Source organism: Engystomops pustulosus, chromosome 2, assembly GCF_040894005.1.
Source record: "Engystomops pustulosus chromosome 2, aEngPut4.maternal, whole genome shotgun sequence".
Lineage (NCBI taxonomy): Eukaryota > Metazoa > Chordata > Amphibia > Anura > Leptodactylidae > Engystomops > Engystomops pustulosus.
In genome coordinates, this window is record NC_092412.1 from 133,251,035 (window position 1) to 133,323,123 (window position 72,089).

The 72,089-nt window shown below is 42.4% G+C and overlaps 3 protein-coding genes across 5 annotated transcripts; 1 reads left to right on the forward strand and 2 right to left on the reverse strand.

Annotated features, from left to right (window-relative positions):
* Positions 1-755: 755 nt before the first annotated feature.
* On the forward strand, positions 756-17,633 carry CAP1 (cyclase associated actin cytoskeleton regulatory protein 1). Of its 3 annotated transcripts, none has more exons than XM_072136499.1 (13): positions 756-908; positions 1,669-1,775; positions 1,862-1,962; positions 2,613-2,690; positions 3,169-3,312; positions 3,763-3,848; positions 3,981-4,086; positions 4,188-4,377; positions 5,741-5,931; positions 7,585-7,708; positions 8,183-8,265; positions 15,004-15,147; positions 15,271-17,633. In XM_072136499.1, exons 2-13 carry the CDS (start codon positions 1,679-1,681, stop codon positions 15,352-15,354), a joined length of 1,428 nt encoding a protein of 475 aa, XP_071992600.1. In that variant the 5' UTR covers positions 756-908; positions 1,669-1,678; the 3' UTR covers positions 15,355-17,633. The 3 variants fall into 3 exon arrangements, with proteins under 3 accessions (XP_071992600.1, XP_071992601.1, XP_071992602.1); XM_072136500.1 differs by having other exon boundaries at positions 897-1,006; XM_072136501.1 differs by lacking the exon at positions 756-908 and adding an exon at positions 1,552-1,576.
* On the reverse strand, positions 15,703-40,172 carry PPT1 (palmitoyl-protein thioesterase 1). Its single transcript, XM_072136502.1, has 9 exons — positions 39,977-40,172; positions 39,787-39,896; positions 39,256-39,383; positions 27,290-27,360; positions 21,020-21,122; positions 20,813-20,903; positions 18,114-18,212; positions 17,966-18,037; positions 15,703-17,692 (listed from the first exon to the last, which is right to left on the reverse strand). Exons 1-9 carry the CDS (start codon positions 40,077-40,079, stop codon positions 17,570-17,572), a joined length of 900 nt encoding a protein of 299 aa, XP_071992603.1. The 5' UTR covers positions 40,080-40,172; the 3' UTR covers positions 15,703-17,569.
* A 5,944-nt stretch (positions 40,173-46,116) lies between these two features.
* LOC140118503 (elongation factor 1-alpha, oocyte form) lies at positions 46,117-49,256 on the reverse strand. Its single transcript, XM_072136503.1, has 7 exons — positions 49,063-49,256; positions 48,683-48,862; positions 47,982-48,278; positions 47,249-47,399; positions 46,908-47,164; positions 46,586-46,820; positions 46,117-46,314 (listed from the first exon to the last, which is right to left on the reverse strand). Exons 1-7 carry the CDS (start codon positions 49,204-49,206, stop codon positions 46,193-46,195), a joined length of 1,386 nt encoding a protein of 461 aa, XP_071992604.1. The 5' UTR covers positions 49,207-49,256; the 3' UTR covers positions 46,117-46,192.
* Positions 49,257-72,089: the final 22,833 nt, after the last annotated feature.

Sequence of the window (72,089 nt, forward strand, 5' to 3'; positions counted from 1 at the left end):
ACCAGAGGTGACATAGCTGCAAGTTGCCCTGTCCGCAGGGTCTGACTGGATGGTGTCTGACACGACCACCTTCTTCCTGCTCCTTTTCTCCCTCAGCCTTTTCATGGTGGCCTGCGGCGAGAGAATCGCAGACACTGAGGCTGCTAAGGAGCACACATCCTCATCCATAGCTGCCGGTAAAAATTCAGAGGTACGGTTATTTTTCAGTGCGCCGATGGAATTACAGGAGCCTGGCATCCTACCCATTAGCTGGTGCTGGGTGGCTGCCTCCCGAAGAACAAAGTGCCAACCACTGTGCTCAGCTACCCTATGTACTCTCATACACAGTGAGTGAAGAAGATGACACGTGTGAATGGGGACATGGTACAACCCGTATGTATGTGCCCTCAGCTCTGTACTGTGCACGCTGCCTCCTCCCCAGCACCTGCATCTGATAAGCGCGCGCTCTCTGACCAGCACGCCCCGCCCCTCTGCCTGCCAGATCTCTGACCATCTTTGGTAACAGAATGAGGCTACTGGTCCGGATTATGTCATCCGGGTGACCACGTCATGGCTTGATCTTCCTTGTTTCTACGGTAACAGCCCCTCACGCCCGTGATTCTTAGTCGCCATCTTTGTATTGGGCAATAGTCCTAACTTTCATACACTGAAAATGGCATGTTTTATAACGCAGCCTACTGGCCATGAAATATCGATTGAAATGCCTCCGCGTTGCTGGAAGTACCTACAATGCGGAGAAGCTTATCACAAACATATCACAAACTGGTCGTAGCTTCACTGGTCTCTGCCTTATAAGGTGCCTCAGGTTCTCTACGCCCCGCCCACAGGTTGGCTTGCGGAAGTGATTTCCCGCGGCGCATACTGGGAGGTGACAGCCGGAAGTGGGGCAGAGAGGAGCCGCGGCGGAGGTGAGCAGGGCGGGGCTCTTACGGTCACCGTTACGGTACCGGCTAAGTGTATGTGCATACAAACTGTGCTTTAGGAATTGTGTGCGTAGAAGACGCAGGTGCGTTCTGTATATGTAACGATGTAGTGTGTGAACGGGGACTAGTTGTGAATATATTGAAACGTGTGGGGGAAACCTGCATCATGTCTCCCCTATAGTGTGCGCTATAGTAATGCTATTACCGGCGGGATTAGGCTGGTTAGCCGTTAACTTTTAAGTGGGAGATGTCTGCGCAATGGCCATGCAGTGTCCTGAAGTGATGAGACTTGTCCCTACTAAGGCTGATCATTTGTAATGTAATCCATAGATGCACTCTGCAGCCCGGGCTATGATCATGTAGTTGTACTCCGTGTATCTCACTATGTTGGGTTCAGTTCTCCTACATGCAGTCTCTTCTAATTCTAGAGGAGCTACCTGCTTGTCCTTCCTATGATGAGTGCTGGCCCGCCTCACAGCTGGATTGCACTTTATTTTGAAGCGTGAAAGTATAAGGCGGCGTTTGCATTTGTGGAATGTGTGGGGAGCTGCTGAGACACGCTTGTTCACTTCCTGTAGTATATATATATATAGGCTGTGTACCGTAGAGACTGCCACACTTGAAGACTTCCCCCACTTTCACAGCTGCTGTAGGTCTGTTGTCTGAGATGCTTCCTAGGTAGCGGACCTTCAGTATAAGTTATTTTCATACTTTCCTTCATTTTACGGTATTTATAATCACGTAGGTTGTAAATCATGGCGGATCTACAAAAACTAGTTGATCGCTTGGAGAAGGCAGTGGTGAAGCTGGAGTATATTGCAGGGGGGTCAGGAGCTGGATCTTCTGCTGCAGGTAAATGTCTTGGTGGCTTCTCAGCATATTGTATTCATTATAGATTAATGGATCACCTCATGCTTTTCTTATGTGATCTGATGCAGAAACGGCACAGTTCGTTCAGGCTTATGATGCTCTCATCGGTGGATCTGTAGGAGAATTTATGAAGCTTAGCAAGGAAATAGGTGGAGATGTGGAGAAGCAGGTTAGTATAATTGAGAGTCGAGCTTCCAGTAAATCTCTTTCAAATCCTAGCAAGACACATATAGAACGTAAAGCTCTTACAATTTGCTGATTTTTAAATAACTATTTATGTTAAATATATAATAATTCTGTCTCTATATACACAGTTCTCTGGTACTTTTAAGTGATTTGCCTTTTTAGCACAGGATGGACGAAAATAACAATTAGTGGAAATGTTGAAACTTTAATGAGTAACACAACTTTAACCTACCTGGGGTGCTATTATTGAATAAAATCTTTTAAACTCTGTTTCTATTATTGGCATTACAACTCTTATGAGTTCTGTGGTTTTTCCTGATTAGGACATGTTAACACTATAGGATAAGGCAAGGTCGCTCAAAAAGGGATACTAATAAATGTTGCATCTATTGTGAAGCTGATGGGTGTATAGTTTGCAACACCCCAAGACTTCCAGGATAACTGATATACTTGGGAACTGGGTTCCTTGATCTGCTTCCCCACCACCAAATATTGTGACTTTTTCTTATGCCCTTTGCGGCAGAAAACTTGTTTGCAAGAAATGATAAATCAGCCCCATTATTATTTTGGTAGAAAATAACTATTAATGAGTGTGCCTTCTGTACAGTTTAACATTGCGCTCTCATTCTTTAGGCTGGGTTGTTGCTTGTGGGACTAAACTTGCAACGTGAAATCTTGGTTAAAGCATCACAGTTTCAGCAGCCAGATGAGGTAGGCTTTCACTTGACATAGTATTTCCTTTCTTGCATATCGGTATTTCCTGTTGCATGCTAAACTGTTCCTTGTTTTTTGAGTATTGCAGATTCAAAGGTTCAGAGTACTTTAGGACAAGACTATTTACTTATGGCGCAATTATTTTCTACGTATACATTTTAAATAGTGAAGACAAGATTCACATTTTTATAATTGAATTCTGTATCTGTTAAAATCCGTGATTAGGTCCAGTAGTATATTCAGTAACATTCCAGTTCTATAATAAAAGCTTGTGAATAATTTAGTTGTTATATTTTTTTCTATAAGTGCCACTAAATAATAACGTGCTAAGCTGCACGTTTTAGTATTTTGTTTTATTTGTCTCTCTTTAGTAGGAGGATGTATCCGTTATTAAGAACAGATCACAAGGGAGGAGACATTTTGCAATAATATCTTTTATAATTTATTTCATTTATTGTAATTTTGTTTTCCATAGAAGGACCTTTCAGCGCTCCTAGCTCCTGTGTCCAAGCAAATTCAGGCGGTTCAAGAATTCAGAGAGAAAAACAGGGGCAGCAAACAGTTCAATCATCTTTCAGCCCTCAGTGAAAGTGTTCCTGCTCTTGGATGGGTCGCAGTGGTGAGCTGTCACTCATCCATTAATTTTCTGCAATGCCGTGTTCTCTTTTGTTTTAGTGGATTACTGCTACGTGTTTGTGTGGGTGTATGTATGATCCCCCATTGCTTGACAAAGAATGGCTAGCAATGTATGGATGAACTATTCTGAACATGGTCTAGTAGTAGAGGAGAAAAAAAAAGGTACCATGAAATTCTCTTTCCGGAATTATCACTTTCCTCAGATTCCAAGATCCAGTCCTGGGGCCAAAACTTAATCTTTCCATTGCTTCACGGCTTCCATTGTGTATAATCTGTTCCCATCACTCATGTTTAATATGGAAACATCGTAAACTATAGTCTGAGTGATCAAATTAATTATCTTAATGGAAACTAGTTGTTCCCAGCGTTTCTTCCTTTGAACATTGTACTTTTATTTTCTCTTGTAACATTTTTTTCACCCTGTAATTGACAGTCTCCCAAGCCTGGTCCTTATGTGAAGGAAATGACCGATGCAGCAATGTTTTACACTAATAGAGTCTTAAAGGAATTCAAGGATGTGTAAGTTGTGTTTATTTCATTCTCACCTATGTCCTTAGCAGCTCCTATTTGACGTTGTTTATACGCAAGTATAAACATTTAAAGATAAACATGGTGAACAAAAGTAAAGCGTTGGTGCCTCTTTTGTTTCAGTGATAAGAAACATGTAGACTGGGTCCGCTCCTACCTGAATATCTGGACAGAGCTACAGAACTACATCAAGGAAAATCATACAACAGGGTTAAGTTGGAGAAAGACTGTAAGTGTAATTTATTTATGTGTGAGCAATAAGATGCCAAACTGGAGTGACCCTTTTTAATTAGATTTTCAATTTTTCCACTGTGTATGTTTTATGCGTAGGGGCCAAAGGCTGGGCCTACCATTTCTGCACCATGTGCTCCATCTGCCCCCAAAGTTGGGCCACCTCCTCCACCACCTGGAGGACCACCTCCCCCTCCTCCACCTGCCCCAACATCGGCTCCAAGTGATGATTCTGTGGCTCGTTCACAACTTTTTGCACAACTTAACCAGGGAGAGAATATCACTAGAGGTAAGAAGTATGCACTCATTTTGATAACGTGGTAAAGAAAGAATGATCTAGGATCAAGGATTGTAAACCAAGAACACTTAAGACTGGATTCTGCCAGACACCAGCATGTATTTTAGATTCTTATACTCTATATCACCTAAAATTAGATTCCAGTGAGGCACTGTACCTTAATTTCAGCCATTTTTCTGATAAGCAAATTGGCATACTTGACCCTTATTATTTCGACTGACAGCTCCGTGTCTCTTCAAATATTGGGCACTGCCCTGTCTCCTTGCTGACAGGTCTCGCTGCTTGGAAATGATTCTGCATGGAACTAGTTCTTGGGAATCATTTGCCAATATTCAACTACAGACATACAGCTCTATTGTGTTAATTTTTTTATAAGGTGGATTTTGTTACATTCATGCCATGTGACGGGTGATGTCAGCTAAGGTCCTTTTCCCTGTAAAATTTACTGATCACAAATCCCACTAAACTGATCACATGAAATCCCAGCATTCCTCCTCGGGGGTTGGGGAGGAGTTGAAGTCCATGGCAGAATGGTGTGATTTCATGTGGTAGATATAGCAAATTGTAGGGGGTCAAAGGACATTAGATGACATAAACCTGGTCACATAACATGAAGTTCTAAATGGTGAGGAGGCATTGGGCATGGAGAGGGGTAGAGGGACCAGCTGAACAGGACACGACCCACTTATGCAAGTTAATATAAGATAAAGTTGATTTATGTTTTTTTTGTTTTTTGTTTTTTTTTTTTGCTTAAATGTGGCATTTAGTCAATTGGGCCTCCATGGGAACCTGCCACTAGCGGTAATGTTAAAATGCGGTGACAGGCTTCCTCTAAGCACGTGATAAGATAGTTGTTAAACTACCTTGTTCTCACAACACAAATGTCAGCTTTTGTTAATGCCATGTTCTACGCTTCCGTGCGCTTCCACGTTAAGCTTTTTAGATGCAGTATTTGATGTCCAAATCAGGACTGTAGTGAAAGAGAGGAGCAGTAGCACCTTTCAATTTGTTCTCGTCTATTATGATCCACACCTGCTTTTTTTGCTTTAAAAACTGCGTCAGAAAAACTGAATGTGGGAACATGGCCTCACAGATTGAGTCGGCATTGTGTATCTAGTTGAAAGCTGTTGCTGAATGGCTAATGTACACATAGCCAAGGATTATTAATTATAATACTAATAATAATCCGGCCATTGATTATTCCTCTAACAAGGGGCCATTTGCAATCTGCTTTGCAGGGTTCATTGTTATTCGTGGATTAACATAGTAGGATTATAAATTATATTTACTGTGGCTTTTTTTTCAGTCTTATCAGCTCTTTGATTGTAATGATTTTTGCATCCATGTCCTGTAGCCCTGAAACATGTGTCTGATGATATGAAGACTCACAAAAATCCTGCTTTGAAGTCACAGAGTGGCCAAGTCCGAAGTGGACCTAAACCTTTCACTAGTCCTAAACCAACAAACCTTGGTTCTCCTGCAGCTAAACCAGCTCCAAAGAAGGAACCACCTGTGCTTGAACTAGAAGGCAAGAAGTGGAGGGTTGTAAGTATACCACCAAACATTCAGCAAACTTTGCTTATGGTTTGTGCTCAGGAGATTAAAGGGGTTTTCCCATAAAATTTAAGTTGGGCCCTATCCACGGGGGCTTGGCAATTTCCATCGGCTCCATAAAGATTAATGGAGCAGGACGGTGATGCAAAGCCTTCTGCTCCATTAGTGTGACGGAAAGGCGAGGTTTTGCGATCTGTGGGCGATGGCTTCTGATGTTAAATTATTCATGCCTCCTTCATTGTAACCGTCCTCCTCTAGGTGCCGAGAGCCGTGACGTCACCAAGCTCTCGGCACCTATCGCGCATGCACAGATAGTAACTCTCGTACAGCCGGCCGGCGATATGTGCTGAGAGCTTGGTGACGTCACGGCTCTTGGCACCTGAAGGAGGAGGTTACAATGAAAGAGGTGTGAATATTTAAACATCGGAAGCCATCGCCCTTCCGAAGATGACGAAGGGGTAGCACCGGAGGGCTATTTACATGTATGTAAATAGCAGTGGTAGATTTCCTTTAAATGAAGATAGAGGCCCCACAGTAGTGCTACCTTTTATGAATAAAGCAATTTTATAATTGTACAATTAGAGCCAAGATGTTGAAACCTGAATGTCAGGAACTTGTAGTGTACGACTGGATCCCCTGTGCGGGATATTTCGCCTATACCCAAGATCAATATTTACAGTTAATATATACCATGGGGGTACAAAATCGGGATACTGAATTGGCTATTGTTACCCATGAGATCATTGACCTAGTTGTAGCAGATGGCACTAAAGGGTACATAAGGATATATAACCCCTTACTAGCATTGCAGCATACAAAGCATCCCTTAAAGGGGTTGTCCGAGACTGTAGGGAGAAAAAAAACCTTGTTGGCTTTAAGGGGGCTGCTTAAAAAATTAAACATTTACTTGCCTCCTGGCGTCCCAGTGGTTTGTGTATTTGGTCTGTTATTAGGTGTTTATTGTAGACGGAAAGCAAATACAAAATTCGAACACATGTGGGGCCAATGGCTAGATACTGTCGGGCTGCCTTCGATATCCACTCTCGACATTTCTGTAACTGCTTATGTCCTGTTATCGGATACTCGTTTCCTGTTATAACGTGATGCATACAAGCTGTACACTTATCTTTTGATCCCTTAGCTGACGCTATGATATGTATTTTGTCTACACTTCTGGGTTGGGGGGGATGTTTGTCTCAGTGGGGGTGAGAATGAGAGGGAGGGCGTAATTTGGAGTAACAGGCCTGTAAAATATGAAAATGTTTTCATTAAAAAAAATTTATAGAAATGGGTACCTTTCTGTCTAGAGAGCTTGAAGCTACATTAGGTTGTAGTGTGTTGCTTATTGTGACTGATACTCAACGTGGGAGCAAGTTAAATACTGTGGGTGGATTGCTGTATGCTCCCCATGTATGCAAAAGAACAAATTATAATCCTTTCTTGACAGGCACCAAGTAGTGCAAACCAGTCATGGTTCTAGGACATTTTGTGCCAGGACTTGAGTAAGTCAGACAATCAATGGTAAAGGTGATGAGATATTGGCTTATGAGAATCTGTCACTTGTCCATCAGGATGGCCCCTAGAGAAGACAATGGGCTATGAAGACTCTTCAATATACTCATACAAACCATTTGTCTTTTACAGGAAAACCATGACAATGCCTCCAATCTGGTGATCAGTGACACCGAGCTTAAGCAGGTAGTTTATGTATACAAGTGTGTGAACAGCACCTTGCAGATCAAGGGAAAAATCAACTCCATAACTATAGGTGAGTAAAGTAATGGATTCACTGTACAATAAAGGTTATAAAAAAAAGTTACTTTGACCGGAGCTCCACAGTTTCCTTGTTCGTTCTTTCCAATCAAATATTCAACCAGTCCGTTGTTTGATGGTCAATCTCTCTCCAGAGGATAAAAATAGGCCACCATTCAGACCAACTCCATCACGTTTCATTGCCACTATTCCCCATAGCAAACCACTAAAAGAAATATGCGTATGGATATTGTAGTATGTTCTTTACACTTAAAATTTATTTAGTAAAATATACTCACAAAATGTATAATAAAAATGCGTATATAGAATCACAAACCAGACACCAGTCTCACATGTCCGCCCAAATATGTTTTATGGATCGGTCCTAGGCTCTGGTTAGCTCCTAAAGGGCAAAGTGTGCAACACATAGATAAAAACAATATAGTTTGTTGTTTCCCTATCTTACATCAGTGTTCTTAAATATCTGCAGACAACTGCAAGAAACTTGGCTTAGTATTTGAAGATGCAGTAGGGATTGTGGAAATCATTAACGCTCGCGATGTTAAAGTGCAGGTAAGTGCAGGATTACTTCAGCTAATGCTTTGAGGACGTAGTGGATTAATGCCAATTACTTTATTTGGTGTGCTATTTGCAAAAAAAAATGTTTTTGCTTTTTTTTGTGACGCATGGCACTTTTTTTTTGGGGTGGGGGGGTTTAACTTCAAAATAACATTAACCCCTTCATTACTGTCGGCCATTGGTTCCTGAATGTCGAGGTCAATTTTTGAAGTTATGCTATGCTTTTCTTTAAATGACGATATCTCTGGAAAAGTTTTACACATCGTGACAATTTTTACTTTTTTTATTTTCATGGCATGTGAGACTTTTTTCTTTTTTTTTTTTTTTTTAATTAAGTAGTAACCAAATGTTCTACATGTGTACATAATTATTCCTTCACCCTTTCCCAGGTTCAGCTACAGATGCAGAAAGGTGCATGCACTTCTGTAAAGTGAAAGTGTTTCCTGCAGCTCCTTCTATATTCTACCTTCAGCTGACAGGCTGGAGGGGAGCACACGTCAAACGCCTAGATCTCTTGAACCCTTGCATGTAGAAACACTTTCTAGTGTCTTATTAAACAGGATAGTCTCCTCTATGCCTCTATGATATATGGATTGTGCGTGGATGCTTAAAGAGGTATTCCCATTTCAACAAGTAATGGATATTATTTGAAGAATGAAAAGTTATACAAATTTCCAATATATACTTTCTGTATCGATTCCTCACGCTGTCCGACATCTCTGCTTGCTGTGCTTCTATGGAAATCTTCCATGTTTGTTTCCAGTGGACAGAAATCTGACCATGGTCATACAGGTGCACGGCTCGTTATGTCACACAGCTCTAAGTTATCTATGTGATCTAACGATCTGTGTGACTATGGCCGAAATAACAATGCAGCTTTCTATAGAAGGTCGGCAAGCAGAGATCTAGAAAACTGAATTGATACAGAAAGTATATTGGAAAATTTTATTTTCATCTTACAAACAATTACATTAATTTGCCGAAGTGGGAATACCCCTTTAAGAGAACCGGAGATATCCATTGTTAAAGTTACAATCGGGAATACAAAGCTGTACATCAAAATCATTCTTCTGTTTAAAATTATGGTTCTATGTGCCATAGTTCAGGGGATATGACCGTTTTAAAGTTGGTCACTGTCAAGATGTTTATAGACGTCCTTTCTGCATGGTGTATGTGCAAATAGGATGTATATAGCCGTATGGCGGTTGTGAAGAATGCTTTGATCTATAGTATGCATATAATTTGACAAATATGGGAATGCCTGAGAGTCTGGAGATCTTATTGCTTTTTTTGCTGGTCCCGTTTGAAAGGAGCAGCAGATGACTAGGCACAGTTGTTTAATCCCTTAACACAGAGGCCCTTTTGCATTTCCATTTTTCACTCCCCCACCTTCAAAAATCTATAATTTTTTTTAATTATTTTTCCATGTGAAGAGCTGTATGACAGTATTGGATATTTCCGGCTGTGTACTGGGAAGCAGAACAAAATACAGTGAAATTGGTGAAAATGACATGTCTACTTTATTGTTTGGGTTGGTGCGATCACAGGGATAACAAATTTGTATAGGTTTTAGGTTTTATGTTTTCATACATTTACAAAAATTAACCACTTAACTTTTTCATGCTTTGGTGTACGGAGTGGTGACCTTTTATGACTTTTTCAATGCTTCTATTTACAGGACTGTACTTTTTTTTTATTGAAATTTTTATATTTTTTCAAAATGGCAAAAAGCCATTTGACTTTGGACACTATTTTCTGTTACAAGGTTAAACGCTGTGAAAAACGGTTATATTTTGATTGGACACTTTGGGACTCTGCGATACCTAACATGTTTATGATTTTTACTGTTTATATGACTTCTAGGGAAAGTGGGTGACTTGAATACACCCCAGGGTACTTTAACCCTAGGTTGTCTGTTCGTACCAGCATATGGGGATTTTCCAATTGCAGATTGTAATAAATAGGTTAAAACTAGACAGCCTCTGGTCTTCAGAAGACCCAAGGTTGTCATGGGGAGCTGCAATCTTCACCAGGATGGCGGTGCCCATGCGCCACCATTATTATTTTTTTTTTTAATTTTTAAAGCCATTGGCAGCGATGGGCTATCAATTGCGGGTGTTACGGGTAAGTGTTTGCTGCAACATGCAGCAAAGACTTATCGGCTGTGGAGATGGCTCAGCCTGTGAGCCCTCTCCATTCACCCACATCTGACTTGTGACGTACTACTACGTCACGTGTCGGTAAGGGGTTAAGAGGCTGCCAGAGATAATGGAGGCACCGCAATAATGTTTGATAAAAACATCGCAGATGGTGTTTTCAGTGTTGATCTCTCCACCAGATGCATTTGAATATGTGTTAAGTTGTCATCTGTGACAGCTCCTTTTCAGTACTGGCAGTCTCCGGGTTACGTAGAAGATCTTTAGGTTTGTACTTAAAGGGAACCTACCACCACGGATCCACCTATAAAGGTAGATCGGGTGGTAGGTGCATCTATAGCAGTGATGGCAAAACTTTTAGAGACTGAGTGCCCAATCTACGACCAAAATCCACTAATTAACTGTGAAGTGCCAATGCAGCATTTTAAGCAGTAACTTTATTGCTACGTGTTCTTCCCCATCTTTCAATTGTATCGGCCTCCTAAGGCCACCAATACAGTTAAAAAGAAAGAGGTTCTCTCTGTAGAGGAAGAATGGTGCGTCCTGCAGGATGACCTCCAAAGATAATGCAGTTCTGTCAACACCACCTCACTTTTCCCGCAGTTCCAAATAGCCAATAAAGTGTTGCTTTAAAATTGTGCTGAGAGCAGCATCTCATAAGTTGCCTGGGACTGCAGGAAGATTTGGTGGATTTGGTCCTGTTTGGTGAACTCTGTCCTGTGGTGATGGCCTGAGTGCCCACAGAAAGGGCTCGGAGTTCCGCCTCTGGCACCCGTGCCATAGGTTCGCCACCACTGATCTATAGGATGTGAGGAGAGGCCTTTTGAGGGCTAATCTTAATAACTTTTCAGAAAATTTACATATTAGCAGAGGCTATTGGGGCGTGTAGTAGCCAGAGCTGAGGCTACACGGCGCGGCTACTCCACGCCCCAGTAGCCTCTTTGATCCGCCTACCAGATAACTTCGGCGCGCAGCTCCTCATAGCTGTGCGCCCTCGTCCGCGATGCCTGCCATCTGCGCATGCATCGCTGTGCGCTGAAGTTATCTGGTAGGAGGAGGCTACTGGGGCTTCATTGCAAACACTTTTAATAACACTTATGTTGACCCTTGCAGCCTGGGGCTAAAATTCAGAGACCACCTGTGTACAGATTGTCTTGCGTCTCTACCTCTTATACATTTCCCCCTGATATATTTAATTGGATGTGATCTAGAGGGGTTTTGTAAAAATATTGATATGTCAAACAAATATATCCTCAATATCAGATTGGGGGTCAAACGTTCAGAGCCCCACAGATCAGATGTACTCTGCAGCTAATAAAGAATGAAACGGGAAGCTGATGGCCATGTTCTCAATTTAGAGACTGAACTCTGTATAACAGCAGATCTGTGGTGACAAAGGAGAGAGCTGGTCTGTCCTCTAAAATAAAAATTGGGCTAAAGTGACTACCATAAAAATCAAGTATGGATAAACCAGATGACACTTGCACATAGATCAAGGATTTCAAGTTTGTTTTTGTTTTTTTTTTAGAAGGGAGGAACCTATGAATAACAAATATAAGATTTCCACAGTCAAGGTACCTGGGTCTATGAGTAGGTGCTTCTAGTTGATCATGCTTGATTTTGATGGTAGATTTTCTTTAAGCTGCTGAGGACAACTGTGTGTATTTTTAGCCCAGAAAACACTTAATCGTTTAAAATATAAAAACTGTAGACAGACCCAGTTTAGCGTGATCTTGCAGACCTACATTCCTTTTCCAACATTGGGAGAGAAAAATGAACAGTACTGCACATCCACACATTAACCTCTTCCCGCTCAGCGTCCGATATATCGGACGCTGAGCTGATGCCGGTTTGGCTCAAGATCTGAGCCGAACCGGCATCGGGAAAGACAGGGTGCCGGCTGTGACTGATAGCCGGCACCCCAGTGTAACACCCGCGATCGGAGTTGTCTCCGATCGCTGGTGCTTAACCCGTTAAATGCCGCGGTCAGCGCGACCGCGGCATCTAACATGTATCTGGGGGGTCTTTCCCCCACGATCGGCCCCCCCGAACCGTTTTCGGGGGGCGCCGATCGTTGCTATAGTAACTCTGGGGTCCGATCTGGACCCCAGAGTTACCTGCAAGAATTGCCAGTAAGATGGCGTCTGTGACGTCATCTTACTGGCACAGTGCCAGCCTATGCAAGTGTATAGGCTGAAACTGATAATACTCTGCAATACATCAGTATTGCAGAATATTATCATGAACAAGCAATCAGAGGATTTCTTGTTCATGTACCATGGTATAAAAGTGAAAAAGTAAAAAAAAAAATGTTATTCAATAAAAAAAATAAAGTAATAAATCACTAAAAATGCCCAAAACATATAAAGAGACATATAACTAAAAAAAAGTCTAAATCATAACACAAACCCCACATATATAGTATCACCGCGTCCGTAACAACCCGTAGAATAAAAGTAAATCATTATTGAACCCCCACGATAAACGCCGTAAAAAAAAACTGCTATAAACCTTCCAAAAATTATGATTTTTAGCTATTCAATCCCACAAAAAATGCTATAAAATGCGATCAAAAAACCATGTGTACTCCGACATGATACTGGTGCAAAGTACAACATGTCCCGCAAAAAACAAGCCATCAACCAGCTCCGTAGCCAAAAAAGTAACAATGTTATGCCACTTGGAAGACGGCAATACAAAAATGATAGATTTTTCCCCACATTAGGGTTTTGTTTGACGAATATATTTTCTTACGTTTTACTAAATTTAAGTCTGGTATCCCCGTAATTGTATCGACCCATAGAATAAAGATAACAGGATTATTAGTCTATACGGTGAACACCAAAAATAAAAGGGTAAAAAATCCAGTACAGAATTGATGCTTTTCTACTCCTGCCCTCAAAAAAAGTTCCTAAATTTTCAATAATAGGTGATACCAACCCCAAAATGGTAACAATGGAAAAAGCATCTCATCGCGCAAAAAAAATGGCATCACATGGCCCCAATAACGCAAAAGCGAAAATTTTATAGCCTTCAAAAGGGGCCAATGAGGAAACTAAAATCCTGGCAGCTGCAGGGCGCTCCTTCCCTTCTGCGTCTCGCTGTGCGCCCATAAAACAAGTAACGGCCACATGTGGGGGGTCTTTGTACTCAGGAGAAATTGCAGAACAAATTGTATGGTGGGTTTTCTCTTTTTATATTTTGGAAATGTGTAAATTTTAGTGCTAAATGAACGTATAAGGGAACAATTTGACCATTCTAAATTTCACCTCCATTTTGATTCAATTACTATGAAGATCTCAAGGGGTTAACAATCTTCGTAAAAGCTGTTTCTGATAGCTTGAGGGGTGCAGATTTGAAAATGGGTTGGTTATATGGGGGGTTTTGATGCTAAATATGTAAAATTTCATTCCAAACTGTATTTATCCCCAAAATAGTCAATTCTGAAAATCCGGAAAAGCGATATTCTTTTTGTAAGCCGCGTGACATCAAAATAAATTATCCAGACATATCAAAAATTATGAAAATGTAAAGTAGACAAATGGGAAATGTTATTCAGCAACTTATTTAGGTGGTAAATCTATCTGCCTGAAAACGCAATGATTTTGAATTTCGAAAATGGCAAATTTTTCAAAAAATTTATCATATTTTCTTTTTTTTTGTAAATAAACGCAAAACTTATCAGCCAAAATTTACCACTAAAATGAAGTACAACATGTGGGGAAAAAACAATCTCAGAATCGTTTTGATAAGTAACAGTGTTCAAAAGTTATAACCATATAAAGCGACGCAGGTCAGAATCCAAAAAATCGGGCTGAGCCTTAACCTGCAAAATGGCTGCGTCCTTAAGGGGTTAAACAATGGTCTATTGTCGCTAGCCTACATTGACAAAATTAATTTGAGGTTCTTGGTTACATTTTGATCAAATTGCATAAGCCTACATCACGGTGACCTTTTTCTAGTGGGTACCTATGCTATTAGGATAATAAAGCATTCACGGCCAGTGCAACACAGCGCCAGCAGGGACCAGCACCACAGAAGCAGTAGGAAGTATGTAAACAGTTCTTGAATACTCGCTGTTCCATGTGGGCTTAGACACTGGTTGAGAAGAAGTAGTTGGTCACCATATACAGTCTCCTAATTTAAAAACACCTGGGTCGAATGGGGCTGAGTGCTGGTACCAGACAAAAAAAAAAGGGGATAGAATAGAACTAAAACAACGTTGGGAGAGAAAACTGGACTGCACAACCACACATCATACAATGATCTATTGTCGCTAGACTACATTCTCAAAACAAACTTGAGGTTCTTGGGTACATTTGGCTTTTTGATCAAAATGTAACTCTGAACCTCTAGTTTGTTTTATTAATATAGCCTAGTGGTAATAGATATTGTATGATGTGCGGTCCAGTATTTCTTTTCTCCCAATGTTGATGCATTCCTTAACAATAGAATGTAAATTATTTAGAAAGTTGTATATTCAGTATAGATGTTATGGCAGTAATGGTGTATGTGCAATCTAGTTCTGCTAACTAATGGTAAGTTGCCCTTACTTTGTTTCCTCCATTCTCGTTAGGTGTTGGGTAAAGTGCCAACTATATCCATCAATAAAACTGATGGCTGTCACGTCTACCTAAGCAAGGACAGTCTTAGTTGTGAGATCATCAGCGCCAAATCTTCAGAAATGAATGTTTTGGTCCAAAACAGTGGAGGAGAATTTGTAAGTATATTGTATTGGACCACTTTTGCTGTGGTTTTTTTTTTTTTTTTTTTCTTGTAACCTCTAAATATTTGCCCAATGGCCACCTGTTTAATGTTTACTGTGGACATTGTTTTATTGTAGAGCGAGTTCCCTGTACCAGAACAGTTCAAGACTGTTTGGAATGGTGCGAAGTTGGTGACAACAGTGACTGAGATTGCAGGGTAGATGCAGTAACCTGCCTGCAGTGACATGGGCTGGACACCATGTCCTCTCCAGCCCCCTCTGTGTTCTCTCTGCTGCTTATTTCTTGAGGATTACTCTAGCTATAGGTAGAGATCTGATCCTCGCTGATCAATGCCCTACTGTATCACACCTGATTAGTGCCAGAAGTCCACTGAGAGCTGCTTATGCTTACCTGCTGTCCTACCCCTCCTGTGCCAATTGATATGGAGAGGTCCTGACTGTCATAAACTTGATTCTGGGTAGTGGCTGGATGACCAGTAAAATGTTAATTGGACCAAAGTTTAACTAGATAATGCGCACTTTGTAAATGGATCTTTTTCATTCCATATACGGGGAATAATACAGCTCCTGATTATTGGCCAATCCTTTTCAGCACTTCCAGGGTTTACTTAACTTTTTTTTTTTTATATATACACATAAGCATCTTCAGATATATGCAATGGTTTTCCCTCTTCTATGAATTACTTCTCTGGCCTGTCACCTCTGTACTGATCCTAAACTTAAACTAATATAATGCCAATGTGTACTGAACATTTCCAATATGTATGTAAGCAGGTTCTGCTCTAATACTAAGGGAACAGAAGCGGTTCTTGCACAGACTGTGGAATATACAAGTTTACAAATCAAGCATTTTATTAAAGATTCAAAGTAAAGTTAAAAATAAAGTTGTTTGCTTTTTTTTCCTTAATATAAAGATGAAAGGCAGGTTTGTAAGAGACAGGGATGTATTATCTATACAACACTGAGGTCATGTGCCTTATGGGATCTGTTCATCCTTCAACTGAACAAATAGTAGTCATCAGGGAAAGTTCAACTTTGCAATAGACTAAGTGGCTAGTGATTGGTTTTATGGTATATTCTCATGGGACAGAGTTGGCATACAATGTGCCAGCTCTTTATAAATCACCCCTATAATGTAACATATGCTAATTCTGACACAACTTCAGACCACAAGAGATTTTACTAAGAGAGAGCCACATGTATTTGTTTTTCAGCTGCCACTTTTTCAAATTTCCTAAAATTGGTCTCAATTTGTGATACATGTGATGAGTTGCCAGTTAATCTCACTTTTGTGGTGTGCAACTTGGTCCCAAATAGTAGCTCCCAAAATTAAGTCTGGGTCGAGCATGCTCTGTTTCAGGTGCAAGAATGGGACAGTTTTAGAGCCCAAAAGTCTCACATCTGGGTTACAGAGATAAACCTGGGACACTGCATTAAATCCTTGAGGCAGCTAACTTTAGTACAATGTTTAGTTTGAGACTTTTTATGAGATTTCTTGACTCCTAAAAAGTTGCACAAAAGAAAGCAATAGGAATGGATACATGTATTGTCTCTAGTAGCACTCATCCCTCCCCTCTTCATAGGAAACAGTGCTGCCCGATTGTACATTCAGGGAAAGAAAGCATGCGTCTGCACGACTGCCATGTGAATGGGGCCTAAGATGTGGACAAGTTCAAATGCTTTCTTCTCTCCAGGGGAAATAGAATTGGATACATTGGTGGTTTTACATTGACAGCTTATCCTTATGCAACAACTTTGAGCATGAAATTAACCACAGAACAGGAAGAGAAACTATTTGTAGCAGCTCTGAGTAAATGGGGAGGAGGGGCGCTTGTACAAAAGTACCCTTTTCTGTTACAATATGACACTCAGTAGATTACCATGTATATACTAGAGGGTGGGAAATGCATTGGTCACAGAGTTGCGCTCCCCCTGTAATTAAAAAAAAAAAAAAGACTGTACTCACTTTTGTGATGCGCGCGCCTCCCCCTCCTTGCTTTGGATCCTCACGCGCGCACACACACCATTGTTTGTGAGCCGCTGGTATCACAAGGGTACCCGAAGAGGACTTTCGTTGGAAAGGAGAGTAGTGTTCATTTTTTTTGTTTGTTTTTAATAGACTCCAGTCTAAGCTGAGTTAGGGTTTTTTTTAGCACAAATTGTGTGCTGAAAAACTGCCTATGCGCTATATAGATTGCTGTGTAAGTAGAAAAGGAAAAGTACATCTTGGTTTTGCAGTTAGAGTAGGGCCATCATATGAAATTGAAGATTGTGTTGTAGAGACACTTTAACACTAGGTTAACAGTATTTAATTCTAGATGGAGAGGCTATGAAATTTATTGCTAGTAGTGAAATATTATTCCAGTGCAACTGACAGAAGTGCTTTTCTCAGAATATAATCTGAACACAGGGAACATCAATTGAGAAACGGTAAGATATTCTCGTTGAACCATTTGTCTGTAAAACTCAAGTGGTCGCCATCTGCAGCCAAAAACACCAACTTTCCAGCCTTGTCCATTTCCCTCAAACCCAAGCGATCCTATAAATAAAAACAAACAAACATGAGAAAAACCATCCGTAACTATACATGGACCATAAGATACCTAAGGAATATTTTATGTAAGTAACCTATGGATCTGTATTTGCTGCCTTTGTGTATCTTCTGTATTTTTTTAAGATCTTAACACTTTGTTGTCAATTACTTAAAAAAAAAAACCTGATGGCAGTACACTTACTCTTATACTAGAATGAAACCCAAGGGGTTTTCTCCAAAAATTTGAAAGAAGCTAGTGAAATATAAACAATTAGTTACCTCTGTATAGAGAGAACTCTCCTGCAATGTCATGGTCACTTTGCTTTGTCCAGGTTTGTAGAATCCGAACCACTAGAAGAAAATAGTTGTGAATATTCTATTTCCAGGGCAGATACATTGTACAATATTGATGTAAAGTTCTACTAACCTCAGAGTCAGCAGGATCCACCATTGAGTCTTTAAGGAATTTCACCATAACAAACTTTTCCAGACTTTGAAGATTGCGTTTGTAACTCTCATTTATACTCTGAGAAGATAAAACAAGCCGGTACAAATATTACATTGCAAGTAGCTAAAAAGAAGCATCTCATGACTAGGGCTATGCTTCCATTCCAGCTGACAGAAATAAAGCTTCCTACTACTATAAATCTTCCCTAATTTGGTGCTGCCAATCCACCTATTCTTTTTTCAGTGGCAATAATGTATCTGCTGACCATACCATATATATAAAAAAAAAAAAAAAGTCTAGTTATTGCTGTGATATTTGCTGCTACTTTACATCACAGCAGAATATCAAGCAACAGGCATTGCAACTAATCCACTGTAAGTATGTAGCCTAAATTGCTATTAGGTTTTGCAGCAAGATGATTGTAGGATGTCCAGCAAGCACTGTAGGAATAACTTCTCAATATCAGCCAATAACAATTAAATGAATTGGTCTATTTATATTGTGCAGAGGTGGTGGGTTTAAGGAGATTATCATCAGAATCACAGAAGGCAGACCCCGAAGGCCATGCCTTTCCTTCCTCCAGTATGACGCTGGCTGCCCGCGCTCCAGGCAGAGAGGCAGTGACATCACAGGTAGTATCTATGTCACCAGCGCTCTGCCTGTAGTAGGGGAGAGAAGAGGCTTACAGCCTCGTAGTGGAGAGGTGAATAAATTAAAAATACGGCAGAGGGGCTCTGTTGACTTTTAGAAAATATGTAAATGAGTCAAATTCCTATATATAGAAAAAAAATATAGCAAAGGACTCCATTTCATTGGACGAAAATGTAAGCATAACCCTGAGATTTCCTTTAACTAGGATAAGCCATAAATACCAGATTAGCAGGGGTCTGACCTCTAGGAGTTCCACTGATCAGAACATAAGGTGACTTTATGCTTTCTACACCTTGGAACAGTAGCATATGAAGACAAGGTGCTGGACTTGTGTAAACATTGAAAACTATCATTCATAGCGCAGACCAGTAGGAAGTAGAACTGTGTCTAACATAGAAACTGCTTTCCCTTTTATATGGGGACTAACCTTCAAAAGGAACTTTGCATAAAATCAGTAGCACAGGTGAACAGGAAAACTTAAATATATATATATATATATATATTCTATTTACAGAGAAAACAGCTTCCTTTCCTCCTATTTTGGCTCATTCCAACATTGTTTTCATCACATGCTATACTTTTGCAAATCCACCAAAATGTTCCAAACACTAAACAGAAAAGAAATCTATGGTCCAGAAGTCAAATTTCTCTTTCACTTTACTTTTACTCCTGTGCACTGTGTGTACCCAAGGAGCAGTTTATGCCAACATATATTTATTGAATAGAAATTATACATTAAATGGGTGCAACACCATTTCATATGAGGACAAACTCATATTAGGGCAGATAGCAGGGCACATAAGGAAAGAGAGTGACAGTTTTGTTTTTGCGGAGCCAATACATTGAAATGCCCAGACAGTGACCTTATCTTTGGAACTACCCTCCTCATGGAATCTATCAAGTGGTGATAGATAGACCCTCAGATGTTGCATTAGATTTGGTCCCAAAAGTCTATATTCAAATTTAGTTTTGGGACAGTAGGTTAGGACAGTGTTCCCCAACCACCGGTCCATGGCCCAAGACCGGGCCATGGAACACCTGGTTCCAGGCCGCGCTGGGGTTCCAAGACTGCTGCAGGGGAACAAGGAAGGTGAGTATTTTTTTTTGTTTTTAGTTCAGCTGGGAAAGTAGAGAGTGTGGGAGGGGGGCTTCTTCAGGAAATTGGACAATATTAGCTAGGCACACAGGGAGTTATGTGGGGCATGCAAACTTACATTTATGGCTATGAAACAGAAACCAGACTGTATCTCCCCCCCCCCCCCCCCCCACCTACCGGTCCCTGGAGAAAATATATGTTTACAGCCGATCCCTGGGCAAAAAAAGGTTGGGGACCACTGGGTTAGGATACACACTCTGAACGTGACCATAGACATACTGATAGAGGCCTTCTTTTGGTCTCTGCTCAGTATACATCTCATCCAGCAGGAAACTCAGAATGAAAAGTAGTTGGCACTATATCATCCCGCTTCCAATTTAAAAAAAACATTTAAAACGTTATTTTCAGCAGAGACCTCTATAGCTTATGGAGGGTAGGTATAGTGGCATCTGTCTGCCATAGGTTATAATGGCCTCCACTTAATCTATACTGTGGGTGTTCCCTCAGTGATGTTCAGGTACATCATCAGCACCAAATTACAAGCTGCTGCCAATGTCCTCTCATCTTTCCTTCAGGACAAGCAGATAAACTTCTGAACTTGAGGACGTATCCCACTGTATAAGCATACATTGGAATATGCTGCCGCCCTCCATCGTAGGTATACAATGAGAATCCTCCCAACGTGAACGTAGCCCAAGCTGTGTGGCTACACCTAATCCTGCTCTATTATCTGATGTGGTCTCACACAATTTATGTATGGAATGTATTCGTTATTTTTCCACACACAAAACCCATCTTAAAATTTGAGCCATAGAAAAAGATTAAAGGGTTTTAGAGGTCAAAAAAACATGAAAACACATAATTTTCTTATTATGATGTATGTGTTTGGTGAAAAATGCAGGTGGGAAAAAAAAAAGAAAAAAAAACTCACACGCTCCTGGTTAATGTCTGCCAGGAATATGCTGCCATTTCTGTAGTGGGCTTCATTCAGAGGGTCATGCCAATATTCCGCCTGTACCAAACTGAAAGACAGCAAGTACCTAGTTAATACACATGCAGTTGGAAATCAACCAACAACAGTTTACTGCTAAAATCTGGGGGTTACAACAGACAGCAGCTTCTCTATTTTTGCACTTACTGTTCCTGTACGACTTTGGTGTAGGCACCAACATTTAACGTCTCCCTGATCCAGTCACAAATGTGTGAGCTTTCTCCAGGACACCGTGGGAAGCCATATACCCCTAAGGATAAAGCACAGAAAAAAAAATTACGCTTTGGAACACAGAAGCCACTTTGTAAATCTAAAACGGCAGTGGTACAAGCACTGATCTATGATAATAAAGTTGCTTACCTCCACACTGCAACCCTTTCTACAGAAGCATAGACATCAGCTTTTTTTTTTTAGTTCAGTTTGTGTCAGGGTTGTACTACATATAAATGAGAGATTGTGTTTCTAATATTATGTGTTATGCTCCATGAAAAATTAAGCTGCTTAAAAGGCCATTTCATGTAGGCAGAGCTTTTTACACTTTTATGATACATTTAATTATATGCATTTTAAAATTATTCGTTTTGTCTGGCTTTTTTGGCATTTTTTTGCAACTTTAGCATTGTGGTGTAAACATAGAGCCACTCCCAAAACACATTGCATAACAATTTGTATAGTTACTCCAGTCCCCTGCTGTTGACCTATGGGATCTATGAATTTTGTGACTTTATGAAGAAAAAAAAGTAGTAGCATAAGAACATTTATTAAAGGCCTAAAGCCATTTAAATGAATCTGAGCTCCAGAAATAGAACTGTCCCAAGGAGCCTGTCTAATGATAAACAACCTCCTTGGCATTTGTCCTCTGTACTTAAAGAGAACCCGTCATGCAAAATAACCCCTCTAATCTAAATATATTTTCATAAACTGCCATTAGAGAGCATTGCCTCTATCCCTTCATTGTCCCTCTACATGCCTGTAAACCTAAGCAATGAGGTCCTAAAGCTGTATGCAAATGACCTGTGCAATGTCCAATGAGTCATTAGCATATTCAAGCTGTCCAGCTTATTCATGAGTGGGCGGTACAGCCACCCCCCCCCAGTGCTTGACTGACAGCCTGTGTAATGCTGTGATGGCTGCTCCATGTGCTTGATACAACAATGTGCTTGATATAGGAGAGATACAACAGCTCCGGGCAGCCATGTTATAGCCCGGAGGTATGTCAGGTACTTGTGTAGCTGATGTCTGTGTATCGCACATATGTATTAGGAGGATGCAGCATGTCAGCAGATACACTAACTATGCTTTACTATACATTACATGAGCAGGGGGAGGAGAGGGGAGGGGGAACAGGTGAAATCACTGCCTCTGACCATGTGACCAGCCTCATTTACATAATAAAGAAATTATGATTTTACAATGATTAATGTATGAAATGACTAGATAGAGGCTGTAATGGGATCCTTGTGAGCTGCTTCAACAGGTAGTAGTGACAGGACTAGTGACACACCTGCTGACAGGTGTCCTTTAAAGGGATATTCCCACAAAGACAAGATTCTTAAATGTACTCAGGATAACAAAATAACAAATTCTCTAAATCATGGTTATTAACAACAATGCAGCATTTCACACATAATTCCAACCCGTCTCTATCATTCCTGGTGTATACAATCTCAGTTGCCCCTAGACACGACCCTGTAACTTCTGAATTAGGGTTGAGTCCCCATCTTGGATTCCTGTGTGACAAAGTGGAGCTGAGATTTCTGAGTCTTTCTGCTCTGAGCCTGTGTTCACGCCCCCTGCACGGAGCTCATACTGACACTCACCCATTCACTTCCTGCCAGCACATCATGAGGAAAGAGAAGCTGTAAACTCCAGGCAGATAATGTAATATTAATATATATATCTGTACCCTGATAATGTAACCACATGGTCACCCCACAGAACTAGATGGATCATAATGTGTCTGCTTAGAGAGGCCCCGCCCACAACCTAGGATTTTGCACTTATCAAAATCCTGATAGGAGCTAAAACAGCAATAAAACTGAGTAAAATTGTAAAGTAAGGGGTCAAAATGATCTTTATTTTGTAAACATCACTAGGGGATTGAGATTTGAGAATTTTCTTTTGTGGAAAAACCCCTTAAACTTCTTAAGGGCCAGGCCCTTTTCAGTTTCCTTTTTTATGGTTATTAACATAATTTTCACAGTGACCGCGGCGTCTATAGTGCATTGCCGCGACCAGGTCCAATGAGGACCCCAGAGCAGCCTTCAGTAGCAGCCTGTTAGGATTGTGCACTCTGCACAATCCTAACAGTGCTAATGTCAGCCTATGCAGACTGCATAGGCCGACTATGTAATATGCTGAATATGCTGCAATACATTAGTATTTCAGTATATGACAATGAACAAGTGATCAAATGATCACTTGTTCATGTCCTACCCTGGGACAAAATAAAACAGAAAAAAAAAAGTTTAAAAAAAAAAAAAAATACAATTAAAGATTTCTTTAGAAAGAATAAAAGTCCCCTGAAGTCTCATTCCAGATCACCCAAAAAAAAAACAAAACAAAAAAAAAAAAAACACAACATATTGGGTATCACAACGTCCGTAACAACCCATAAAAATAAAATAGTCACTGAACCTGTAGGGTGAACACCATTTAAAAAAAATTAAAAAATAAAAAATTCACACACATTTGACCTCAGAAAAAGTGATCAAAAAGTAACATTTACCACAACATGATACCAAGAAAAAGTACAGTTTGTCCGGCAAAAAATAAGCTCCAAAACAAAAAAGATCTATATGTTATACATGTTACATGACGATGTAAAACAAAGAAAATTTCAAATTACAAAAAATTTAAAAAAATTATAGCCTGTAAAATTTGACAATGCAGATCTGCCCTGAATGGTGCTCCTTTCATTCTATGCCTGGCTCTGTGCCCATACAGCAACCACCACCACATTTGGGGCATCTGCATACTTGGGAAAAATTGGGTATCAAACTTTGTGGAGGTTTTCGTCATTTAATACTTTGTGACTGTTTATTGTCTAAACAAAAAAAAAATTACAGATTGTAAATTGCACCCTCATTTTGTTTTATGCCCTCTGAAACTAAAGGGTCAACACACTACTAGTTGATTTTTCATACATTGAGGATTATAGTTTCTAAAATAGCATGATTTATGGGCTATTTAGGCCTCTCAAAGTCACTTAAAGCTGAGGAGGTGCCTCTAAATACGGGTTTTGGCAATTTTCATAAAAATGAGAAAAATTGCACCCACAATTCTGAATCTGCCTGAAAAGCAGAGAATTTTGGACTTGAAAATGTTGAATAATTTTTTTTTTTTAAATTGCCAAATTTCTTTTTTTTCCATAACCAAAGAAAAGATATCATCAAAATGTTACTATTACTTTGAAGTACAATGTGTGATGAGAAAACAATCTAAAAAAACCCTCATTATGAGGGGTGTTACAAAGTTATAACCTTCTATAATGACAGGTGAAATTTTTTAAAACAGTCCTGGTGGCTTGGACCTGAAGGGGTTGAAATATTTAGCAGGGAAGAAGCATTTTAGCATAATTTATGTATGATGTACATACACTGTATGATCAGACCTTGGTGTAACAGGAAATTAACCAAACATCACCCTCAATGACATCCAAAGGGGAATAGTGACATCAGGTGACATAAATATGGGAAGTTCTTTGGTGAGGTCTTGCAGCATGGAGGATTGCCATTTTCACCTTCATGACCTCCAGGTGAATGTAATGTGTACAATGTATACAGCTTCCTGACAGATTGATGCTAGATAGAATATCTAATAAAAGAAAAGATAGTGTAAATTTTCTCATGATTATCAAGAAAATAGAAGCTGTAGTTAAAGGCTTCTGGGCATGGGTGCGAAAGTTCTACATGGGCTTCCCCATCATATCATGTCCACTAAAACTACTGGTGAAGCTTTAAAAAAAGGCATAAAAAAAAAAAAAAAAAAAAAACCCCACAAAAGATAACTTATTACAGTAACCCCACAACCACAAGGTTGTTCCACTGCACTCATTAGGCTAAACAGACTCTCCCAACAGACAGAAAGTAATGAGCTCTTCCATTACTGATAAAAGCGCTCACCGATGCAGGAGACCAGGTAGATGTGGGCACATATGACAAGGAACCAAAGAAAAGTAGCGCTCAGGTGACCCTGGAGCAGGAATAATTATCAGCTGAAGTTATTAAAAATTGCAATTTATATTCTCAACACTGGCAAAGAAATCCACACCATAAATGTCTATGCATTAGGTGCAATAATGAGAAATACTCTAACTGAAATGTATTAAATACTTTGTACAAAATCCTTTGTTGGTGATGACAGCTGTAAGACATCTTCTGTATGGAGAAACTAGCCCTATTCATTGCTCAGGTGTATTTTTGGTAGATTCTTCCACACAAAATCTTGAAGGTTCTGTGGGATTCTACTTCCTTTTATAGATGTTCTATTGGATGCAAATGAGGTGATTGCTGGGCCATTTTAGCAGCTTTTTCTCCTCCCCCTGAACTATCCTACTCACGAAAGTGTGAAGTTCTCGGGCCACAAACGTCGGCTCCATAATTTGGAACATGTGAGGATCATCTGCTCCACAATTTGCAGGAGTGACCGTTAGTTCATGCATGAGGCCGTGTGTATATGATATATGCAGGAGTCAAAAAATAATGAGTTTTGTTTTGAGATGTACATATTATTTAGAAGCACAGTGTTGTGAAAATATACTGTGGTATTTCTAGGGGCACAGTGCACAGATGGGCTGCAAGATGGCAAATTCATTGCCAAGATAAATTTGTCATCAGATGCCATTTCTGCATTTTTCTGATCAATACAGTAGTCACCGAAATAGTCTGACATAATGATATGTGTCACGGCGAAGACGCCGCCACCTCGTCACGTGACGTGCGGTGCAACTGTACAGGTTAATTTAGCCTACTCAAACTTGCGCTCACCTTTCACTCAGGACACAAATTGAGCATAAATCACACCTCATACAGCTCCAGACCCGCTGCCACCACTTATTACATTTATACTGGGACCAATAAGTATCCCACTCTACATCAACTCTTGCTTCACAAGCAGTCACCTTGTCACACTACTAGACATGCACACTCGGCACTCTAGCAGTCACACAGCTAACCACACTTTACAAGGCTATGAGTTCGCAGAGCATACAGGGAACAAAATTAAAGTGAAAAGCTTTAATTACAAAAAGTTGATCAGTGCATAATAAAAGATGTTAAAAACAAAAAGAATTACAAAATAAAATGACACACAACACGGCAAAACAGTTATAAAATAAAAAAGGGAGAAAAATAACAGAAACTTACAACTTATAGTAAATCCTGATTCCCTGGAGGTGGGAGAAATAAGGAACACACTCAGCTTGTCAAGCAGCCCCCAAAATGTGAACACCATTTCCTGGATTTCATATTGTTTTATAACTTCTCAGTTTGGTTCAGGTTTCAGAACCTCCCATTCATTAATTAGTCCACAGGGTCATTCAGGATTGGGCAAAGTGTTAATGAGGGGGAGAGTCCAGGAATATTAAACAGTTCTTTGTTTCCAAATCCCTAGATGCAGGGTTGGGGGTAGGTGCACAGAAGAGGTGACCAAATGGCTTTTGAGGTCACCACAGAACATTCTGCAGGTCAGAGTTTATCAGGTTGTAAGGATCTCCTGGATGTTGTAAAAGAAGCCTGGACGCTTCAATGGATGCCATTTATTTCAACAAAGTATGCAATTGCCCTGTAGTTAAACCCATCTTATACATTCACAATTAATATCTCCTTGACAATATGAATATCTTATGGTGCACAATAGTAAACGGTTATATCTCTAACTATTTCTACCCCGCCTGTGAAGTCTTATACAAGTGTTGTGTGTACAGTAATCTGGGTGTACAGTAGTCAGCATTTAATAAGAACTGCATGTGTACTGGACAAAGAACGAGGCTTCACGGGCAAAAAAAAACTTGCTATGAGTCTCGTGCTTTACAACAAAGAAAGAGTGGAGAAGGAGAGAGCTTGACTTTAGAATTGAGCTCCCCGTCTCCATGACTTTACACTGTGGATGCCAAGAGGGAATAAAAGGTGCTCTGCTGTCTGTAGGGTCTTGAAAATCAGACTGATTGATTAAAGCTGATAACCTAACCACAGCCGTGTCTTCTTTACGTTATACAAAAACTGAAGAAATTGGGACCACCAGCGGGCATGACTCCACCAACCAAGACATTAATTTGCATAAGGTAACCACTAAGGTGTCCATGGCCTGTAGTAGTTATAAAGCAGTTGAGATTGAGGAACCAGAGCACCCCAGATTAATTAGAATTTTCTTTATAAGAATACTAAGAGTTTATACATGAGAAGACATGTGACAAACCTTGATGCTGTCCTCCAATCGAAATTAAATTCTTCATGGGAGGTGACGGACATTTCTGAACAACAGCTCTCCTGCAAAGAATTAAAGAAAAACACTCATGAATGATAATACAGCATACACAGCAGTCAGTATTTATTTCACCTTTTACTTCTTTTCTACACACCGAATGGCGCCTTTTAAATACCATGACAAATTATTGAAGATGATCACATTTTCTTATTGCCATAAATATTTGTATTCACCAAAATTATTTTAAAACTTTCAATTCTTTAATAGATATGCATTAAAACACCCAGCATCACAAGGTCAGTAAAAAGTTTAGAAATGACTAAAACGAAATCCAATGAGACACAGCAATTGGATATCTGTATCTGGTACATAGGTAATAGAAAAAGGCTAAATACGTCTTACCACATCAGTTGTTAGGTCATATGTCGTACTCAAGAATAGGGGCCGGGAGACAACTCACGTACCGGGTGTGGATCACAGATGTTGAACCAGAGCTTGCCCTACACCCCATGATAATAGCTTGCGCCCTTACAAGGGCAGTACCTCGTATCTTGTCCTAATCGCATGGAGCACCCTGCATCCCCCATCTTGATACGTTTCTTCACTTACTTGAGTCTTCAGCCAACAGTGAAATGCAAACTTGGATTTATAATATGTCCCCTGGGGTGACTATTCTAAGTGCTAGGTTCTGCACCTAGTGCTTATGGGGCTAGTATGTAAAAGCCCAGGGCTCTTCTGTACGGGCCCTATCACAACCTCTAGATGGTCTCCTAAAGATGAAGGCCAAACACTAGCCCCGTGTTCTTATTAAAACACTCACACACTCACACACTCACACACTCACACACTCACACACTCACACACTCACACACTCACACACTCACACACTCACACACTCACACACTCACACACTCACACACTCACACACTCACACACTCACACACTCACACACTCACACACTCACACACTCACACACTCACACACTCACACACTCACACACTCACACACTCACACACTCACACACTCACACACTCACACACTCACACACTCACACACTCACACACTCACACACTCACACACTCACACACTCACACACTCACACACTCACACACTCCCCCCCATGATTGGGCTGCATCACAGAGGATAATCGCCACCTCTCCAACACAGAGAAGCAGTCAATCCCATCGAATGACCTAACCATCACATGATCGGGTGGGCGTGGTGATGGATACTGGGGTTTAAGGATTATTCTAACCCCAGCTAATAGATTTAAAAATAGTGGCCTTTTGCCAAAGTGGGGAAAGGAGGCGACTGCAAGCTCTCTGCGTTTCATTAAATTATTGCTGGATGAAGAGAAGGTTAACTTGGAGTCTAGAAAAGAAAATATTGTGCCCTTTATTTCATAAGGAAAGTTAAGAAGAAACTGTACATAAATTCAGTACAGAACCAGACTTTAGCTCAAAAAAGTCACAATTACAGAACAAACTAGAAAAATTCCAATACCATCTCAAAGAACATGGTCTCTTGAGAATAGTCTTTGTGGATTTCAGGGAAAACCGTGCCTACACTATACTGAACATCTGATCTTTCCTCCCCCAATGTACAACTATCAGATGGAGAAGGAAGAAAGACCTCTAGGGGACGGGGCTTGAGACAGAGCGGTAGTGGAAGAAGTAGAGGGAAATATATCAGCTACCAAGACATTCCAGCCTTTTTTAGTAAGCAATTACCCCCTCCGGAGCCGCTACAACACAGAGGAGCCACCCCCATCCCCAAGGACTTTTCAAACTAGGACACTTTAATCTGACAAGATGGCAATCCTCGAGAAAGGCTGATCATTTTTACCAACCTCAGACTTAAGTCTGAATGGACCAAAGACCTACATCCCTTTGCTAGACACCTAGATTGGCAAAAACATCTCAAAACAAAGGAGAGATTAGAAAGCAGCGAATTGTGCATTCCACCGGAAACGTTGAAAGACGTACGACTGTTTGGGCTGAATGATACCTCTAGTTTGGAAGGTAACGATCTCTTTACAGACCTTAAAGGGCATTAAGATGCCTCCAAAGAGTGAGGTGCCATGCTTCAAGGTCTCTGTGAGCTTGGTCTCCAAAGAGCTGGAGGTCTCATCGGACATCAATACTCAGCATAATCTGACTGAAATCCATGCGCTTAGGACAAGGAGGGGGGGGGGAGATGTGGTACTTCTGGACATCCCGCAATATAAAAAGATGTGATCACTTGATACAGATTGATATGAAATTCTTACCGCTAACCACATGACCAGGTTTTGTGATCAATTATATCACATTCTGACAGAGGCTAACAATAGAGGACTTTTGAGTACATATTACCAAAACTCCTGATCACTGATCAGGACTCACTCCCTAAGGTCCATAAGTGCACAAACACCCTAAATGGATGGCCCATAGTCTCTGGCATAAATTCTTTATGCCAAAATGTGGTTATACATGCAGATAAAATCCTGAGACCATATGTATTATCTCTCCCCACTTATTTTAGATAAAAAAACGTCTGTAGGGAGGTAACAGTGGAGGGTCACAGACTCTTAGCAAGTATTGATTAGAAGGCACTGTACTCCTCCATACCACACAATAAAGGAAATGAGGTCGTAGCCCACTTCCTGTCAGGAAGAGGTTGACAATTTGGAGAGCACAACAAACTGGTTCTTTATTAACTGGAATTTTCTCTTACACAAAAGTTCAATCTATTCAACGAAAAGATCGACCACCAGCTCAGGGACACAGCAATGGGAAGCGCTAGTTCCCCCACATATGCCAATTTGCTTCTGGGCTAGAGGGAGAAAGCAGTGCTGTTTAGAGATCCACCCTACCCAGGCATTGAAAATTTTTCTGTTACATAGATGATATATTCAATCAATATGAAAGGGAAGTAAGGACACCTTTGCACAGTTTGTGGATAGACCAAAAGTTTACCTCATAAGTAGACTTTAGGCCTTATTGGGTTGACTCCAAAAAACTTGCGTTTCTACATGTCCTATTTAAGAAAATGAATGAAGGAACGATTGGAACTACAATCAACCGTAAGCCCACAACTCATTGTTAAGATGGGAAAGTCATCATTCCCTACCTCTGAGAAGAGTTAACCCTAAAAGAACAGAACTTAAGAGTCAGAAGAAACTGCATTACAATTATACAAATTAGATATCAGACAAGCAATTTAGCCAGCTCATTATACAGAGGGCATACCCAGACACCGTACTTAGAAATGCATTCCAAAGTGCATTTAAAGTTGAGAAATATGAACTGCTGGAGTGAACCAAAAAAGAAAACAAAGAAGGGAAAAACCTATGGAGACTCATTACGACATTTGACAATGGCACGAGCAGGGCCAAAATATTTTTGAAAGATCACTGGTCCATTCTCCTAATGGATGAGGACATAAGTAAAATGGTAAGGCCACGCCCCCGGGTTACATTTAAAAGGGGGAAGATCCATCAGGGATAGAGTAGTGCACAGGCATTTTGTCCCCCCCCCCCCCCCCCCCAAAACCCAGAGGGCACATGGCTCGATTGCAAGCCCCTGGGATGCTATTAATGAGATGGAGATTGCATAGCATGTCCATACATTCAGGCAAAGACTTTTCTCAATAATATGGCAAACTAAACATTTGTCATCAAGGATTTCATTAACTGCCTCTCTCTGGGAGTTATTTACAATGCCAAATGTACCTGTGGCCTTGAATATGTTGGGAAAACCTTCAGGGAGATTCAAAGGAAATCTGGGGGATATTCGTCACACACATGACAGAACGATTGCACGACATCTACATCAGATGCATGGTGGAAACCCTAAAATATGGGAATTCATGGGCATTGTACTGATACCATATCCAGAAAGAGGGGATGACTGGAATAAGATTTTTTTTTTTTTTTTTTTAAATTTTTATTATGAAAATAGCAATAAATTTACATTGATATCGTGGGTTACAAAGCATTATATATTAAAATTTTCATTTTACAGCCATCCCCCCTGCCGTGAGGAAAAAAGGAAGTGACATACTCTGATGTCCCTACACCTGATCTTTTACTGTCTTACTGTCTTCCTCTAGTTCTCAGTCTCTATACACCAGATCTTTTTCCATTTCTCCAAATGTCCTCCCTTAACTGCCATCAATCTTTCGAATTTTTTGCACTTCTCCACTTCTAAGAATTCTTCCGGGGACGGGGCAGTCTGACTCCCCCACTTTCGAGCAATAACCACTCTTGCCAACAGGAGAACCTTGTTAATTACCAACTTTTTCCCCCTTTCCCTATTACAAAGCTGGTGAAGGCTAAGCAGAGCAACCCGGACAGTGCGGGGTAATTTTACTTTAAACATTTCTTCTAGATACAAGAATACCCTAGACCAGTAGACATATACTTTATTACATAAAAAGGACACATGAACGAAATCCGCATTCTCCAGGTTGCACCGTAGACAGCACCCATTGTCTCTAAGTTTCATTCTTAATAAACTATACGGGGAATAATACAGTTGGTGCACGAAGTTAAATTGTATCATTCTATGATTCCAGGAGGGGGAGGACAGCCCAATACTCCTATAGCATTTTTCCCAATCCGCCTCCGATAGAGCACCCACATGTTCCTGCCACTTTCTTTTACAAGGATGAATAACTCCCTCTGCGAGACCTTGAATCAAATATCTATAGATATGTGCTACCACCTTATTCCCAGTGGAAGATCCCAATAAAAATTCTACCCCTGCATCTGTGCATACTTTAAACCTGTTTTTGTCCTCAACCGAGTTATATGCGTGCTGTAGTTGAAAAAATCTTAAAAAACATATATCAACTCTTCTGTTTAGTGTGCAAAAGTCTAATAAATTCCGTAGATTATCTAGATTCGTGCATTGTGTGAAAAATTTTACCCCCCTTATCATCCAATATCTGCTATCCGGAATGGACCTAAACTCTTCAAAATAATAATTCCCCCATATTGGTGTGAAGTTAAATACCTCTAATTTTCTTGTACGCTATCCAACTCTTATCCAACAATTTCCCCATATACGTGCCTCTATATCTATCGTGCCCAAGTTCCCCACTATCCAAAAGACTAAAAATTGAATCCCTAGTAACCTCGCTTATTTGTAGTAATTTCGCAAAGGCGCTACACTCCCTCCTTGTAATCAAGAATGCAAGTTGAGCTGCGATAAAATACCCGAAAAAATATGGCACCCCCAGCCCCCCTTTTTCTGTTGGGCAATAGAGAGACGCCAGCGCAATCCTGGGGCATTTTTTCCCCCCAAATTAAATCCCTAATTAATCCTTCCATTAATCTGAATAGTCTATTGGGTAGCCAGACCGGGGAGACCGAAAGAGGGTACAATAGCTGCGGGAGTAGAATCATTTTTACAATCCCTACCCTGTCTGCTCTGGAAAGGGGCATTTTAAGCCAGCCATTAATACTGTGTCTAATTTTAGTGATAAGCGGGATAATATTTAACTCAGCGAAGCGTCCCAGATCCGCTGAAACATAAATCCCCAGGTATTTAAATGATTCATCTCTCCTGAGGACCTTAACCAGAACCCCTCTCTCCTGAACAGTACTATCTAGAGGGAGGAGAATGGATTTTTCCCAGTTGATACTCAGACCTGAGAAAGAGCCAAATTCGTTTACCAAGTGTATCACGTCATGTATTGAGCTACCTGTATTCTGAATAGCAGGATATCGTCGGCATAAAGTGATATTTTTTCTGCTACCCCTCCACAACCCCATCCCTTAATCCATTCTGCTTCGCGGATTTTAATTGCTAAAGGCTCTACGAATAGGGCAAATAGAAGGGGGGAGAGGGGGCAGCCCTGTCTGGTGCCTCTATATAACCGAAATGGCTCTGAGTAAATTCCATTTAAGCACATTCGTGCACTTGGGGAATGGTACATTGTTTTTATCCAATCTATAAATTCCCTTCCGATCCCAAATCTTTCTAGTACCCTCCATAGGAAGGGCCACTCCACCCTGTCAAACGCTTTAGTAGCGTCTAAGGACAGAATGGAGCGGTCCTCCCCTACCCCCAATTGCATATCGGAGAACAGTCTATGAAGATTGTAGGCTGTCCCCCGGGCCGGAATAAAACCATTTTGATCAGGGTGGATAATAGAAGAGATAACCTTCTTCAGCCTCGTCGCAAGGATCTTGGCCAGGATCTTGACATCCGAATTCAACAAAGAGATGGGTCTATAAGAACCCATCTCTGACTCGTTTTTATCCTTTTTGAGGAACAGCACTATAGAGGCTTCCGTCATTGATCCATAGACTGTCCCTGCAGTGAGAGCTGCTGAATAAACTGTTTCTAAAATAGGAGAAAGCATCTTACTATAATGTTTATAAAATGCCATTGGCAGGCCATCTAACCCTGGAGCAGAATCCCCCGAGGAGTTGTTTATCGCCTCCATAATCTCCTTAGCCCTTATGGGGTGGTTCAGAGTGGCACTTTGCTCCGCTGACAAAGAGGGAAACGAGACTGATTCCAGATAATTCTCCAATTGAGTATCTGAAAACACTACTTCTGAGTTATATAGCGACTGATAAAAAAGCCGAAAGTTCTCCAGAATTGCCCCCTGACCTTGTATCTTCTCTCCTGTCGCATTTATAATCAAATGAATCCCGTTATGATTTTTTCTCTTTTTGAGAAGATTCGCGAGTATTTTACCCGGTCTCCCTCTCTCGGCATAATTTTTTTGCCCAGCAAAAAAAATTTTGTGTTGCGCCCTCTCGGACGCATAAGAGTTGTATGCAGCCTGTGCTTCGAGAAATCTTTCCCTATCTTCCATTGTAGCTGACACCGCCCACGCCTCTTGTGTAGTGGCCAAATTTTTCTTTAAAATATTTTCTCTCAATCTAAACTTCTTTTTGGCCCACTCAATTTCAGAAAAGAGCAGGCCTCGGAGAAAGGCCTTGAGCGCGTCCCAAGCTAAGCCCGGGTCCCTCTCGGGAGCATTATTCCTCCAGAATTCCTCAACCAAATTTATAACCTTTTCCTCATTATCCAAGACTGAAAGCCAATGAGGATTGAGCCTGAAGAAGCTCTTCTTATCTAGATATGGGCCCCGCTCTGTCCTTATCTGAAGGGAGATGGGTCCATGATCAGAAATTACAATAGATTCATATTTAATCTTCACTATGAATCCCAAAAAAGCATCATTGGCCAAACACATATCGATCCTGGATAATGTGGAATGGGTGCGGTTAAAGCAAGAAAAGGCAGGTCTATCTAAACATTTAATCCTCCAGGCATCCCTCAGGCCCAAGTTCTCACAAAAAGCTCTCAATCCAGAGGATCCCCGTTGATTCTGAGGGCCAGACCCTCGCATATTGCGTCTGTCCTGCGCAGGATCCAGCACTGTATTGAAGTCCCCTATGATCATCATTGGGCTGTCCTCCCTATCGATAACAAAATTAACTAAGGCATTCAATACCTGAAACGAAAATGGGGGAGGAAGATATACAAATGCGAGGATGCACTGTACCTGATTTAATACACAATACAAAAAAAATATATCTTCCCTGCCGGTCAATCTTTTGTGATAAAATCTTAATATCAACCTTCTGATGAATAATGACCGAGACCCCCCTGGAAAATGCGGACCCGTATGAGTGAAATGACATAGAAGCCCAGCGTCTATCTAGCCAACCAATCGTATCGTGAGTTAAATGTGTCTCTGTTAAACAAATAATCCCCGGGAGATGTCGAATCACCACATCGTTAACCATGCACCGCTTTCGGCGGTCATTCAGCCCCCTTACGTTCCAGCAGAAAATTTGCGTAGCCATTTTTTAGCAAAGCAGAAGCAGAAATCAAGGGTAGTAACAAATAAAACAATAATATATTCCCCACGGCTGTTACCCTCCCCCACCACCCCCCCATCCCCCCCTCCCCCTACCTTGACCCCTTCTTGGCCCATCACTTTGAACAGGCCTCTAACCTCCTACATCCCCGTCCCCCCTACCCGTCCCACGTCCGCGTGCTCTAAATTATAAACTTCCAGAAAATCTATACTACCCCCACCTACCGATACACCACCTAGAAACCCTTAGATTCCAGCCACTCAGAAGCGTCTATGGAATTATCAAAGAAAACAGTTTGTTCATTATGAATCACTCTCAGTCTTGCTGGATATAACAGTGAGAATTTTAGGCCTGCCTCCTTCAGGCGCGACTTTACATCTTTAAATTTGGTTCGCTTTTGTTGCGTGGCCTGTGAATAGTCCGGAAATATAAAAATTTTTACCCCATTATACATCATGTCCTGCCTAGAGCGGGAGCATCTAATAATAGCATCACGGTCTTGTGAGCAGAGTACTTTAGCAAGTATGGCCCTGGGTAAGGCCCCTGGAATAGGGGGTTTACTGGGGACACGGTGGGCTCTTTCTATCATAAAGACAGATGATAAGGACTCTGTGCCCACCTGCTCTATTAACCATTCCTGGATCCATTTTGTAAGGGAATTCTCCCCTACTTCTTCTGGAAGGCCTATAATACGGAGGTTGGAGCGTCTAGATCGATCCTCCAAATCCGTAACTTTGTCCCGAAGGGACATTTGAGCCTTAGACAGTGCGCCAACCTCCTTCCTTAAACTCTTGGTCTCTCCCTCAAGGCTTTTTACCTGAGCGATCACCATGGATACCTTTTCCCTAGTTTTAGAGATATCCTCCTTAACCAGGGCTATATCGGAGGAAAGGGCCGCCACCTGTTTATCTAACCCCTCCACTGTCACACTGGTCTTTTGGACAGTCGCCAGTATCTCTATCCAAATTGGTGTATTAGAGTCCTCAGAGTGTTCCGACTCGCCCTCCTGCGGGGGCCTTTCAAGTATATCGGAAGGCACAGTGGGGAGGGGGTTACCTGCCTTACCAGTTTGGCGAGTTTTAACTATAGGGGAGCTCCATAGTTTCTCCAACTTCCCAGCAGGGTCATTTTTACTGCCACCACGTTCTTTCCCCTCCTTAGGAGAGCCTCCTCCCCCGCCGGATTTCCGGCCCGAATTTTTCGGTGGCATTTCAACAAAACCTTAAAAAATACCTCACAGAACTCCAATAGCCCAATGCTCTCTAAATGACCAGGCACAGAATTATGAACATACTAGAGAAGCCCGCAAAAACCCCAAGATAATGTTAGACAATAATGTTATAAATTTCAGAGATGATACCACTGACAAGCGGGGAGGCAAAAGATAGTTCATGCAATTAGTCCAAAAAGCAGAGCGTAGGGCAAACAGTTCGGAGAAAGAATGTCGGACAATAATGTTAGTTATTTCAGAGATGATACCACTGACAAGCGGGGAAGCAAAAGTTAATTCATGCAATTAGTCCAGAGACCAGAGCGCTATCACCCAAAGCAGAATTGTTAGTTGGTTATACACTGTCCGATAATGTTGGACAGTAATGTTAGTTATTTTAAAGATGATACCGCTGGCAGGCGGGGGAGCGCCAGATAATTCATGCAATTAGACCCGAGTCCGAAGCGTTAGGGCAAAAGATTCAAAGAGTTAATCAGGCAGATAAATCAATAAATAAGCACCATGGCATCACTAGAAGGGTTAATGCAGTGTAACCGAATTGCAGTTCTATCACCCAGCGCAGAGATGTTAGTTGGTTATAGACAAGCAAATTACCATAGCCAGCCAGCTATAAAGTGCCATCTTCTGGGAACAGTGTCCCTGCGATACACAGATACCTTTAGCACCCCCGGCAGGGGGTTGCTGACTGCAAAAAGGACCATCCCGGTGCGCCTAGTTGAAACATGGTGTCTGCTTAAGCGTGTGTCGTTCAGCGGTGCGATGTCACATCCAGTTCAGCGGTCCACACTCGGGTCCGTATCCGGCCACGACACACTCATATTCGCCTTCCTGCTCGCCTACCTCCGGCTCCAAAACTGTGATCAGCAACGATCGTCTCCGTCTCTGCTTGAGTGCATGTGTCCCCTCGGCTGCACAGGACCGGCCAGCGGCAGGAACGTTCTGGCGCACCGATGCGGCGCTCACCACGCGGGAGGGCTGATCCCCTGCTCTCAATACACCCTGGTTGCGGATCAGAGAGGTCGGCCCCCCTGTAACGGCAGGGGACGTTCAGGGTACGAGGTGGGGTAGTGGCGGCAGGGGCAGCAGCATTCGCGGCATCAGGCACGCGGACGCGGGGGGGGGGGGGTGTGGGGGAGTCAGGTCCGGACTCTACGTGGCTCCTCCTCTTCCTCCACGCATCATGCCGGCCGGATGTCTCCTCATCTCCTTGGAATAAGATTTTTACTGACGGGGGCCAGATTGATACAAGGACTGGATACAGTATTCCCAGGAGGCCTTAACAAGTAATTACAGTATACTTTTTTTCCTATAGAAACTTGCAACATTAAATGCATACTGAATGCCCCCCCCCCTTATACATATGGAACCATAACTAATATACACCCACTATGTAGAATCAGTGTTTATCTCGATAGGGTTAATGTGCATCTTGTATACATCCACCACCCACATGACACCGTGTTGGGCATCCCTATTTGAATATGGCTGCAATATGCGGTTTACAATTTATCAAATGCACAGAGAACATCATTCACCTAAGGTTACTGTATTTTGTCCATTGGGACCACTGTCCCTACACATAGATTTCCTGACTATACTAATGCTCTTGAGCTGCCTGGTCTAGTGGCTGCCAGGATCTCAGTCAATTAATACCTCAGGTGTGCATAGCCAATATTTATATGTATTTAACCCCTTTATGACTTGGCCCTTTTTTTTGTTTTGATTATTTTTTACTCCCCCACCTTTGAAAAACTAACATTTTTTTATTTTCAATATACAGAGCTGTGTGAGGGTTTGTTTTCTGCGTAACAAATTCTACTTCCGAGTGGCTGTATATAATATTCCATGTTGCATACTGGGAAAAAATTTCTATGTGGTGTTAATTGCTCTCCAAATAACATGTTTCCTTTATTCTTTCAGTCTGTACAATCATGTAGATACCAAATTTATATAGGGTTTTTTGTGTTTTGATACATTAAAAAAAAAAAATAAATAAAATCTTCATTTTACCATCTTCTGACGTGAATAACTTTCATACTTGCATTGTACGTTGCTGTGTGAGGCGTCATCTTTTGCGGGACAAATTTGCGGGACCACTTGATCACTTTTTATTGAGCCTCCTCCATACCCCTGTAACAGACGTGTAACATGCTAGTATGTTACACCTGCCTCCCTCGCACAAGACCACACATTCCTAGTGCCTTATTCCTCTCATCTGTAGCAGAGAAGTTTCACTACTGAGCATGTACATAAAGTAACGTCAACTGAAAGCACAGAAGCGGATGCACAACCCATGCAAAGAGGTCACATGCGGCCGATCAAGCCATTAGTTGTGGTCCACAACCTGCTGAGTCCAATAAGTGCTTCCATAAGTGATGGAAGGGTTCATTGGTGCCTACACCAATGGCCAGGAATCAGTGACTGCAGAAATCCTCACTGCTCCTGGATCCTCTTATGCTGCTCTGCTCCAGCATTATCGTCATTCATTTTTCATTCCCTCAAATTCATTCAACTTTTTAGATGTTTTTTCATATGTCTATGAAGTGTAAAACAGAGTTCTGACTTACTGTAATATGTGATCCACTGTCCAGTGCCTCATGCACACAACTGTATTTTTGGGCCCATTGACTATTTGCAGATATAAAACTGCAGATATTTCCTGTGCATGCATTGTGTATCACCGTTCCGTGAACTTGCCGAGTTAAAGCAGGTCATATTCCTGTCTTGAATTGCTATGCAGTCATACATTTGTATTTGACAATGATGGGGAGATTGGCACATGGCCTGTTTGCGCCCCCGAAACCGTGCACACATATGTGCATGAAGCCAAAAATAAGTACATTTCACCCTACAGAAAAATCCCACATATACAAGTATTTCAAGGTTCTGGCTACTTACAGAAACTGCCCTCCCTGTGAGAAACCCATTCCATTGTAGCCATTCTGGAGTCTGGGGTCCTTTGCTAGTTGCTCGCAAACAATATCCAGCTGTTTATTCACATTGAAGAAAAAGCTGTTCTCCATGTCCTGAGAGAAATAGGAAGTTAGCAATTGTCCGATTTCTTTTTCTTCCATAATGAATACTTAGTTTGCACATTGATTTTCAATATATACACAAATGTAGAGTTACCATTGGAAATGCATCAAGTTTTTGATTATTCACATCAATCTGTGTGCTCTGACCATAACAGTTTCTGCACCATGCCGCATCAGCTGTGCTTCTCCATCTATCTATATTTCATCTATATGCACCCATTATCTGTGAATTCAGAATAAAACAGCTGGATGGCTGCGCCTATTATTACATGTGAACACTGCCTTACTGAACAATAACATAAGTTATAGGTAGTAAACGTTATCAAATGTCATCATACAATAAAAGGAAAGTTTATTTACTGCATAATAACATGGATCCCCTTTACCCTCTCACCTCAGCTATAGTGTTCCCTATCTTCAGAGACAGGACATATATTCCAGGGATCTGCTGCTCCACCATCTTCTTAATTGCGCCCATGCTGAAAGGGTTGCAGCACGAGTCACCTGTACAAAAGCACGGCGTTACTAATCCAAACAGAAAGCTGGCCCTCTGGAGGGGTGAAGCCATAACTGGCATGCCTTACCCATCCCGTGCCATATCACCAGCGGCACCGGCCCCGCTCTATGCTGATCGGAGTAGCTGAACACGACTACGAGCGCGAGCACAACCAGCCTGAGCCTCTCCATGTTACACGGCAGTACACAGAACACTTGACAAGCGGCGCTACCCCTGGAGATCACATGACGCTGCCATGTGACCTCCACCTAAGTGCTGTTGGCGGGTGGGGCTCAGTGGGCGTGGTTACGTGCAGTAAGAAGACGCCGATCAGGCCGATCCTTCATTAGTGTCTGGACGGACAGTAGCTGTGTGTACAATGGATTATCCATTAAAGGCATCCAAAACGAATCCGAGAAAAACGCCTCGTGGGAAGGGTAGCCCTGAGGGTGTTCAGTTTTCCAAATGCAGTTTTCAAGCTGCGTTCACACCTGGCGTTTTTGATGCATCAAAACTCATGCATTTTTAGTTGTTAAAAATTCCTTTGGCTACTCTGGAAGCATTTTCCTTCATTTCTGACAGTGTAAGCAACTTTGTAAACATTTTCACATCTGCTTACACTTACACAGCAATGAAGAAAAACGCTTCAGAAGTATCCAAGCGCAGTTTAACATTTAAAAACGCATGTGTTTTGACTTATCTAAAACGCCACATCTGTACCCACCTGCAAAGCCAATGGGTTTGCAATGGGCTATTGTCGCAATAGGTCATTTGGCGGTCACAATTGTTTATTGTAATGTCACAATGTATCCATTGTGACTATAGTTAATTGTTCATTGTGATGTCACGACGGGCCATTGCTATGTCAGAATGAGCCAATGTACCTATGGGTCATTATGATGTCATAAAGGACATTGTCACAATGTGTCGTTGCAATGTCACAACGGGTTTTTTCAATGTGCTGTTACAATGGGTCATTATTACGTTGTGTCATTGTGACGTCACAATGGGTGAGTGTTGTGATGGGTCACACCAATGTCACAATGGGTCACCACTGTGATGGTTACAATGATGACCTAATGGGTCATTATGATGTCATAATGGACATTGTCACAATGGGGCTCATTTACTAAGGGTCTGCGGAGCGCATATTTGTTGGGTTTCCCGACTATTTCCGTTTTGCGCCAAATTGCCCTGGGATTTTGGCGCATCGGCACCGACTTGTATGCGACAGAAATCGTGTGGCGGGCCGTCGGACAACCCGACGGATTCGGACTACGCGCGGGATTTAACGTGTGACTCCAGGCTCAGTATTACCAGCATACCCCCCGTTACGTGTGACCCCAGGCTCAGTATTACCAGAATACCCCGCGTTACGTGTGACCCCAGGCTCAGTATTACCAGCATACCCCGCGTTACGGGTGACCCCAGGCTCAGTATTACCAGTATACCCCGTGTTACATGTGACCGCAGCCTCAGTATTACCAGCAGACCCCGCGTTACGTGTGACCGCAGCCTTAGTGTTACCAGCAGACCCCGCATTACGTGTGACCCCAGGCTCAGTATTACCAGCATACCCCGCGTTACGTGTGACCGCAGCCTCAGTATTATCAGCATACCCCGCGTTACGTGTGACCCCAGGCTCAGTATTACCAGCATACCCCGCGTTACGGGTGACCCCAGGCTCAGTATTACCAGTATACCCCGCGTTACGTGTGACCGCAGCCTCAGTATTACCAGCAGACCCCGCGTTACGTGTGACTCCAGGCTCAGTATTACCAGCATAACTCGCGTTACGTGTGACCGCAGCCTCAGTATTATCAGCATACCCCGCATTACGTGTGACCCCACGCTCAGTATTACCAGCATACCCCACGTTACGGGTGACCCCAGGCTCAGTATTACCAGTATACCCCGCGTTACGTGTGACCGCAGCCTCAGTATTACCAGCATACCCTGCATTACGTGTGACCGCAGCCTCAGTATTACCAGCAGACCCCGCGTTACATGTGACCCCAGGCTCAGTATTACCAGCATACCCCGCGTTACGTGTGACCGCAGCCTCAGTGTTACCAACGAAACCCCCCCACCCGTCATGGTGTCCAAAATGCAGATTCATCACCATTTCAATGCACACAAAGATTTGAATAAAAAGTGATGAAAAGCTTCTTCACTTCACATATCACTGAAAATGTCAGCTTCTCCAGCTCCGTACATCAAAGTTTAAAAAAATGTAAGGGTGTGTGAAAGATGTAAAACTGAGCCTGTAATAAAAATAATGCAACTTTTTTTGTCATTTATACCACATTTGGAATTTTTCTCCAGCCTCCTAGTACACTGCACGTAAAATTAACCCTTCAAGGGTTAAAGTCTTTAAATATCCATAACGGTGTTATTTCCATGTACAGAGCTGTATGAGGCTTGTTTTCTGCATATCAAATTGTACTTCTTAGTGATGGTATTTTATATTCTATGTCACGGACTGGAAAGCAGGAAAAAATCCCAATGCGGTAAAATTAACAAAAAAAACGCACTTATGCCATTTTCTTGTGGGCTACGTATGTATGGCTTTCACTGTATGCTCCAAATCATACCTCCCCTTAATTCCTTGGGTAAGTGTGATCACGAGGACATCGAAGTCATAAAGCTTTTATTCAGTTTTTATATAAAAAATGAAAACCTTTGGTACAAAAAAAAAATGTCTTAAAGGGGTTTTCCCACGAAGACGGGATAGGGCTTAACTTACTGATCAGTGGGGTCTCAGTGCTGAGGGGTCCGACCGCTCTTTTTTTACTGTATTTTTAGACCGTAAGGGTTTCTTGTTCCTACCATTTACTGCAATATAACTGCATTGCAATATGTGGCCACCAGGATGAAAGCCTGTATGCAAATGAGGCTGAGGGGCTCCAGGCTCCTCCACAAGTGTTAATGGAGCCTGGAGCCCCTCAGGCTTATTTGCTTACAGTCCTTCATCCTGGTGGTAGATGTCCTTTTACTGCTCACAGTGGCATTTTGTAGGTTAATACCTGTGATTGGTACCAGCAATCCATTTAGGGGGATATTCATCGACCATGCCCCCATGTCCTACCGGGGTGTTGTCACATCGGAATCACAACCATAAGATGTGAGAGCGCCCTGAGGGCTCTTGATGTATCTGCTGGAAAAAGCAGCCGCCCGGCAAAACCATACCAGGTCCATCCTGGCATAATTTTGTGTAAAAACAAAAGTTTGCAGGTTTTTCAAAATAATTCAGGCACGCCCCGCGCCCAGCCTACACCCCTTCACGCCCACATGTCATGGAGGTGGCGTAGTTGCTTTTATAATCGCAAATTCTTCATACAACCCCCTGGTGTATATGAAGAGGACTCAGCCTGTAAACCTTCTTCATATACAGGCTGTCCTTGGGTTATTTACAACATAGGTTCCTTAGGTTTGTACTTAAGTTGAATTTGTATGTAAGTCGGAATTGTATATTTTATAATTGTAGATCCAGACAAAAATTTTTTGTCCCAGTGACAATTAGATTTTCTAAATTCTTTGCTGTAATGAAACCAAGGATTAATATCAATCAATAAAGCTTCATTACAGACACCTTACAGCTGATCATCTAGGACTATAGTAACATCCAGAGACTTCACCATAGGTCACAGTGGGCAGAGGGGTCCGTCTGTAACTAGGGGTTGTCTGTAAGTCGGGTGTCCTTAAGTAGGGGACCGCCTGTACCTGAAACCTGTTAAGGACATACATGTACCATGTGCAGTCCTTAAAGGACATCTATCACCAGATCAAGGATTGTAAACCAAGCACAATGACATACTCATGTGTGCCCCCTCTGGCAGGATCTGCTCTTCTTTTAGCTTCTTATTCCCTTGTTTTTACAAAAAAAAAAAAGTTTTACATTATGCAAATGAGCCGAAGGCTCAGGCTTCATAGGATTAATGCATTAATGGAGCCTAGAGCCCCTACGCATAATTGCATAATTTTGAAAGCCCTTTTTTCTTAAAAACACGGGCATAACAACTTTAAAGAAGAGCAGCTCCTGCCAGAGGGGGCACACACCAGTATGTCTGTATGTTTGGTTTACAATCCTTGATCTGCTGATAGATGTCCTTTAAGAGGTTAAATACTGATTCCTGGAATTTAAACTAGCCTCAGCCCCCATTCACACACTGCAGTTCTTGATCTGTTTTAATTCCATTTAAAAACGCAACAGGGAGGGGCTCATTCCAGAACAAAAGTGTTTCAGTAGAAAGACATGTGTTCTGGCAAAGCCCCTCCCTTTTGCGGTTTCCAATGCAGTTAAAACTCAAAAACAAAAAGTGTGCATGGGGCCTGAGGCCTGTTTTCTGCAGGACTGTTGTACACGTCCCCATTCACTTCTATGGGCTCCTGCACATGGCTGTGAATTTCACAGCCCTGTTTATGAGCCGACTGCCTGAGCTGCAAATGACAGAGCAGGTCCTAACCATGTTTGTGGTTCAGGCTATTATTATGTACTTACATCCAGATGACAAGCAACCCATGGGACCATTGTTTCCATCCCAAGAACTGCACAAGTGTAGTGTGGAGAAAGCCTAAGGCTGCGTTCACACATTACGTTTTTTTTTTGTTGCAGAAATTTAAAGTTTGTCTGCTGAATGGACCTGCATTCAAATGGAAGAGGAACAGAGTCTTTCCAAAGCATTGAATATGCAACAAAAAAAAATGCAATGTGTGAACAAGGCCACAGGCTGCATTCACACCTTGCATTTGCAGCACGTTCAGAAACGCAATGAAAATATACATGGGGGTGACTCGCATGTATCCATGAAGCAGCTGGTGGAATCCCAAAATTAATTTCACTGGTGGGCCCTTGGCACCCCAGTCCGACCCCGATTTAACCCATTCCAGGTCAAGGAAAAGGCCCGGAAATAGCCGGATACATGTAGGATGGACCTATCGGGTTGTCTCATCCTCTAAGACTAATCAGCTAGTTTAGCATTATACATATTACATCTTCTAGAATTTGATGTGGCTTTCCCTTTAGTTTCTTTACTCTCCAGTTTACCATCTTTGCGGTCTTTTACGTTTGTCTGTCTCCAAGACAGAGAAACCCCATCATAATCAATACACATTTATAACCGAGCCCTGCATGGACACAGCTTTGCACAAGCCGCTAGGAACGTTAGTGGCATGGCAGTGAACACAGCCGGAAGATTTCAGCTTGGCGACTGATTGCTAATCCGTAGCAAACTGCTGACAAGCAGAGGGAACACTTCCGGCACCGCGGCTTTACTGCGCATGCATGAACCAGACAGCAGTATACTGCCATCGCAATGATTCAGACTGGATGCCGGCTCTCAGGCAATGCTGTTTAGCAGCTCCAAGGGAGGATGCTTAGTCCCTGCCAGGAATACTGGCTAGACTTTCCATTGCATTGGTTTAGAAGCCACAGAAGGGGAAGTTAGACAGTCTCAAGCTCAGAAGCAAGGGGGGGGGGGGGGGGGTTCTTTGGAGTGTGGGAGGAAACCCACAAACAAAAACAAACAAACACTCTTTGCAGATTTTGACCTGCATGGGATTCAAACCCAGGACCCCAGTGCTGCAAGGCAGAAGTACTTTTCGGCCACTGTGCCACCCAGGTGTGAGTTCAGATTTAACACAAGGTGGAGATGAATTGTGTTTTTAATCTGATGAAATAGATTTTTACCAAAACTCACACCTGGATCTAAATAAGCTGAATCGCTGGGTATTAATGCTGTGATTCTACTCTGTGCTGCTAGGACCGGGTATGTGTCTGAGCTGGAGAAAAACCCCTTTTCTATTTATGGCCTGGGTTCCCTTCTCTCCAAGGTGACTGGAGCAGATGACCAAAAACACCCATTGTGCTGTACTCAACTATACAAATCTGCTCCATTCATATTTGGGAGGGATGAGGGATTTGATGAGGTACCTGAGACCCCATGTGGTGATGTGGGCTTCTGTATCACCAAAACTCCCACTGATCAGCAAGTTAGACCCCATCCACAGGATAGGGCCTTTAACATTCTGTAAAGTTTAAGCTACAGTAATCACACGAAGGAGCTGCCAGTGCCTGAATTAAAAAAAATTTCTGAAGATTGATATTTTTTTTTTTATACCTGCCCCCTATACTAGGTACAACCATATAGACTAGAGTGAGAAGGTTTATTTCAACCAAGACTGAATGTAACGCTCTTTCCATAGTTAATTCTGTGACAAACAAACCGATTGTAAATTTTGCATGTTTATTGAATCAATTGCAGGGCAAAAAAAAAAAATAAGTTATTTTACAGATTGAAAGACATCACTTCTTGCTTGCTTTCTGGGCAGATTTGGTCATCTTCACAGAGCTTGCTACCTTCTTGTCCACCGCTTTAATAACACCAACTGCAACCGTTTGTCTCATGTCACGGACAGCAAATCGGCCTGCAAAATAGGAAAATCCAAGTCAGCAAATAATTAAGATGCAAATAATGGTACAGTTAGAACCACATTTACTATTGTGTTCAATAAAAAGGCAGAGTAAATGAGGCTACATACTAGATGACAGTGCACAACACCCAACAATCTTATGCTCAGATAGAAAACACTTCTGGAATTAGCTCATCTTGCACTGGAGGACTGTACTAGTCAAGATTTAACACAAGTCCTACTGAGCAGGGGAGTTCTCAACAAAAGCCATTTAGATGTTTCTTACCAAGGGGAGGGTATGCAGAGAAGGTTTCCACACACATTGGCTTCCCAGGAATCATTTCAACAATGGCTGCATCGCCAGACTTCAAGTTTTTGGGATTGTCCTCCATTTTCTTGCCTGATCGACGGTCAATCTTTTCCTTCAGCTCTGCAAACTTACACGCTATATGTGCAGTGTGACAGTCCAGTACTGGGGCATAGCCAGCGTTGATCTGTCCTGGATGATTGAGGATGATTACCTGTAGGCATTAGCAGATTGTTAGATACCTTCTATAAATACAGTAGAAGTGGGCATTTGTATTAACAGGGCAAAGAGTTCAGTTTACCTGGGCTGTGAAACTGCCAGCCTCCATTGGTGGGTCATTCTTGCTATCACCAGCTACATTGCCTCTTCTGATGTCCTTAACAGAAATATTCTTAACATTGAATCCCACGTTGTCTCCAGGTGTGGCTTCTTGTAAAGCTTCATGATGCATTTCTACAGACTTTACTTCTGTCGTTACACTACCAGGTGCAAATGTTACAACCATTCCTGGCTTCAAGACTCCAGTCTCAACTCTTCCCACAGGAACTGTGCCAATACCTGCAATACATTATATTATATTATATTAATAAGGTGCTGATCAATAAGCAAGTTTCGTTGGCTGTGCCACATTGTCCAACTTACCGCCAATCTTGTAAACATCTTGCAGAGGAAGACGCAAAGGTTTGCTTAATGGACGGGTTGGTGGAATAATAGAGTCTAAAGCCTCTAGAAGTGTAACTCCGTTGGCATTTCCTTCTTTCCTTTCAATCTTCCAGCCTTTGAACCAAGGCATCTAAAATAGTCAAATAAGCAACACGAGTTAGTACGGGTGCCTACTCAATAACATTGAGGGTTGCATGTGTATTTTTTGGATGCATGCATCTGAAACACATGGAGTTTTACATGTTACCATCCATTTAGCTGCTTTGAAAGTTTGATTGCTGAAAGTGCAAGTAGCTGTGATAAAAATCGGGGCACAGCTGCTTACTCTTCCAGCAATAAAAAAAGATACTTTCAATCCAGCCAAACAAATGCACAAGTTTCTGGGATGCATCAAAAAACACCAAGATTGAAGGCAGTGTTGTACATTAGTTCAACTACACAGTAACCCTAAAGTAGTGACCCAAAACCAGATTGCCCCCTAGGCAAGGCCCAAAACACCAAGCCGGAAGAGCACCGCTTCATGTCGATTTCTCTCACATGTCAGAGACTGTTGGCCCATGTTGGAAAATGGAAAAGGTGTTGGCCATCAAAATATTTTATTCTAGAAGTAGTATCGCTCATGAAGTGAGTTTTGAATACATGTTGCACAGGTTTAAGAGCCCACTGCCTTGTTATACCAGTATTGCATTGGTACAAGTCTACAGATACTTACATTGCTGCTAGCTTCCAACATGTTGTCCCCATGCCAGCCAGAAATGGGTACAAAAGCAACTGTTGCTGGGTTGTAGCCAATTTTCTTGATATAGGTGCTAACTTCTTTGGTTATTTCCTCAAATCTCTTCTGGCTGTATGGAGGCTCTGTAGAATCCATCTTGTTCACACCAATAATTAACTGTTTCACTCCTAGGGTAAAGGCCAGAAGGGCATGCTCTCGGGTCTGCCCATTCTTTGAAATTCCAGCCTCAAATTCTCCCACTCCAGCAGCTACAATAAGCACAGCACAATCTGCCTGCAAGGTGAAAGAAATAGATTACAAGTGTCCATATCCTAAAGTTTATTACTCATACATTTCTACATTAGCACTCTTCTTTATAGGTAAACTTCTCAAATAAAATTGGAATTAGGGCTCTAAAATAATAAAATACACTGATCTAAAGAAGTGTAGCAACAAGCATAGCAGCTGCTTTGGAGCCCATCAGTCCAAACAATACAAGCGAGTGGAGGATGCAGGCAGGAACACATTATGGTGCCACACATACACCAGTGAGGTGGAGGAGGCAGGAGATTTTCCCACTACCGCCAAAGCTGCCCATTGACAGAGGCCAACGATGAGTGGGGGCTTATATTTGTCAGTGCAAAGTTGTGCATTGCAGGCTAATGGTCATACATAGCAGTACATATCACAGGACTTACCTGGGAGGTTCCGGTGATCATGTTCTTGATGAAGTCCCGATGTCCAGGGGCATCAATGATTGTGATGTAGTATTTGCCGGTCTCAAACTTCCACAGTGAAATATCAATGGTAATACCTCGCTCCCGCTCGGCCTTGAGCTTGTCCAGCACCCAGGCATACTTGAAGGAGCCTTTGCCCATCTGCAACAGATTACACAACTCATTGTAACGATCACATCCAGGCTCCAGCACATGTACCAAACCCACTAACCCATCACTGGCTTCCCGAACGGCACCAGAACCACTCGGAATAATCACTCGTCCCTGCAGAACCATAAGCTACCACTGACCTACGCACTGAGCCCACAACAGCCCGTCGCCCGCTCTCCTGTAACACTCACCTCCGCCGCTTCTTTCTCGAACTTCTCGATCGTCCTCTTGTCGATGCCGCCGCACTTATAGATCAAGTGGCCGGTTGTGGTGGACTTGCCGGAGTCGACATGGCCGATGACTACGATGTTAATGTGGATCTTCTCTTTTCCCATTGTGGCGGCTACAGAGCTATAACGCGAGCAAGCGGAGAGATAACTGGAACGCGGCCGCGCCAAAAATTTAAAGGTCCGAAGAAGGGCGGGGTTTGCAGAGGGACCAATAGCGTCGCAAGCTCCAGCGTTTCTATTGCGTAAGATGTTGTTTAGGATGGCAAGTACCCTCCCTCTTAACCCACGCGGTGCAGGTACACTGGAGTTACCAGTCCTGTGACCTAGTTTACTATTTCATTATTATATTCTTATAAGATTGATCAAAGAAATTATATTTGTGCCAGAAGACTCCATTATTTTCAGCATTATAATCTGCTATTCTGTAATGACAGATATATTGTTGTGGCCAACTTGATGAATATTGTAACTACTTTACAACTACTGTATGATTTCTATGGATGTAGCATTTCAATTTACAGATTGGGCTTGCCCTTTGTTCTACAGCTGCCACATTTTTCATCCATACTTCACAGACCAACTACAGCAGTTTGAATAAGTTCTTTATTTTTTATCTACACATAATGGGGAGCATTTACTAAGAATGTGGGAAACCACTAAAAGTGCTCTTCCTGTGTATAATGCTCAGTGCCCAGATTCATTAAGAACGTGCGCCATCATGAACCTGGCGCTTACCAGCACTGGCCGACAGAGCTCACCAACTTTTTTGTGGTGAACCGTAAACATTGACTTTGCCTGTTAAATTAAGCGCACAATCCGACTGAGCACTTGAACGCACCCTAATTTGTGTCACATGGTGGCTAGCGCAGCTGCGCCACCAAAGGGTCGCGTGTGATACAATAGTAGCGGACACTTCTTAGATACCTCTGCAAGCAGTTTACACCTAAAAGAACGTGCAAAGTCCGACAGGAAACTGGTGCAAAGCTCTTAGTAAATGTACCCCAACATGTACATGTCTGTATTTCACAGACCATTATGTCTATGTGAATAAACTGTCACTAAGGCTTATAATCCCGAAGGCTCATAAAAGTGTCCTAATGCGAAATATTTAACAAGTTTCAGAACAATTAGACAAGTTTTCTAATACAGCACTCTTCATATGTAGAGACATAGGGAGAGATTTATCACTGCTTCTATGGCAGTTTTCTGGCTAATTTTCTTAAAAGTTTAGATACACTTTAAACTTTGTTTGCTAAAGGCACCACAAATAATCATAAATTGCAACAATTTGCAATTAAGATAGCGACCAGACGTAGAGGGGCACTGTAGATAGCAGGTAAGGCAGGCAAACTTTCTGTTCACTGGTTTTTATGCTAAACTACACCAATTGCTAATAAATACTGTGTAAAAATGCCATATACTGCAGTAGTTGGAACTATCAGACCATCCAGGGTTAATGTACCGTAGAGGGTCTAAAAAATATATTTTTTAAAGTTTTAAAAATTTTTTAAAAACCTAACAATTCAAATCACCCCCCTTTCCCTAGAACTGTTATAAAATGTAATAAACAGTAAAAATCACAAACACGTAAGGTATCACCACATCTCAAAATGCCTGATCTATCAAAATATATAAACGGTTATTGCCAGCGGTGAACCACATAAAGGAAAATAGCGCACAAATGTCCAAAATGCAACTTTTATTTTTTGACATAAAAAATGTAAAAAAAAAGTGATCAAAATGTTGCACAATCCTCAGAATGTTAGCAATCAAAATGTCAGCTTATTTTGCAAAAAATTACACCTCACACAGCTACGCCATGCACCACTTTTTCACACCATAGTATGAAAAAGTTATTTGCGTCAGAAGATCCCATTTTTCCCATTCATTTCATTTTTGAAAATGTAGTAAAACACAATAAAAGTTATATAAATGTGGTATCACTGTGAACATACCGAACCAAAGATAGAGCTGAGGTGTAAAACTGAGCTGGCAAGAAAGTGATGCAAAAGCGTTTATTTTGCCAATTTCACAACATTTGTATTTTTTCCAGCTTCCCAGTACATGGCATGGAATAATAAATAACGTCACTGAGAAGAAAAATTGTTACACAAAAAATAAGCTCTCACACAGCTCTGTACAAGGAAAAATGAAAAAGTTATTGATTTTTGACGGTGGACAGTGAGAAATGCGCAAAAAAACCCTGCATCCTTAAGGGGTTCAACGTCCCCATGCTTTAGTGCTTGTCTTTAAATGCTGTTTGGAGACTTTTGATGTCAGGTGATATTTTAAATTGAAATGATTGCAGTTATTTGTGACTAAAAAGTCTCAAACCGAAAAAGTTCAAAAGTGATACTAAATAGGCAGCACATCACAAAGGGAAAAAACTTAAGATACATTGCTAAGATACCCAAACTTGAAAAAGTGGCAGCTGAAAAACTATTATACTTGTGCCCCATTAACTAGTTTTAATTTTTTTCTTAGTTTTTCATATCTCAACTTATATTGGAATCAAGACTTTTATCTTTATTGAAATTGCACAGCTTTTATCAGAAGTATTTCTCGTCCCAGCCACACAATGTTGGCAGCAATCTTTAGGACAAGTATTCTATGTGTGTTAATGAAACCAACCCAATGCCAGACACCTCCAGGTATATCTCCATTGTGCGTTGATCTGCAAGTGCATACCCCCTGATGGGACACACAACAGCTCCAGTTATTCAGTCAAATTGCATAAGGACAAAAGATTTACAATATTCATGTGATAACAAAGGCTATCCTAAGAAATCCTGTTACCTGATGCTAATGAACTTGGATTTGCAATGCAAGAAACAACAGTTGTTTGGGAAGTTTTAGAAACTGAACAGATGTTGGTATGCGACTTTTAACACCTACTGACAAATCCTGTTTTACGCAAAAGGTGACCTTTTTAACATAAACTTATCCCAACAAACATATAAAAGCTGTATATAATTTATTTCCAACAAACCTACAATATCACTTTTAAGAACAAAAGTACAATAACTATACATAACATATCCAAAAAATGTACACTATATTTATATAACACATACCCAACACATATATATTTTCTTAACAAATATATGCCCAACAAATGTACAATATCTCTATATAACATTAACCAGATAAATGTACTACATCTCTAACTTATAGCTTATATCCAACAGATGTACACTATTTTAACAAAATGTATACTCACAACATGTATATGTGTTGTATATGTATATCTACACATACTTACAATGGCAGTTTATAACATATATATCCAACAAATATACAATAGATTTATATAACCTATATCCAACACATGAATACAATATCTACATACATGTACCCAACAAATATACAATAGTACACAACCTTTACCCTACAAATACAAAAAAGTTTTATATAACCTATATCCAACATATGTAAATAGGATATGGGAAAAGTGTTTGATCTCTAGGGCTCCATCTCCTGGGATTCACAGGGGTGGGGAAAATAGGGGAGCCAAAGTTCTCTGATTTCTCCCATACAAAATGGATCAAATGTGCATATACTTTTCTTGTGCACCATTCTTGTGCACCATTTTTTCAAGTATATCTGTTAAATGATTGTTTGCCTGGATTTAATTGTACGTCAGGCCTTCCCTGGCATAGAATTGCGCTATAACCTGCTCCAAGATGTGCAGAATATACTCAATGCACAGGGTCAGGTTGTCCTCCATCTGGATGCACTTCCATGCCCCCTCCTCACTTGGCGTAAGGAGTTGCAATTCCACAGCCTGGAATTGTGACTTTGTAATGTCTTATATATTGAAAACTGCTTCCTCGTGATACCCCTTTAAAGCTGTACATAGGAGAAATAGGCCCAGATATATTAAACCGGATGCACCACTTTTCTGTCTAACTTTGCATTGGAAAGAATAGGGCTCATTTTCTTAGGGTCACGCTGCTCACTTTTGTCAGACTGTGTACCTTTTTCGGGGATTACACGGCTTGCACAGGTATTTAAGAAGTGTCTGCACTGGGACTGTGTCACACGCGATCCTTTTTTGATGTAGCTGCGCTGGCTTCCATGCGACACAATTTAGGGGACGTGCCGTCGGATGATTTAACTGATTCGGACTGAGCGCGGAATTTAACTTTTAAATTGTAATGCAAGCCCTAGCACCAACATATACCACTTAAAAGATGGTGAACTATGTCAGACCTGAGAGGGGAAGCGACAATGCACTTTCGGTGAACTCGAGCGGCCGGGTTTGTAAATGAGCCCCAATGTGTAATCTGCTTATACATGTATTTATAAAGTGTCTGTGCCGGTTTTGTGTCCAACACTTTAGAAAAATGTGCTCCTACAGGGGAGTGTTAGTGCGTATTCAGAGTTTCCTGTTGCTTTTGATAGGTCAAATAAAAAAACATTTTTTTCTTTAGTCAGAGTTTGCAACACATTTATTACAGTGACTCAACCGAATTGTGTTGCATGCTGTGAATTAAATGTGCACAAAAAAAAAAGATTCACTCTTCCCGAGCAGTTCTGGGTGTGCCTGATGATTAAAGGTTGTGCTCCAGAATTCAATTATCTGGTGCACCCTGCAAATTTGTGAGGCAAACTGTACTAATGCAGTTTGCCTCACTTTTGATATCTGGGCCATAGTGTGTCACATTCAGCTTGGTAACAAACAGCCAATGCTGAATGCATCTCTCCTGATATTACAAATGATTGGAACACAGTTGGAAACTCCAATACGTTTTATCTATGTTTCACACATTCTAGTTCTCAGCATGAAACTTTGTCTTTGTGTTGCACCGCAAATTATAGAGCAGGTCCTATTCCTGCCCAGATTTTCTCCTATGGAGATAGGAAGGGTGAGGATTGCTCACCCCATTGGAGCTCCAATGGAGACAGTAGGGGTTTCAAGCACATAGTCATGTACAGTTGCCTCATGCACACAACCTTGTGCTTTACACATGGCACATGGCCAAATGGAGAGGGGGGATTGAGAGCAATTCTTACTTGTCTCTTCTCCATTTAAAGCTGAGAGACTGCATTGCAAATTAGTCCTAAAAGAGGACCTGCACTATACCCCCCGCAGCGTGGGCCTGGTTCCAGTGTGACAAGACAAGGTATGCTCACCATACCATGACCAGGTGTCATAGACCTACATAACTCCCAACCATCCCAGTTCTGCAGGACAGTCACATTTTTTGGCGCTGTCCCGGGCGGTAGGGAGAATGTCCTGTGCTGTCCCATCTCCTGGTCTCCACCCCAACACACTATAGGTGCAACTTTTCCATCGTTCCCCGCTGTCCTGCTTCCTCCTCTCTCTGGGACTCAGAGAAAAAGGGAGGCATTGTACAGTGTGAGAATATACTATGTAAGAGCCATTATTCTAGGTATTATACTGTGTGGGCATACTAGGGCGTGGGATAAGGGACAGGGCAAGGGACATGGTTTATTATGCAAAAAAAAAATGTATCCCTCTTCCTTCGCCACAGAGGTTAGGAGGTATGGACCTCTATGGGGGCCGGGATCTGGACGCACCTTGTGCAGCTAAATAATGGCTCCCAATATGATCGTGTGCATGAGGCCTTAGTTTGTTGGAGGCTGTCTGTCAATCTGTGTAGCCAAATCTGTTGCTATTGCTCATATCATATGTGTAAGCAGATTTCCTTCATGTCAATAAAGAGGTTGGAGGAGAAGAATCACTTTACACACCTATTTCTTCAGCGGCTTGAGTCATGTTTCTGACAATTTGATTTTTTAAAAACGTGTGGCGTTTTTCTACGTCACATGTCTTCTAGCAATGTTTGGAGTGGGCTCACTGGGTGAACCTTTTCTATACTCGGGACTGTGTTTGCTGCATATTGCAGTGTTTGCTGCATATAGGTGCCGCCATCTTGGTGTAGATCTTGGCTCCACGTGTCATAATTGGGGAGCAGCGATCTGGTCATATGACCTGTGCAAAGACCCGTGGATGTCTGAATTTAAGCATTTCATTACACTGTGCCACACACTGTGGTATGGCAGTATATGGTAGGATCAATGAGACAACCTAGGGTCAAGGTACCCTAGGAAGTCTGAAAAATAGTAAAAAAAAAAAAATTTTAATCACCCCCGTTTCCATAGAACTGATACAAATATAAAGATTAAAAAAAAACTAAACATGTTAGGTACCCTCACGTCCCAAAACGCCTGATCTTTCAAAATATAATAACGATTATTCCCGGAGTTTAACCACGTAACGGAAAATGCCACTTTTTTGTCATATGGCAAAAAAAAGTGATCAAAAGTATGTACAGTCCACAAAATGATAGTATTGAAAACATTGAAAACTGCACACAGCTCCGTACACTCAAGTATGAAAATGTTATTGGCTCTGGAAGATGGCAAATTGAAGATTTTTTGGTACAGGTTTTAATTTTTTTAATTGATGGAAACATTGTAAAACCTTTATTAATTTGACATCCCCGTGATCGCACCGACCCAAAGAATAAAGTAGACATGTCATTTTGGGTGCACAGTGAAAGCCGTAAAATCTTAGCCCACAAGCAAATGCAATTTCACTTCATTCGAAAAAAATTTTCATGCTTCCCAGTACGCGGCATGGAATATTTAATACAGTCACTATGAAGTGCAATTTGTTACACAGAAATTCCATGTTTTATACATGGAAAAAAAAAGTTAGGGATTTTTGAAGGTGGGGAGTGAAAAATAAAAACCCAAAAATGAAAAAGGGCTTGGTCGTTAAGATGTTCAGCTAGACTGAAGATTCTAGTTGCTATAGAGGATATAATATAGGAATCTAAATTAATGTCCCTACTCCAGCTTCTAGCTAAAAAGACAAATTTATGCTCATGACTTTGGAAGAGATTTTTTTTTATAGGTAATCAGGTGGGGATTTTACATAAAGGAGAAAATGGTAGAAAGGATATCTCGTACCCCACATAATGTTTCTAGTTTAGTTGTGGGAAAAGTAGGTGATAGGCTCTAGAGATGAGCGAGCACTAAAATGCTCGGGTGCTCGTTATTCGAGACAAACTTTTCCCGATGCGCGAGTGCTCGTCTCGAATAACGAACCCCATTGAAGTCAATGGGAGACTCCAGCATTTTTCAAGGGGACCAAGGGTCTGCACAGGGAAGCTTGGCCAAACACCTGGAAACCTCAGAAAATGATGGAAACACCACGGAAATGGACAGGAAACAGCAGGGACAGCATGCATGGATACCTCTGAGGCTGCTTAATCGCACCATTATGCCAAAATTATGGGCAACAGCATGGCGATGACAGAGTTACCAAATGAGGCTAGATAGCATCTAAAACATCCAATAATTGACCCTGACACTATAGAAGACGGCATGCAGAGGTAGCGGCAGCAGCGGCAGGCTAGAGAGTGGCATGGCGACATACCCCAAATGGACTCAGGCTTCAAACCAATTTAAAAAATTCCTTTTGGTAAGGATAACGTATAGCACTGTATGTATCAGTATTTTGCCTGGTTAAGGCGGCAGAGAGGAACCAAAGGAGGTGAGCAAGAAGCGCTGAAATGATTTCCTATGTGAACAAAAGGTTGACGGTATATTTAGTCGATAACACAGCATGGTGGCGACATAAGGACCAAGTTCCATAACGTATCTGGTGAAACACCCGAAAAATGAGCCTGACAGCTCGTTTGATAGGGGGACGACATGTGGAGGCAGCCATGGAGACGACTTCCATGATTAAGAGCAACAGTATGGGGCATCCATATTGCGCTGCTATGATTGCAACTTCTTTTTTTTTTTTTTTTTTTTTATTGTTTTATTATAAATATAGCAAAAAATTTACAGTAGTATCGTGGGGTTACAAAGCATTATATCAAAATTTTTACAGTCATAAAATAACAAAGAGAAACAATTTGCAACCCATTTAACCACCACAAAAACCCCCAAACAATCTATTGGGTAGCCAAACCGGTGAGACCGAGAGGGGATACAGAAGCTGCGGGAGTAGAATCATTTTCACTATCCCTACCCTATCTTCTCTAGAAAAAGGCATTTTAAGCCAGCCATTAATACTATGTCTCATTTTAGTAATAAGCGGCATGATATTTAACTCCGCGAAACGTCCCAAATCCGCTGAGACGTAGATCCCCAGATATTAAAACGATTCGTCTCTCCTTAGGACCTTGACCAGATCCCCTCTCTCCTGGACACTACTATCCAAAGGGAGGAGAATAGATTTTTCCCAATTAATACACAGACCTGAGAAAGAGCCGAATTCGTTCACCAAATGGATCACACCCTGTATTGAACTACCTGTATTCTGAGTAGTCAGCAAAATATCATCGGCATAAAGTGATATTTTTTCCGATTCCCCTCCACACCCCCATCCCTTAATCCATTCTGCTTCACGGATTTTGATGGCTAAAGGCTCTACAAAAAGGGCAAATAGGAGGGGGGAGAGGGGACACCCCTGTCTAGTGCCTCTGTATAGCCGAAATGGCTCTGAGTACATTCCATTTATGCACATTCGTGCTCTTGGGGAATGGTACATTATTTTTATCCAGTCTATGAACTCCCTTCCGATCCCGAATTTTTCTAGTACCCTCCATAGGAAGGGCCACTCCACCCTGTCAAATGCCTTAGTGGCGTCCAGAGACAGGATGGAGCGGTCCTCCCCTACCCCCATTTGCATATCGGCGAAAAGTCTATGAAGATTATAGGCTGTACCCCGGGCCGGAATGAAACCATTTTGATCGGGATGAACAATGAAGGAGAAGTCTCATCGCAAGGATCTTGGCCAGGATCTTAACATCAGAATTCAACAAAGAGATGGGTCTGTAAGAACCCATCTCTGACTCTTTTTTATCCTTTTTGAGGAGTAAAACTATAGAGGCTTCCGTCATTGATCCATAAACTGTCCCCGCGGTGAGAGCTGCTGAATAAACCGTTTCTAGAATAGGAGAGAGCGTCTTACTATAATGTTTATAAAATGCCAAAGGCAAGCCATCTAACCCTGGCGCAGAATCCCCCGAGGAGTTATTTATCGCCTCCATAATCTCTCTAGCCCTTATGGGGGAATTTAAAGTGGAACTTTGCTCCGCTGACAGAGAGGGGAACGAAACGGATTCCAGATAATTCTCCAATTGGGAATCTGAGAACTCTACCTCTGAGCAATATAGCGACTGATAATAAAGCCGGAAATTCTCCAGGATTGCCCCCTGTCCTTGTATCTTCTCTCCTGTATGATTTATAATCAAGTGAATCCCCTTATGACTATTTCTCCTTTTGAGAAGGTTCGCAAGTAATTTACCTGGTCGCCCTCTCTCGGCATAATATTTTTGCCCTGCAAAAAAAATTTTATGTTGCGCCCTCTCGGACGCATAGGAATTATATGCAGCCTGTGCTTCGAGAAATCTATCCCTATCTTCCATTGTAGCTGACACCACCCACGCCTCTTGTGTGGTGGCCAAATTTTTCTTTAAGGTATTTTCTCTCAGTCTGATCTTGTTTTTGGCCCACTCGATTTCAGAGAAGAACAGGCCTCGTAGAAAGGCCTTGAGAGCATCCCAGGCTAAGCCCGGGTCCCTCTCAAGAACATTATTCCCCCAAAATTCCTCAACCAACTTTATAACTTTTTCATCATTATCCAAGACCGAAAGCCAATGCGGATTGAGCCTAAAAAGGCTCTTCTTATCTAGATATGGGCCCCTCTCTGTCCTTAACTGCAGGGAGATGGGTCCATGATCGGAAATCACAATAGATTCATATTTAATCTTCACTATGAATCCCAAAAAAGCCTCATTGGCCAAACACATATCGATCCTGGATAATGTAGAATGCGTACGGCTAAAACAGGAAAAGGCAGGTCTATCTGAACATTTGATCCTCCAGGCATCCCTCAGGCCAAAATTATCACAGAAAGATCTCAGTCCAGAGGATCCCCGTTGATTCTGGGGGCCAGAGCCTCGCATATTGCGTCTGTCCTGAACGGGGTCCATGACTGTATTAAAATCCCCAATAATCATCATTGGGCTGTCCTCCCTATCAATAACAAAGTTAACTAAGGCGTTCAACACATGAAATGAAAATGGAGGGGGGAGGTATACAAATGCAAGAATGCACTTTACCTGATTTAAAACACAATACAAAAAGATATACCTTCCCTGCCGATCTATACTATGTGATAAAATCCTAATATCAACCTTCTGATGGATAAGAACAGAGACCCCCCTGGAGAATGCAGATCCGTATGAGTGAAATGAAATGGGAGCCCAGCGTCTATCTAGCCAACTAATGGTGTCCTGAGTTAAATGTGTCTCTATTAGACAAATAATCCCTGGAAGATGTCGAACCACCACATCATTTACCATCCACCGCTTTCGGCGGTCATTCAACCCCCTTACGTTCCAGCAAAAGATTTGTGTAGCCATTCTCTAGCGGAACAGAAACAAAAAACAAGGGTAGTAACAGAGCAATAAAACATTCCCCACAGCAGATACCCTCCCCCACCCACCCCGTCTCCCCCCCTCCCCCTACCCCACCCCCTTCTTGGCCCATCCCTTTGAACAGGCCTCTAGACTCCTACATCCCCGTCCCCCCTCCCCAACTCTCGTCCGCGTGTTCTGGTTTATAAACTTCCAAGAAAAACTATGCTACTCCTACCTCCCAATACGCCAGCTAGAAACCCTTAGACTCCAGCCACTCCGAGGCATCTATCGAGTTATCAAAAAAACTGTTTGTTCATTATGAATCACTCTCAATCTTGCTGGATATAACAATGAGAATTTTAAGCCAGCCTCCTTCAGGCGCGACTTTACATCTTTAAATTTGGTTCGCTTTTGTTGCGTAGCCTGGGAGTGGTCCGGAAAGATAAGGATTTTTACCCCGTTGTACATCATGTCCTGCTTAGAGCGGGAGCATCTAATAATAGCATCACGGTCTTGGGAGCAGAGAACTTTAGCAAGTACAACCCTGGATGGGGCCCCTGGGATAGGAGGTTTACTGGGGACACGATGGGCTCTTTCTATCATAAAGACAGATGATAAGGACTCTGTGCCCACCTGCTCTATTAACCAATCCTGAATCCATTTTGAAAGGGAGTTCTCCCCTACTTCTTCTGGAAGGCCTATAATACGGAGGTTGGAGCGTCTAGATCGATCCTCCAAGTCCGTTACTTTGTCCCGTAGGGACATTTGAGCCTTGGTCAGTGCACCAACCTCTTTCCGTAAGCTCTTGGTCTCTCCCTCGAGACTTTTTACCTGAGTAACCACCATAGAGACCTTTTCCCAAGTTTTAGAGATATCCTCCTTAACCAGGGCTATATCAGAGGAAAGAGCCGCCACCTGTTTGTCTAACCCCTCCACTGTAACACTGGTCTTTTGGACAGTTGCCAAGATCTCCATCCAGATTGGATTGTTGGAGTCCTCAGAATGTTCTAACTCGCCCTCCTGCGAGGGCCTATCATGTATTTCAGGAGGCATCGTGGGGGGTTTACCTGCTTTACCAGTTTGGCGAGTTTTTACTATAGGGGAGCTCCATAATTTCTCTAACTTCCCTGCAGGATCATTTTTACTGCCACCACGTTCTTTCCCCTCCTTAGGGGAACCTCCTCCCCCGCCGGATTTCCGGCCCGAATTTTTCGGTGGCATTTCAACAAAAACTTTTTCAAGTATCTCGCAAAACTCCAGTAACACAGTATACTCTAAATAAACAAACAGCAAATTACAAACTTAAACAAGCCGGCATATACCCTGAAACCAGAGCAATATAACTATCTGAGTATACAATAGCAAGAATTGTATCACAATTTTTACTAATAAAAGACGGAAGAAGCCTTCAGCCAGAATTAGTCCAGCTCGTTTGATAAGGGGATGATGTGCTGTATTTCCTCTCGCACTCCAGCGTCTGGGGTATAGACAGTTGAAAGTTGCACATGGAGACATTGGTGGACATTGTGGAGGATCGTGGAGGAGAAATGGACAGGAAACAGCAGGGGCAGTATGCATGGATGCCTCTGAGGCTGCCTAATCTTGGGATGGAGCTGGCGGTCCGCTGTCAGGCGAGCTTTCTCCTGTCCAAGCCCCTGCCTCTCGGCTCCTCCCCACCCAAAATGGGCCTGGGGGCCAGAAGCGTTTACTTTGAAAAAATTATAATTTTCAAAGCAGGCGGGGGCTACAAACAGCACTTCTAAGAACCTTTTGTATAAGATCAAGTGTAGTACTGTTCTTATAAGTAATTGGCTTGGTTATGGTGGGTGAGGGGAATGTAAACAGATGCGCAAGAAGCGCTGAAATAATATCGCTAAATGATAAAAGTTTGGCAGTATATTTTGTGGATAACACAGCAGGCTGGCGACAAAGTTAACAAGTTTGATATGGAAGCCATGAAAACAACCCAAAATTCTGACTGACACAGCTCGTTTGCTAAGGGGACGATGTATGGAGGCAGTAAGGTAGTAGTAGATTAAAGGTGCTGCAGTTAAAACTATGTTAGTTGGATCTTGGGATGGAGCTGGCGGTCCGCTGTCAGACGAGCTTTCTCCTGTCCAAGCCCCTGCCTCTCGGCTCCTCCCCACCCAAAATGGGCCTGGGGGCCAGAAGCGTTTACTTCGAAAAAATTATAATTTTCAAAGCAGGCGGGGGCTACAAACAGCACTTATAAGAATCTTTTGTATAAGATCAAGTGTAGTACTGTTCTTATAAGTAATTGGCTTGGTTATGGCGGGTGAGAGGAATGTAAACAGATGCGCAAGAAGCGCTGAAATAATATCGGTAAATGATAAAAGTTTGCCAGTATATTTTGTGAATAACACAGCAGGGTGGCAACAAAGTTAACAAGTTTGATGTGGAAGCCATGAAAACAACCCAAAATTCTGCCTGACACAGCTCATTTACTAAGGGGACGATGTATGGAGGCAGCTATATGGACGACTTTGGGAGGCAGCTATGGAGATGATGTGTGGAGGTAGCAATGGAGACAATGTGTGGAGGCAGCTATAAAGACGACGTGTAGAGGCTGCTATGGAGACAATTAAATTTGGATAGTGCCTGTATGTGGCAGTCCAAAAAAGTTTTCAAACCAGAGGAGCAGGTAGGTGGTCCTCATGAAAAATTAAATAGATTAAGTGCCTGTATGTGGCAGTCCAAAAACGTTTTCAAACCAGAGGACTGGGTGGGTGGCCCTCCAGAAAAATTAAATACATAGAGTACCTGTATGTGGCACTCCCAAAAATTGTTTAAAACAGAGGACCGGGTAGATGGCCCTTCAGAAAAATTAAATACATAGAGTACTATAGCTAGAGCCCGTTGGCCCAGGCAAAAAATAGCCAGTTTCCTCTGCTTTAGTGTACAAAGAGGAGGAGAATGAGGAAAATGAGGAGGAGGAGTCCATACATTATTCAGGTTGAGCTTCTTTCATCTGGTGGAGAATGGAAATCCTGAGAAATCCAGGCTTTATTCATCTTGATAAGCGTCAGCCTGTCAGCGCTGTCAGTCGACAGGCGTGTACGCTTATCGGTGATGATGCCACCATCTGCACTGTAAACCCGCTCAGACAACACGCTAGCGGCAGGGCAGGCAAGAACCTCCAAGGCGTACCACATGTCTAGCTTTGAAACCCAGTTGTTGTAGGGAGCTGTGTGATCATTTAGGACGATGGTATGGTCAGCTACGTACTCCCTTACCATCTTTCTGTAAAGATCAGCCCTACTCTGCCGAGACTGGGGACAGGTGACAGTGTCTTGCTGGGGTGACATAAAACTGGCAAAGGCCTTGTAAAGCGTACCCCTGCCAGTGCTGGATAAGCTGCCAGCTCACCTACTCTCCCTCACTACTTGTCCCGCAGAAGTACGCCCTCTGCCGCTAGCGCTGTCAGAAGGGAAATACTGTTTCAGCTCGTGCACCAGGGCCTGCTGGTATTCATGCATTCTCACACTCCTTTCCTCTCCAGGGATGAGAGTGGAAAGATTTTGCTTGTACCGTGGGTCCAGGAGAGTGAATACCCAGTAATCGGTGCTGGAATAAATTCTTTGAACGCGAGGGTCACGGGATAGGCAGCCTAGCATGAAATCTGCCATATGCGCCAGAGTCCCAACTCGCAAGAATTCACTCCCCTCACTGGCCTGACTGTCCATTTCCTCCTCCTCCAACTCCTCCAACTCCTCGTCTTCTGCCCATACACGCTGAACAGTGAAGGACTGAGAAATGCTCCCATCTTCTGTCTTGCCAACATTCTCCTCCTCTTCCTCCTCATCCTCCTCCACCTCCTCCGATATGCGCGTAGAAACAGACCTGAGGGTGCTTTGGCTATCAACAAGGGAATCTTCTTCCCCCGTCTCTTGTGACGAGCGCAAAGCTTCTGACTTCATGCTGACCAGAGAGTTTTTCTACAGGCCAAGCAGCGGGATGGTGAGGCTGATGATGGCGGCAACGCCACTGACCATCTGTGTTACTCAGCACCTGACAGATATCAGACATCCACGTCCACTCCTCATTGTAGACTTGAGGAAGCTGACTGACCTGACTACCAGTTCTGGTGGAAGTTGACATCTGGCAGTCTACAATCGCTCTGCGCTGCTGGTAAACTCTGGATAACATGGTTAATGTTGAATTACACCTCGTGGGCACGTCGCACAACAGTCAGTGAGCGGGCAGTTGGAGGCGGTGCTGCGCTGCCCTGAGAGTGGCAGCATCTGTGCAGGACTTCCTGAAATGCGCACAGATGCGGCGCACCTTCGTGAGCAAATCAGACAGATTGGGGTATGTCTTGAGGAACCACTGAACTATGAGATTTAACACATGGGCCAGGCTTCAGATTCAGCGGTGCCAGACACAGATCAGTCTGCGCCGTGATGCCCGGTAATAGCTCTTGCACTGCTGCTGTGCCTAGAGCTACCGACTGATGGCGCAATGCCCACGGAGGTGGAGGAGGGGTGGGAGGAGGAGGCAGTATATGACCAGCCCCAGGGTCAGACTCGGTCCCAGCCTCCACCAAGTTAACCCAATGTGCCGTCAGCGATATATGGTGGCCCTGCCCGGCAGCACTCGTCCACGTGTCCGTGGTCAGGCGGACCTTGTCAGAAACGGCGTTGGTCAGGGCACGGATGATGTTGTCTGACACGTGCTGGTGCAGGGCTGGGACTGCACATCTGGAAAAGTAGTGGCGGCTGGGGACCGAATACCGAGGGGCGGCCGCAACCATGAGGTTGCGAAAGGCCTCGGTCTCTACCAGCCTATAGGGCAGCATCTACGGGCTGAGTAATTTGAAAATGTGGACGTTGAGGGCTTGGGCGTGTGGGTGGGTTGCACTGTATTTCCTCTTGCGCTCCAGCGTCTGGGGTATAGAGAGCTGGATGCAGCGCATGGAGACATTGGTGGATGCTGTGGAGGATTGTGGAGGCGAAGGTGTGGTTTTCACACGGGAGGTGTTTGGGCCGGGGTCCTGGGCAGGGGGCTGACTAGCAGAGGCAGCAGATGACACAGGGGAGGGAGCAGTGGTGTGCCCGGGCGGAGGTGAACGGCCTTGGTTCCATTGAGTGGAGTGTTTAGCATTCATATGCCTGCGCATATTGGTGGTGGTTAACCTGGTAGTGGTGGAACCCCTGCTGATCCTGGTGTGGCACAGGTTGCACACCACAGTCCGTCGGTCATCCGGTGTTTCTTTAAAGAACCTCCAGACTTCCGAAAATCTAGCCCTCGCCACGGGAGCTTCACTACTTGAAACATTTGGCGCGGATGCACTAGCTCTGGCCCCACCACTGCCTCTTCCAACCTGTTCTCGTCAAGGACTCGCCTCCATCTCAGAAGCACTGTGTGCACCCGGCCTATCAACCCAGCTTGGGTCTGTCACCTTATCATCCTCTGATCCCTCAGTCTGCTCCCCCCCCCCCCGGACTTCCTGCCCTGACAACAACTTCACCACTGTCTGACAACCGTGTCTCCTCATCGTCCGACACCTCTTTACACACTTCTTCCACTACGTCAACAATGTCATCATCACCCACAGACTGCGACCGGTGGAAAACCTGGGCATCGGGAAAGAGCTCAGCAGCAACCGGACAAGTGGTTTGTGACTCTGGAAAGGGTCCAGAAAACAGTTCCTCAGAGTATTCCGGTTCAAATGCCAAATTTTCCTGGGAGGGGGCAGACTGGGGGGAAGGAGGCTGAGGTGGAGGAGCTGGAGGAGTGCTGATTTCGGTGACATGGGTGGACTGCATGGAAGACTGACTGGTGGACAAATGGCTAGAAGCATTGTCCGCAATCCACGACATCACCTGTTCGCACTGTTCTGGCCTCAACAGTGCTCTACCACGAGTCCCAGAAACTTGAGACATGAACCTAGGGAGTGTAGCTCTGCGGCGTTCCCCTGCTCCCTCATCAGCAGGTGGTGTCTCACCCCGCCCAGGACCACGGCCTCTGACCCCTCAGTAGTTGGACGCCCACGCCCTCGTCATCTACCCCTACACCTAGCCCTCGGGTTCAACATTTTCAAAATTAAAGTGTAAACTGTAAATATTTTTTGTGGTTTTTTTTTGTTTTTTTGTGTGTTTTTTTTATTTTAACAAAACAATCAGAAGAAATCCCACAGCAACCACAAAAGATAATGATGATTGCTATGGCTAGTTTCTAACCTACACTGACAGCACACAACTGGATTTTGTGGTGTGCCTGTCACTTTAAGTTTTGAAAAAAAAAAATAAAAAATCGGCAGACTGTGCCTAATTCAATCAAACCCCTAATAAATTGTCCCACTTAGGTGTTTGAGATGGATATGTGTGTCACTAAGAGCTAAATAGAATGTTCGCAAGTCTCCCTGCAAATTCGTCACAATATGGTACTAGCTGCACTACTGGTGCCAGCAAGGCCAGCCACAAGCAAATTAAAAAAAATATATATATATATAACGCTATTGTAGCCCTAAGAAAGCCGGTTGGGTTCTTGTATAGCTAGTTTCTAACCTACACTGACAGCACACAACTGGATTTTGTGGTGTGCCTGTCACTTTATGTTTTGGAAAGAAAAAAAAAATCGGCAGACTGTGCCTAATTCAATCAAACCCCTAATAAATTGTCCCACTTAGGTGTTTGAGATGGATATTATGTGTCACTAAGAGCTAAACACAACGGCCGCAAGTCTCCCTGCAAATTACTCACAATATGGTACTAGCTGCACTACTAATGGCAGCAAGCCCAGCCACAAGCAATCCAAAAAAAAAGGAAAATATAACGCTATTGTAGGCCTAAGTAAGCCGTTGGGGTTCTCCTATGGCTATTTTCTAGCCTACACTGAAAGCACACTGCTTTGCCTGATGACTTTGAGTTATAAAAAGAAATCATCGTAAAAAAAAAAAAATCAGCAGATTCTGCCTAATTCAAATCAAACCCCTAATAAATTGTCCCACTTCGGTGTTTGAGATGGATATGTGTGTCACTAAGAGCTAAATAGAACGTTCGCAAGTCTCTCTGCAAATTCGTCACAATATGGTACTAGTGCCAGCAAGCCCAGCCACAAGCAAAGAAAAAAAAAATAAAATATAACGCTATTCTAGCCCTAAGAAGGGCTGTTGGGTTCTTGTAGACTCACTCCTGCCTAACAGTAAGCTAATATAACACCCTAACTCTATCCCTGCAGCAGCAGCAGCTCTCTCCCTAATGGCATCCAGACAGAGAATGATGCGAGCAGCGCGGGCAGGGGCTAGTCTATTCCAGGGTCACCTGATCAGGCCAGCCAACCACTGCTATCGACGTGTAAGGGTACCACGTCATGCTGGGTGGAGTGCAGAGTCTCCTGGCTTGTGATTGGCTCTGTTTCTGGCGGGAGATGCCATTTTCTCGAGCTGGCGAAATATTCGTCGGAGCAACGAGCAGTTTCGAGTACGCTAATGCTCAAACAAGCATCAAGCTCAGACGAGTGTGTTCGCTCATCTCTAATAGGCTCCCTTAGAAATATTTTGTGTATTACAAATGATCTATTAAATGTTAAGTAGTTATAATGTTAAATAACTATTGGATGTTATAATAAATTTTCTTCCTGATTTTAGTGCATTGCATGCATAGCAACTGATTGTTGTCCTTCTTTTACACAGAACATTCCATAATAATTACACCTAGACACGGAGCACAGATAGTAAATTGTGGCAGATTTACTTACCTGGTCCATTCGCGATCCAGCGGCGCGTTCTCTGCACTGGATTCGGGTCCGGCCGGGATTTATTAAGGCAGTTCCTCCGACGTCCACCAGGTGGTGCTGCTGCGCTGAAGTTCCCTGGAACGCACTGGAATACACCAAGCTGGGCTGAGTGAAGGTAAGTGCAATCTCCGCGACACATTTTTTGTTTTAAATGCGGCGTTTTTTCAGAATCCGTCGGGTTTTTGTTCGGCCACACCCCCCGATTTCCGTCGAGTGCATGCCAGCGCCGACGCACCACAATCCGATCGCGTGCGCCACAATCCCAGGGCAATTCAGGGGAAATTGGCGCAAATCGGAAATATTTGGTTAACACGTCGGGAAACCGCGAATCGGGCCCTTAGTAAATGACCCCCAATATTTTTCCTCTTAGATTGGTACATAATCTAGCAGAAATATTTCTGTCTTCAGATAAAATGAATGTTTATCTAAATTTTTGCAGGTATTGTGCAGGTAATATGATTAAGTTTACTACTAAACTTTTATTTGTAAATTTTGCTTACTTTAACCTTAGTTACACTCAGGATCCCTTTGATTGTATTCAAAACCCCAATTAGGCAGCATACCACCACAACACTGCCATCAAGTGGCAGGAATAGTGAATTACATAGTTTTTTAACTATCTGTTTATCTGTTTCCTGGTCGTCCTCAGGTAGCGCTGAGTGAGTTAAGTCTACGTCCTATTGGACAGACCAATTGAACAATATATTAGCAATAGTGATTGGCAGCCTGGCTCCCCATAACAGATGTGTCGAACCTATGTCACAGGTGCTAGAGGTGGCACTCAAATCCCTTTCTGTGGGCACCCAGGCCATCACCACAGAGGACAAAAGGTATCTTTATAAATTCAGCCCACAGCCCAGGACTTGCTGTGCTCAATGCTATCTGAGACTACAGGAGGAATGGGAAGGTGTGGGCAGATGTGGATTATTATTGTAGCTCTGGCTCCAGTCCCAAAAATTCTCCCTATTTCCCTGGCTTACCACCTCCCCTGGGGACGGGGTCTTGTCCCTGTTGGGTTACTACAGTACGTGATTGCGGCATTGTTGTGGGCTTCCTGCGCAGAGAGTGGCTTAGTTTTGGCTTCGAGGAGTCTCTGAGTGTGCATAGGGATCTCTCTATTTAAACAAACATGGCGTGCATTGTGGGTTGTGGTTTTGCACTCTGATGTTCTCTGGTCCTGTACGCTCTGTTGGGGTAGTATTTTTTTTTCACTAATGTCTGTGTCTTCTAGATGCCTGCTGGAAGGAAGTGGTCCAGGAAAAGCAGACACAGATGCTGCAATGCCTGCCATAAGATCCTACCCGATGACTGTAAGCCAAAGTTATGAGGGATGTAGCCCACGTCAGGAAGAACTGAGCTTATGCTACACCCCTGCCAATGCATAGGTGGTTGTTGCGAATAGTGAGTTGAATAAAGAACTGTAAATTGAATTGCACAATGTTGCCTCCGTCTAATCCCTGGATCAGGCTGCTTACCACCACGGGCTTCCCCATCTATCACCAAGGAATTCATCCTACATACACCTCAGGGGTTGCCCCAGGGAGAAACCGTTGCATCAGCCTCTCCATCCATATTTCTTGCACACACCACCTGCTGGAGACCTGCCAGGCTGTTGGTCAGGCTCTGGCCCCCATTCCAAGCACCGTGCTCAAGGCGCACTAGCCAACCACTCTGGTATTCTGGGTCCTGGCTGCCTCCAGGCCGCAAGAAAAGGCTAGGCCCCGGTGGGGAATGTTGCACTCAGGGGTGAACCAAGCCTTTCTGATGCCATAGAAAGACGGACCAGGGACCAGATGTGTCAGGACCAGATCCATCATATTGATTTGGTGTGAAAATAAAGCAAAGCAAAATGCATACAGCGTACCGCCATGTAGTATAAAATGCATACAGCGTGCCGCCATGTAGTATAAAATGCATACAGTGTGCTGCCATGTAGTATAAAATACATACAGCATACAGCCTTGCACTATAAAAATATATACAGTGTGACGCCATGTAGTATAAAATGCATACAGCATACCATTATGTAGTATAAAATGCATACAGCGTACCACCATGTTGTATAAAATGCATACAGCCTGCCGCCATGTAGTATAAAATACATACAGCATACAGCTTTGCACTATAAAATATATACAGTGTGATGCCATGTAGTATAAAATGCATACAGCATACCACCATGTAGTATAAAATGCATACAGCGTATCACCATGTTGTATAAAATACATACAGCGTACCACCATGTAGTATAAAATACATACAGCGTACCGCCATGTAGTATAAAATACATATAGCGTACAGCAATGTAGTATAAAATACATACAGCATGCCGCCATGTAGTATAAAATGCATGCAGCGTACCGCCATGTAGTATAAAATGCATACAGCGTCCCGCCATGTAGTATAAAATGCATACAGCGTTCCACCATGTTGTATAAATTGCATACAGAGTACCGCCATGTAGTATAAAATGCATACAGCGTATCAACCATGTAGTATAAGATAGATACAGCGCACCGCCATGTAGTATAAAATATATAACGCATACCGCCATGTAGTACAAGATAGATACAGCATACTGCCATGTAGTATAAAATAGATACAGCGCACTGCCATGTAGTATAAGATAGATAAAGCATACCGCCATGTAGGATTAAATACATACAGCGTACCGCCATGTAGCATAAAATACATACAGTGTACAGCGATGTTCTATAAAATACATACAGCGGGCCGCCATGTAGTATAAAATGCATACAGCGTACCGCCATGTAGTATAAAATGCATACAGCGTTCTGCCATGTAGCATAGAATGCATACAGAGTACCACCATGTAGTATAAAATGCATACAGCATTCCACCATGTTGTATAAAATGCATACAGAGTACCGCCATGTAGTATAAAATGCATACAGCGTATCAACCATGTAGTATAAGATAGATACAGCGCACCGCCATGTAGTATAAAATATATAACGCATACCGTCATGTAGTACAAGATAGATACAGCATACTGCCATGTAGTATAAAATAGATACAGCGCACTGCCATGTAGTATAAGATAGATAAAGCATACCGCCTTGTAGGATTAAATACATACAGCGTACCGCCATGTAGCATAAAATACATACAGTGTACAGCGATGTTCTATAAAATACATATAGCGGGCTGCCATGTAGTATAAAATGCATACAGCGCACCGCCATGTAGTATAAAATGCATACAGCGTTCCGCCATGTAGCATAGAATGCATGCAGCGTACCGCCATGTAGTATAAAATGCATACAGCGTCCCGCCATGTAGTATAAAATGCATACAGTGTTCCACCATGTTGTATAAATTGCATACAGAGTACCGCCATGTAGTATAAAATGCATACAGCGTATCAACCATGTAGTATAAGATAGATACAGCGCACCGCCATGTAGTATAAAATATATAACGCATACCGCCATGTAGTACAAGATAGATACAGCATACTGCCATGTAGTATAAAATAGATACAGCGCACTGCCATGTAGTATAAGATAGATAAAGCATACCGCCATGTAGGATTAAATACATACAGCGTACCGCCATGTAGCATAAAATACATACAGTGTACAGCGATGTTCTATAAAATACATACAGCGGGCCGCCATGTAGTATAAAATGCATACAGCGTACCGCCATGTAGTATAAAATGCATACAGCGTTCCGCCATGTAGCATAGAATGCATACAGAGTACCACCATGTAGTATAAAATGCATACAGCATTCCACCATGTTGTATAAAATGCATACAGAGTACCGCCATGTAGTATAAAATGCATACAGCGTATCAACCATGTAGTATAAGATAGATACAGCGCACCGCCATGTAGTATAAAATATATAACGCATACCGTCATGTAGTACAAGATAGATACAGCATACTGCCATGTAGTATAAAATAGATACAGCGCACTGCCATGTAGTATAAGATAGATAAAGCGTACCGCCATGTAGCATAAAATACATACAGCGTACCGCCATGTAGCATAAAATACATACAGCGTACAGCGATGTTCTATAAAATACATATAGCGGGCTGCCATGTAGTATAAAATGCATACAGCGCACCGCCATGTAGTATAAAATGCATACAGCGTTCCGCCATGTAGCATAGAATGCATGCAGCGTACCGCCATGTAGTATAAAATGCATACAGCGTCCCGCCATGTAGTATAAAATGCATACAGTGTTCCACCATGTTGTATAAATTGCATACAGAGTACCGCCATGTAGTATAAAATGCATACAGCGTATCAACCATGTAGTATAAGATAGATACAGCGCACCGCCATGTAGTATAAAATATATAACGCATACCGCCATGTAGTACAAGATAGATACAGCATACTGCCATGTAGTATAAAATAGATACAGCGCACTGCCATGTAGTATAAGATAGATAAAGCATACCGCCATGTAGGATTAAATACATACAGCGTACCGCCATGTAGCATAAAATACATACAGTGTACAGCGATGTTCTATAAAATACATACAGCGGGCCGCCATGTAGTATAAAATGCATACAGCGTACCGCCATGTAGTATAAAATGCATACAGCGTTCCGCCATGTAGCATAGAATGCATACAGAGTACCACCATGTAGTATAAAATGCATACAGCATTCCACCATGTTGTATAAAATGCATACAGAGTACCGCCATGTAGTATAAAATGCATACAGCGTATCAACCATGTAGTATAAGATAGATACAGCGCACCGCCATGTAGTATAAAATATATAACGCATACCGTCATGTAGTACAAGATAGATACAGCATACTG

Bases quoted from the DNA above. Each gene is read 5' to 3' on its own strand.
- CAP1 (XM_072136499.1), top strand. From the start codon at position 1,679: ATGGCGGATCTACAAAAACTAGTTGATCGCTTGGAGAAGGCAGTGGTG. The intron at 3,849-3,980 runs GTAAGTTGTGTT...CTTTTGTTTCAG, and splicing joins TTAAAGGAATTCAAGGATGT to TGATAAGAAACATGTAGACT. The intron at 4,378-5,740 runs GTAAGAAGTATG...CATGTCCTGTAG, and splicing joins GGGAGAGAATATCACTAGAG to CCCTGAAACATGTGTCTGAT.
- PPT1 (XM_072136502.1), bottom strand. From the start codon at position 40,079: ATGGAGAGGCTCAGGCTGGTTGTGCTCGCGCTCGTAGTCGTGTTCAGC. The intron at 39,384-39,786 runs GTGAGAGGGTAA...TATTTCTCTCAG, and splicing joins TAGGGAACACTATAGCTGAG to GACATGGAGAACAGCTTTTT. The intron at 21,123-27,289 runs GTTTGTCACATG...CTTTATCCTTAG, and splicing joins GATTGGAGGACAGCATCAAG to GGGTATATGGCTTCCCACGG.
- LOC140118503 (XM_072136503.1), bottom strand. From the start codon at position 49,206: ATGGGAAAAGAGAAGATCCACATTAACATCGTAGTCATCGGCCATGTC. The intron at 47,400-47,981 runs GTAAGTATCTGT...TGACTATTTTAG, and splicing joins TGTTGGAAGCTAGCAGCAAT to ATGCCTTGGTTCAAAGGCTG. The intron at 46,821-46,907 runs GTAAACTGAACT...TAATGCCTACAG, and splicing joins CTGGCAGTTTCACAGCCCAG to GTAATCATCCTCAATCATCC.